Genomic DNA, 60,728 nt, shown 5'->3' with positions numbered 1-60,728 from the left:
ATGATTTGCAATGTTTTATTTGCGGTGAATTTATGTTTGCTTTATTTAAATTGAATTAAAATAATTTTTTTATATTAATGTGGATGAAAAATAATTATTTAATTTGAATTACAATTAATTTTATTTTAAAAATAAAATATTTAAAAAATTTTAATAAAAGTTAAATTAAAATTAAAATTAAAATTAAAATTTTAATTCAATCCCAATTAACTCTAACCTTTAAAGTGAAATCAATAATTTTATCTCAAAGTAGTAGTCATTTGGTATTTAGTTTGAAGAGCTTAAATTATTTTTTTAAATAAAAATATATAATTAAAAAATATTATTTTATTATTTTTATTACTAAATTTTATTAAAATTAATTTTAAATTATTTTTAATATTTTTTAATTAATATATTTAAAAAAATAATTTTTTCAATAATAATTTTAACAGCACCGCAAAATAAACCCTAAGTCCAATTCCCTCAAAGCATGAGGCAATTGGCGACTTGCACATTCTGTTCCCTGTTATTAAAAATATATATTAAATTTCTTATAAAATTTTAATACCAGTCAAAACAAGTAAAAATTTGTTGACTGTTACACGTGGATGAAATCGGACCAATCAAATATGATATTAAGAAACAAAATTGTCATTGAATTTTTATTCAAAAATATTAAAATTATCTTTAAAGTTTCAAAATTTTGATATTAAATCTTAATATGAATTAAATTAAAAAAAATATATATATATATATATTGACTTAAAAGGCTAATCAATTTGGAGTAAATTTGGATTCTTGCGGGATCCAGGGAAGGTGTGTGAAGTAAATCTGGAGTGGCGGTTGGGGCGGAGGGAGGGCCCCTTTGACGTCGTTAGACGAAGAACCTCCATTCGGTGACGACGGAGAGAGAAATGAAGAGAAGAAAGAAGCTTTTCTTTTTACGAGTCTATTTTGGCAGCCTCGCCGTAGAAAAAGAGAAGCGCAGCTGCGTAGGGGTTTTAACTTTAATGTGGCATCGGGTCGGGTTTTTTAGAAAAAACGCAGACTCCTATTGAATAAATGTTAGATTACATCAATATATATGGAAATTAATAATTTAATTTGAATTACAGTTAATTTTATTTTAAAAAGATAAATAACTAATTAATAATTTATAAATATATTTATTATTAAAATAATTAAAAATAATATTAAATGATAAAATTTTAAAAATTAAATTAAGATGATATAATAAAATATTTAATCAAATTAATTTTTAAATATGAGATTTATAAACACAAAAAATGAAAAATTAATTCTTCCCCGCTAATAAGCTCCATCAATAAGTCTCAACAATATTATAAATAAATAAATAAATTTATTTTTAAATTTATAAACTAATTTAACCCGTTTATAAGTTAAAATAAATACCATTTAGTTTTACTTATCATTTTAAATTGAAAACAAAATTAAATGAATTATGAATAAAATTGATAAATCAAATCCACCTCTAAAAACTACCATAGTTTTCACATATATAGATATATACACTTATGTTAGAATTAAAGTTTGTATATATCTTCATTAGAATTAAGATTTAAGTATTTTTTTTTATAGATGGATGGTAACTATGCCACCTTATCTCAATTTTTTGTTATAAGATTCCAATTTTCAATATTTGAAATTGTTTACTAATAAAAATAATTTATTAGTGGTATGTATCTTTTATATATATATATATATATATATATATATATATTGAAGTGGGTTTTTTATTTATTATAAAATTAAAGGTAAAAAAATAATTCATATTTTATATTAAAAATTAAATGAAATATTTTATATGGTAAAAATATTTCTTTTTTAGCATATAAAAAATAAATTTATGCTTAAAAATAATTAATAATATTATTTTCATTATCATTATAAAAAAAATAAAAACTCATTTAAAAAAATTAACTCATAAAAAAACCTAACTCGATTTAATTTAATTATTAAAAATATATCATTTATTTGATAGATTCACGTTGGTACACGTTTGAAGCCCTAATGCCTTAATTTGAAAACTCACCTACAAACAAAAAAAATTGTTATTCACATTGATTTGTGCATGTGGGATGCCTCTTGAGGAAGAGGCCACCAATAAATTCCTTGTTTGGTTTCCTTTGGAATTGCACTATACCATTTATAAATGTGTCATTAATTTTAAAATTAATTATTTTTGATTTGTGCACGTGGGATGCCTCTTGAGGAAGAGGCCACCAATAAATTCCTTGTTTGGTTTCCTTTTGAATTGGACTATACCATTTATAAATATGTCATTAAATTCAAAATTAAATGTCAATTTATTCAATTTTCATAAAAAATGGGAAATATAATTTATTTTATTCTTTAAAATTGAAACATAATGTGAAATTGGATGATAATTTTTAATTTAATAGTAATATTTTTTTTTAAATTATAAATTATTGAGTTAAAATTCTAATTAAAACAAAATAATAAAAATTAATTAAATTTATATGCCTCTTCATAGTTTTTTTGGTTTTTATAATTAGTCATTTTAGTTATTTTATATCTAAATTACCATTGATTCCTTCTTAAAAATACTCAAGATCTCTCTCATAAGATTTGTTCATAAAATTCTCAAAATTTTATTGGGTAATATTTGCATTAAAAAAAATGTGTGTATGTATATATATATGTATGTATGTATGTATTATTATTATTAAATTAATTTAAAATTAAAATGTTTATTTAGGAGACCTTGTGTGTACATATGAGTATTCTATGTTGTATTGTACATTGTTTATACTCATCGTGTTTACTTATAATTTAATTTTATTTATATGAAATTAAAAAAAATCATTATAATTAATTAATAAACCTTAAATTAAATTTTTTTTTCAGAACAAGTATAATAATATAACAAAATAAAAAGAATTAAAGTGAGAATCTAAATCTAAACTATGTAAACATCTAAAGAATAATTTCATTATATTGTAGTTATATGTATTTAAGTAAATAAAATGTATTTTTATTTATTAATAATATTTTTATTTTACCTAAGCAGATCAAAATTCCTGACTTATTAGGTATAATATTTTATGCTCCAAAATTTTTTTATTATTCATAATTTTTAAAATAATTTAAATTGGTCATGATAATAATTTTTTTTTCAACTTTTTTGCTATTATAACCAATTATTTAATTTTTTGAAAGTTGAGTTTGATTTTAAGTATTTATTATTTTTAGTAAGTGATAAAAATTAAAATAAATCAATAGTCAAAATTAATGTATGTCAATTAACCGAAAGATAAACCAATAATTAAAATTATATCAAGTTAGTTGATTTAAGTCAATTTTGACTATAAGTTAAAAAAAAAAATTAAAATTATACTAAAATTGCAAAAAAAAAAAAAAGCTATAATTATAAAAATTTGAAAAAAAAAAGTTAAAATCAAACCTTTAAATTACATATTATTTTTATTCTCTACTAATAAAATTGTTTTATGTTTTAGGATGTTATCTATATAAGTATTTTTTGAAATAGGATTTATAATAGGAATATGATTTTAATATTTTAATTATTATTTATCGTAAATTGAAAAGTGATAAAAATAATTATACTACTATAATAGATTTAATATATTAAAAATTATAATAGGATTTTTAATATAAGTAAAATTATTATTAAAGTAATATTAAGATTTTAATTTATATTAATTATTTTAATATTAAAAATTGAAAATATTTAGAAATTTAGTGATAGAATATATATCGCTAAAAGTTACTATGATAAGGATATTGTATAATTAATCTCTAATTATTAATAATATTGGCGACGTAAATCTTATTATTATAAGTTATTAGTGAGAAAATTATTTTAATTAGCAACAAATATTTATAGTTAATATATATTATTGGCAACGAATAATTCAACTGTATGTTATAAATATGTTTTTATTTTTTCTTTAATAATAAAGAGTATTTTAAAAAATTTAAAATTTCCCATTTTCCACTTTCATATATTACCACTCAGCCTACAAGAAAATCTTTTAAAATATGCAACTTGAAGTTATTATTATTATTATTTAACTTGAATTAATATTTTATTGGACTGTCAATGTTTGTCTTTTTTCAACATCAGCTTACCTAACAAAATTTTGTATTTGTCTAAGCTGGAAGCTTAGTAATATGTAATTAATATATTTAAAATAATATTTTTTTAATAATAATAAATATATTATAAAGTATAGGTTTTGTAATAAATTAATATCCTTATAATAATTTAATTAGTAAAGTATTGTATAATATTCAAAACAAGTAAAAATTTATTGACTCTTACACGTGGAATTGGACCAACCAAATATTATATTATATAAATTTTTTAATGAGAGAGTTTTCATATTTTTCATTTCAGCATTGAGATTTAATATTGCCTTTGTTGTCAGCAGTACATCAGCAAATTTAAATTGCCTGGCCCATTTAGTAAATTGTAGTTTTGCAAGCCATTCCCATGGGCCATAACGTTGTTAAGGCCTCTTGAGAGGCACAATGATCCTAACTCGACATATATATATATATATATATATATATATATATATATATATATATATATATATATATATATATATATATATATATATATATTAAAAAAAATTGAAATAAAAACAGAATAAGTGGAAAACATTTAGGGCAAAGCAGTAGTGAGGAATTGATATTATTGAGCCATACATTAAAATAAAATAGGAGATATGTGTAGCACTACTCCTATTGATGCCCATTTAATTAATGTTATGTTTATGCTTTTATTTTATTGTTAATAAATAATTTAATTTTTTTAACATTAAAAAGAATTTATATTAAGTAAGATTTAATTCTAAATTAATTAAACTCGATTATATGAGTATTTTTAAGTTGTGAAAAGAAATACAAAAAATTATAAATAAATATATATTCACTTACTCATTGAATTTTTATTTAAAAATGATAAAATTATTTTTAAAATTATAAAATTTTGAGATCAAAACTTTGTTTATTTCGTGAAAAATAATTTATATATAAAAAATATTTTTTATGAAAAGTAAAAAATATTTTTTATACAAATATTTTTTATTATTTAATTATAGTGTTAAATTAATAGTATGTATTTATATCATGCATGTATAAATATTTTATATTTTAATAAAATTATTAGACTCTAGAAAATAAAAAATAATTTCTTCTTTTATAAAGATGATTTAATTTTTTTTTAATCAGGAAAATATTTTTTATTAATTTATTTTTTTAAATACTTTAAATATAAAAAATATTTATGAAACAAAAGGACCTTAAATCTTGATATGAATTAAATGAAAAAAAAAGGTATATTGACTTGAAAGGCTAATCTTTAGGATTTGACTAAAGATTAGCTTATGGACAAGCATGCTTTATTTGTGGGGAAAATAATGAATAGCATTGCATGAAAGGAATCATCATCATTTAAAAGAAGCAATTTAATTGAACCAAAAAAAAATTAAGGAATTAGATTCTAAACACCATCAAGAAACTGTGAAATGAAGCTGGCGTATGGTGCCAAAGGGATTAGTCAAAAAGCAACAATACCCTGCACCCACTATCCCTCTAAACAAAGGAAAAGCCATGAACTCCAAAGGTAAAGAATCTTTTACACAGTTTTCTTTAAATAATTTATTGATAACCCACAATCCCAATTCTCATTTTCATTTGCTATATTGATTTCTTGTTTTGATTGTTGAAGATGGAAAGCTCTAAATCAAAGACACAGGTTATCAAGCCATTGTTCTTGAAAGCTGGGATACCTTTGGCTCTTTCTGTGGCTGGTTTTATTTATGCTAAGATCATATCAAGAAGAAATATAATTTCAGATAATTCTTCTTCTTTGGAAACCAAGGTGGGTAAGGGTTCCCTAGAAACCATTGATTCTCATGAGGTGTTTCTTAATAATTCTGTGAAAAATGATGAAGAGCATATGATCATAAGTTCCCAAGTTTTGAGCTCAATAGAAAGTTCAGATTTCACTCATGATGAGTCTAGTTTTGAAGGAGAGCTATTAGGACTCAGAAGCAGAATTGAAGAGCTGCAAAAGAGGGTTTTGGCCCTGGAAACACAGTTTCTTCAATATCATGCCATGAAAGAGGAAGAATCTTTGCTAATGGAGATTAAGAATAAGTTGGTATTGGAGGCTGCCCATGTTGAGTTCTTGGATAAGGAGATTTCTTCAATGGAAGCTGAGAAAGAAAGATTTGAGAATCTGGTGGTGGAGTATCTAAGAGTTCTTGAACAGCTTGAATTCGCAAAGCTGGAAAATGGGCTTCTTCGAAGGAAGGTAAGGAGAATTTCCAGGAAAATGAAAGAGCAATCACGGGTCGTAACAGAAAAGAACTTGAAGATTGAAACAGCAGAAGCAGAAATTTTGAGATGCTATGATGCATTAGAAACAAGGTCTAGCGTTATCAAGAAAATGGAGGATGAAGTTAGAGAATTGCAGACCATTGTTAATCAACTGCAGGAGGAGAAGAATGAACTTCTGATAAAGCTAAATCCAGAAGAAAATTCAGCCTCATTAGCATCAAAGGTCTAAGAATGACCTGATTTTTTTTTTTTGGATAAAGTCTCTTATTTATCATGGCCTTAACATTTTTGATGTTGCCTATTTTGCAGATTGACGCAGAAGTTGTGACAATGGAAGATTATAATCAGCTTGTTCATGAGCTAGAACAACTACGAAAAGATAGAGCAACTGAAATTGCAGAACTTACTTACTTGAGATGGACTAATGCTTGCTTAAGGCATGAATTGATGAGAATTCATGAACAAGAGCAAGAAATTGAGCAGAAGAAAGAACATTTGGATGCAGATGGAGAGATTAGAGATTGTGGATTGGTACAGCAACCAGACAGATCAGTTTTGAACATTAATGAACCTTGCATAGGTGTGGCAAGCAGTAGCCCTGATCAGGGTTGTTCAAAAAGGAAAAAGTTGCTTCACAAGCTTAAGAAATGGGTAGAAGGGAGTGAACACATGAAATCAAAGCTGGAAGAGAAAGAAAAGCAAGAAATCAAGTGCTTGGGCAGGCTTTCTGTTTCAGAAGAGGCAGAGGAAGATCATATAATTCATACAAGAAGGTCTTGTTCTAGTGCATAATCAAAAAATGCCCTCTTAAACAATAATCTAGTGTAACACAAAAATCATTAGCAAATACCAACAGTTGCTTCTCAGCTATTTTATATATATATATATATATATTATGATGTTAAATAGATATGAGTGAATTATCAAAGTTCTTTTGAGGCTAGTAATATTACAAGTCTAATGAGCAAACAAATTGGAATCCAGACACCCCTCTGCAATTGTATCTTGTACTTTCAATTTTATCAATTTAATTAGTAAATTATGTATTTTATTTCAATTGTATCTAATAAATTTAGAATATATATGATTATTAAAATAACACTAAAAATTAAAGATAAATATGAACATAATTAGTTAAAATTATTGAGCTAAAACTCATTAGTATTTTTTTACAGTGTTAAGTGAAAAAGTTACGAAGAAAATATATATTCATTTATGAAGACTGCTTCAATATTTGTAAGCTAAAGCTGGTAGGTTGCTTAACATCTTTCCAATGGGGCCCTCCTGATTCAGTATCTGCAGTTTGGAAACAGCCATCCAAATCCAATGGCAGAGAAATTGTTCCATTAGGCTGATATGTGGATGATATTGCCAAACTTATCTTCCTCTCTCCCAAAATCCTACAGTAGCAAACCAAACAAGGAAAATGAACTAATTTCCTTTCCCTTCCCAACTGTCACTCTTTAACCAACCCAATGGAGCTTTCCCTCTTCCCTTGTCATCAACAGAACCCTCATCTTATTCACAAGCCTCTTCTTTCCATTGCCAGTACAAGTAATGTCTCTCAGTCTCTCTCATATTGTAAATGCGTATATTGGGATTCACTGAAAAGCAAAGAATTGTTTGAATTGAGTTCACAGGGAGGAGATTATCCAGCAGGAGTTCAAGTGTGATTCCATGTCGCTGCTCATTGTCTTCCTCTGATGATATTACAAAACCCACCTCACTATCATGGCACCATGAAGGAAGAAGGGCATTGATCGCTATTCTACTTACTACCGGTTAGTTGATGAAATTTAGCGTTTTTTCTTTGTTTTTTAGTTTTTTTCTATGGAATCTTTCTTATCTTATGGACATTGGAATTGAATTACTTCTTTTGGCCAATTGGGTCTTGAAATCTATTACTAGAGTTGTGGTTGAAAGGATTCAATTTTTTTATTTTATTTCTACATATTTTATTCTCTTTATTGCTTAATTAACATTCATTATCACATTATTATCATTGTATCTGTTTTAATCGTAAATCAGCAGTTGGAATTCATGTCTGCGATGTGGCTGAGGCTGTTAGCACAAGCAGAAGAGCAGTAAGTCCCTTTTTCTCCTGGAGGTGATCAGTTTGCTATTATTGAATTTCAAATGGGATTCTGCAGTTGCAAATCTTTTGTTTTCTTGCAGCTTAGAGCTTCAAAAATACCAGAGAGTGAATTTACAACCCTTCCCAATGGTCTGAAGTTAGTGCCCTTCCTCATACTGTGTATTTTGTGCTCCTGTTTTTACCATTGTCATGATGCTGTCATCTGACCCCAATATTAAAAATTACCTGCAATGCAATCTTGAACATTGAATTTTGATAACTTCACCAGAAACCCTATGTCTTCTTTTTGATAATTAGAAAGAAAGCTATTGCCTATATGATAAAACTGCAGAAAAAAATGAGGATTATTTTTTTGTTTGAGATTGTTAAGATTTTCAAGAATTCAACACATGGTGGTATTGGATAATTTGGTATAGTTTTTCATCTAACAACCTTTCATTAAACTTGTTATTAGTTTTATATATATATATATATATATAATTTTGCATCTGGAAAGCTTATCCATAAATTATACATGTATTCCTTGTACACAAGAATTTCTGCAAATTTTGATGATGATGTTCTTCAGGTACTATGACTTGAAGGTTGGGGGTGGAGTCAAGGCTGTGAAGGGATCCCGGGTTGCAGTACGGTTGTGGTCCAGTTAAATTGCAGTTTTTAACTAAGTGATTTTAGAATACAGCCTATAATACAGTGATATTTGCATAAGATGATATTATCTATTGATCTGAGGTTTCATGTAGTCCCAAGGATACATGTAAACCCTCCATATTTGCATCCATTTAGAACTTGTTAGACTTTTACGCTCTTAGTCAGTGCAAATGATGTTCATCTTCACACTACTAAATGCCTCTTTCCAAAAACATAAATCTGTAGTTAACAACAACTATTGTTGAAATTATTGAAGATTTTAAAACATACATATGCTCAAGATTATTGAGAAGTTTTAACTTAAGATACTTTCTTAACCGCTGAAGAGCAGGTTGAACAACCCTCATTTTCAAATGAAAGATGCCATTCCACTTCTGTCTTAATATTACAGCTCTGTGTAGAATGATCCTCAGCTCACATATATTTTCTGCACTGATTATTGGAGACGATGTTTCATTCATATTCACTGACTTCAACAATAACCTCGGATTCTGGGAGTTTAGAACAACTTATGCCTTCTGGGCATCTAGTTAAATGTAAAATAAATCAGTGAGATCATTTTCTGAACTCCATTTGCTATTCGCTTGTCTTTCATCTTGGAAACTGGCATGTTGCTTGTGCATCCAAAAAATATTTGATTTTGGGATCAATGTTAAATTTTCAATACTATCAGCTGATGCTGTTCAAGTAACAATATTTGATTACAGCTGAAACATGAGTGGAAGAAATAACATGATCTAGGATTTTCACTCAGCGTATAGTTCTTAATGGTTGCTAATTTTGATTGTTTTGTTATTAGATAAAAAATTTCACTATAATATTTTGCATACGAGTAGGAAGAAAAAAGAAAAAACTTATTTCATGTCTTTGTGGTTATTTGATACCTTGTAACATCCAAATACAGCTAATGTAATTATCTTTATATTAGGTTCACTATGTTGCCAAATGGAAGGGAATCACATTCATGACTAGTAGACAAGGACTTGGTGTTGGAGGCGGAACGGTAAGTCTATAGAGGTGGAACTATTCCAACATATTTAATAATTCAGCTAAGAAGAGCAAAAATCATTGTAGTATCTATGCTTGTGAATGTGTGCACAATGTTATTAAGCATCTGCTTTTGTATATAATATAGGCTTATCATATGTTTTATTATAGCTTTCCTAAAACTTCTTTCCCTTCCTTTGAATTGTTTCAGCCTTATGGATTTGATGTGGGCCAGTCAGAGAGGGGAACAGTCCTAAAAGGTTTGGACCTTGGTGTTGAAGGTATGCGTGTAGGTGGGCAGGTGAGAACAATTTCTGGATACATGATATGATTGTTCTTTCTTGAGAATTATATATGACATATGTAAATAAGAGCCTATAATATGCAGAGGTTAACCTGCCAGTTGGGATTGGATAAGTTGCTAATTCAAATTCTGCGAGTTAAAAAGAATAAAAAGAGTTTACAAGTTAAAAGCTTGTCTTTTTACTCTTTCATTTCAAGCCTCTAGCTTTCACGTAGATATTCCTCAATTGATTAGCTGCCAAGAGGGGAAGAAAGGAGTCTTAATGATCTCTCTGTTGTCCCTTCTATTACATGGCATTGTTTGAACAAAAATTGTATGCGAATTGACAAAATTATGCTTAATTCTCGAGGATGGCATTTGGTGGAATTTTTTGCTTTCTCTGTTAAAACTTAGCTCACATAAATAACTGTGAAAGCTTACTATTATTCTAAATGATATCATTATACGTTAGTTGGATATTAGATAAAGATTTTATAAAATGTTTGAATAATTTTTTTTGCAGCGTCTATTAATTGTTCCTCCTGAGCTAGCATATGGAAATAAGGGAGTTCAGGAAATTCCTCCAAATGCAACAATAGAGGTAAGAAATTTATTGTCTCCTTTGTTTTGTTGTCTTAAAATGAAATGGACCTTTGAATTCTTTATGCATCTGAATGCATAATGATCAGCCATGACACATATAGCACTGAAATAAGAGTCATCATAAGTCATATAGAATGGTCTTTGATTAATTAAAAGTCCATGAGATGCTATTAAAAAAATATTCCTTATGCCTGATGGATTCCATTTTTCAGCCGCAGTAATTTGCATTTCGTCCTACTGACTCTAGTCCTGTAATGCTTAATTCCTATCGCAAACCATGGCTTAGAAAACAGAATGCTGAAAACACTATAAGAGGGGGAAAATAACACTTATAGATGAACAGTATCCCTGGTACAAAGAGTTTCTCTAGGTTGAAAGCCAGAGTGTTGCAATTCAAAATTTCACACTACTAAGGGGGGAAAACAAATGAAAGCTTTCTATCCATACTAGATGTGTGAATGAGTTAGTACTAATTAGTCTCAATCTAGATTTTCCAACATAAAAATTCACTATGGGCCTGTTTAGCATTGCTATTGAAACTGCTGTTGAGAAAATCACTTTTTTAAATATATTAGTTAGAGAGTGTTAAAAAATAATTAAAAATTAAATTTGATCAGTTTCAGTCATAAGAACACTAAAATAACAAAACAATTTTTTTCAAACTACTTTTCTCAACAGCATATAAAATGGTGCTTTTATTCAGAAAAGTAATTTCAGGCTCTGAAACTCAATGCCAAACAGGGCATATATCTTTTTGGGTTGAATCTATGGCATCGGATTTATTTAACTGTTATATCTTTGAATTTGCAGTTAGATGTTGAATTGCTGGCCATTAAACAAAGTCCATTTGGGTAAGTGATCGGAGCCCAAGGAATTGTTATTCCTCATTAAGCTTGGAAGCATTGAACTTTATTTCAAACGCACTATAGTTTCCAGTATTACTTGGGCAGTTAGGCTGAGTCAATATTTGGTTTTGCAGATCCCCTGTAAAAGTTATTGAAGGTTGATGCGACTGTTGCTGGTCATGTTGGTTTTGTTAATTTCAATGAACCAGGTAGCAGCCAACAGCTTACAGGAAAAGTGGATTGCTATCCTGATCCAAACTTTACTGTGGACTGGATTGCTTACGTTCTTGGAATTTGAAGGGAAAGAAACCTGCCTTCATAAATTGATATCATGATACTCATATTATTGTAAGTCTGTTTATAACCTTAATAAATACTGCTTTTAATCTTATCCTCACTGTGTTCATAGTTTTCTCCCATTTTTTTTCTCCCATTTCTTGGCATTCAGCTTCATGCTACTTCATTATTGAGCATTAAAATGTTAATATGTTAATTATCTTAGAACATATTTCAAATATATCCAGTCTTACAGATGTTCAGTTCATTTGTGCTTAAGAACATCCAAAAGAATGAGAAAAAAAAAAAAAAAGAAAGATTTTGTAGAATGATAAAAATATTATCCATCTAATCATGGTGCATTTGATTACAATAAAATTCTTTGCTCTTTATTAATTATTTTGTGTTGACAAAGGGGATGAGTTGTCATATGCTTAATTGTACAGAGTATACCAATAATAGTATCAGCGGTATGCCATTCACATGTATGCTTATAAGAGAACATAAACTTGAAATGAGTGGTAGTGCAAAGGGCACTCATGCCTCAGAATTTCCCTTTAATGCACGTGAAAGAAGAAGAAAATTTGAAGAGTCACAATGTTTAAACTTTTTCTGCCTAGATCTTTCCTTATGGAGAGAAGATGGCTAGAAATTCTATCCTTGTGCACCCCATATAGGAGGAACCCACCATTACAATAAATACCGAAAGTTTGAGAGTTTTCCAGATGGATGCCTGGAGTCACTTTGTAAACTATCATTCACCCAATTTATTCTCTTTTTCTAGCCTTTTATGTACCCCATCTACTTTCCTCTTTGTGCCATTATACTTTTCAGCTCTTCCACTGTGCTCAGGAAAAATGATCACAACTAAATCTACTACAAAACCACTTTTCCTTCTTAGCTATGTTTGTTTTCTTCTTTTCTTCAGTCATTACTGTTATCCCCAGAAAACCTGCCCAAACTGTGGCTCCGTAGAAGTTCCATATCCTCTGAGCACAAACCCCAATTGTGCTGACCCAAACTATCATCTTCGCTGTGATCCCCAATCTCAGAAACTTTATTTTGATGCCCTGAATGGAAGTTCTTACCTTGTAATCAGAATCATGGCCTCATTTCAGCGCATGGTCGTGCAACCATCACCATGGGTGTCTGGCACATGTGTTACTCAAGACATGCTGGTGAGTGAGGGCCTTTGGTTAAACCAGACACTCCCTTTTAATGTCACTTCATCCAACACAATCTTCCTCTTCAACTGTTCACCGCGGCTCCTTGTCTCTCCTCTCAATTGCACCCCTTCTAGTCTTTGTCACCGTTACTTGGAGAACTCTGACAAAAATCGATCACTTCAGTGTGCCAGCAGTCTCCACCCCTGCTGCACCTTTATTGAAGGTGGAATGCCCTCAGCATATAAAATAAGGCTTCATAGTTCGGGTTGTAAAGCATTCAGAAGCATCCTTAATTTGGATCCTGAAAGACCTGCAAATCATTGGGAAGAAGGACTGGAAATTCAATGGGCTTCTCCACCTGAACCAATTTGTGAAACACAGCTTGATTGTTCTGGAGCTTCCAAGTGTTTACCTGCTGGTACAAACAGCCTCTTTCGTTGCCTCTGCAATAGGGGCTATCAGTGGGATCATGGTCAAGGAAGTTGCCAGAAAAAGAAAAGCAACAGGAAGGCTAGCCTCAGTTTGAAGGTCTCAATAGGGGTAATCTCCTTTGTCTCTATAGCTGCAGTCATGGGTGTGATTATTTTACGCAAGTCCACACATGTTACCCAAGCAAAGCTCACAAAAGCGAGGGAAGACATTCTGAAATCAAGCAATGGTGGGAAAACTGTAAGGATGTTCCAGTTGAAGGAGGTAAAGAAAGCAACAAAAAATTTCTCTAAAGACAGGGTTTTGGGGAGTGGTGGTTTTGGAGAAGTCTACAAAGCTGAGCTTCAAGATGGAACTGTGGTGGCTATTAAGTCAGCTAAAGTTGGTAATGTCAAAAGCACCCAACAAGTGCTCAATGAAGTTGGAATACTCTCTCAAGTCAATCATAAGAACTTGGTTAGACTCCTGGGTTGTTGTGTAGAAGGTGAGCAGCCTTTGATGATCTACGAGTACATCTCTAATGGGACACTCCATGACCTTTTGCATGGAAACTCTTCTACCTTTCTGGATTGGAGAAGAAGGTTGAGAATTGCTTTTCAAACTGCTGAAGCATTGGCTTATTTGCATTCTGGAGTATACACTCCCATTTACCACAGAGATGTCAAGTCAACAAATATACTACTGGATGATGACTTCAATGCTAAAGTTGCAGATTTTGGGCTTTCCAGACTGGCTCGCCCAGGGCTGAGCCATGTGTCAACCTGTGCTCGGGGAACACTGGGGTACGTGGATCCTGAATATTACCGCAACTATCAGTTAACTGATAAAAGTGATGTTTATAGTTATGGGGTTGTGTTGCTTGAGCTTTTGACTTCCCAAAAAGCCATCGACTTCTCACGAGATCAAGATGATGTCAATTTAGTCATTTATGTGAGCTAACAAGCAAAAAATGGTGCAATCATGGAAGTCACAGATCAACGGCTGCTTGGTGAACATTCCTCAGGTAATATACTAACAAGTATAAAACTCTTCTCAGACCTTGCCTTTGCTTGTCTCCGGGAGCAGAAGGCAGATAGGCCCAGAATGAAAGATGTAGTTCAACAACTTGAATGCATAATTCAAATTGTAGAACAGGAAGAGGTTTTGAATGAGGTCAGTAATGATGGTACATGAATAACTTATGATGCTTTTTAGAGTAATTGATTGCTAAAATATTTTGTTATGGTCTTTGAATATTCAAGTAGCAAAGTAGAAGGTTTGGATATGGAAAGGTGTTTGAAATAATGGGAAGGAAGACTCTAATCTTGAGTAACCAATAGAAGCTAAAGTGATTCCAGGGATGGATTTGAGTGGATGGAAAGAAATGGAGGAAAGAATGGGATCGGATGCTTTGTGCAAAAAGTATGAAATGATCCAAAACACTAGGAATTTCTAGCATGGGGTAATTGGAATCTGTTGGAATTTATAAAAAATTGCTAGCTGTGGAGAAAAAGCAATCCATCTTTTCTGAAACGGGAAAAGCAATTCCACATAAAAGTAAGAATTTCATTTAGACTTGCATACTAGGAAACCTTGAAATTTTCTTTTCTTTCCTCCTGCAGTATGCATTGAGCTGTGTGTATTCGTGCGTGCTTATGCACATATTTATGTATTACATAAATAAGACAGATCAACATTGAAGTGCCTTGACTGTGATTGTTACATCATATTCGTCCGCCACAAATTTAAGTGGGGATCCTTCTTTTTATTTTATTTATTTTTTTTCCCCTTCTAGTTTATAAATACTTTGGCATTAATTATTAATTTTGATGGTATCAAGCATGGACTTTCAAGCTAGGTCTTTCAATGGCCATTGAAAGCTTCTTTGTTTGAATGTTTGTGGACGGGTGATCTGTTAGGAGTTAAGACTACTTGTGTTGTGCATGCGTGTCTATGATTGTTCATGGTTCTTGATGTCTTGGAAACAAATGGAGAGAGTGAGTTACATATAGTTCTTGCATGTCAAGTATCAGGGTGTGTTTTTGGTCATGCTAATAAGAGTGTGCACACCAAAGTGATCTTTGTATAAAAATATTCTAGGAGGAAGAGGTGAAAATGTCACCATAAAAGGACACTTTCAAGAATGGTATTAGTCAAAAGACATTTATGTTTAGTATCTTTGTAATTGCTATATATAGAACGAAATATCTCTTTAAATAAATGGTATTAAAAATTAATTTAAAATTAAATTTGATATATTTTAATTATAAAAATTTTAAAATAATTAAATAATATTTTTTAAAATTATTTTTTAACCACATTAAAATGATATTCTAAAAAAAAAAGTTTTTTTTTAACTTTCCAACTTTAAATTAATTGTCTATTTGGATTTGAGGTTGAAAAAATATCATTTTAAATGTTATTAAAAATTATTTTAAAATTTTTATAATTAAAATTTATAAATTTAATTTTAAAATTTTAATTAATATATTTTAAATTATTTTTTTAACAGCAATATTAAATATATCTAGAATATATATATATATATATATATATATATATATATATATATATATATATATATATATATATAAATAAAAAAACTCTATTATTGATTCCACTGAACATGTAAGTGGAAGCTGTGAATTTAACATTGAAATTCCTTCTTGTGAATCATTGCCATGACAAGAAAAGGGAAAAATAAAAGAAGCTTACAATGCAGGTAATCAAATAGTATTTTAAAACTTTTTTTATAATATTTAAAATATTTTTTTTAAAAAATAATAACACTTGGATTTCGGGCCTGTTGTTTTAACATTCGCGTATTACAAATGGGCGAGAAAGTGCCTACTTTCCATCGGGGTGATCAGTCAACTCTGCGATAATGAGAAAATAGAAACGGCAAGAACGGTAAGATGACAACGAGATTACAAAAATCCAAGCATCTACATCCCAACAAGCACTATATCGTGAGTCAATCTCATCATAATCATGATCAACGATCATAACATACCAACATTCCTGTTTTATATACAACAATTGCACCAAGAACTTAGAAAGTTGGAATCAGAGGGCCCATCTGATCAATTGTTCTGGTAAAAACTCTCAGCTTTTCCTTCTAACTTATCTTGCACTACTGTAGGTAAACACCATTGGCCTGTATTCAACAGATGTTAATTGCTAGTGTTCCTCTTTTATACCCATACAAATAAGTATTACAACCAGATCAATGAAATGTTTCGTACAATTTCATAATGTAATATACAGATTCGGGACAAAATTGCAATATAACTTAATGATCATCTCTTGTAGCGGTAATGTTTGAAGTTGAAGTAGACATGCAAAATTCCACGTTCAAATGTGCACTTGAAGCCCTTCTTATGAGAGTATTCCCATTCTTTGTTTACAATCAAGAATGCCTGTCATAAAATTAACCATCAGTAAGTGATTAAACAAAACAACATGAGTAAAATACTTGCAATCTCCTGTAGATAACTTACTATATCTCCATAAGGTGGGCCAGCATGGAACCTTATAACGCAGGTTTCATCAATGTTCCTGTCCTTCTCGATAGTATAATTAGGAGCCTTTGTCTTGTCTACAAGTTCTGGGTAGAAGATATTGAATTTATATCCTTGAACAATCTTTAGAGGTGGATTGTTGTGATCATAATGAGTCTGATTGTACTTGTTCCATTCGTATCCAGTGTGAACACGATTGAAATACTTCGGCTTTCTTGGTTGGTACTTATCGTGCCACCAGTATACCTGCACCAACATAAATTTGTTAGGACGGCTGAAGACCGACTCTGAAAATTGAGTTACTAGGCCTACAATTGTCTTGCTCTCTTCCTTGAGGTTTAAAAAACAAGTGGAAGAGCCCAGATAAGGTACCTGTGAGTCCAAATTCAGTTCAGGCTCAGAGCCAAACACTGCATCACCTTCCTCCATGGCCTCCATAGCCTTTATGGCTTTCATCTCAAAGTCAACTTCTGAGAAAGGTGGTTTTATTTTTATATAATAATTTTAATAAAATTTTTATTTTTATATAATTAACATTTACACATATTCTATAAATGATGTAAAATGCTGAAGAGTCAGCCCATGAGCAGATGGACTTGTCTTAGTTTTTCACCACAGACTCTTCCCTCAACTAGTTTTTTCACCAGACAAGTGCACATCCCTGAACATTGTGTTTTTTTTTTTTTTTTTTGTGAATGGTAGAATACATGCACATTCCTTCATTAATTCTTATATGCGCGTGTGTTCCATCTTTAACCAAAAAAAATGTTAAAAACTCATTTTAAAAAATTATTTAATTATTTTAGAGCTCTTATGAATAAAGCATTTTAAATTTAACTTCAATTAAATTCTTAATACTCCCTAAATAATATATTTAAGAAGATTTTCTCAACATTAGCTCAACACCAAACTACCCTGTAATGATGTCGAGCTTAAATAAATCACAAAAAAAAAAAAGGGGAAAAATAATGCTAGATGCATGAGCTTGAGCAACAGTACGTAGTTATCAACTTCTAGATGCAATCGAACTCAATATCCAGCAAGAAAAAAAGGGCAAAAAGGAAAAAATTGCAAAAGCAATTAGTTTCAAAAGAAAATCCCATTTCAAGCTAATGCTACCAACGTTACTAACACAATACGAAAGTTTTCCCAACTCTTATTGATAGATCTCAATAAGACCAAAATATAACAGTTCATGGAATTGACAAAATCCTGTGCTGCAAAACTTGAAGTTAAAGTACAGAAAAAAGGAGATCCACTTGTGTTGAGTGTCAAAAATTTTGCTGTCAAGGAGCCAAGCCGCACCACAACCTCTAGACTTTTTACCCTGTCACTATGCAGAAAGATAGCTTGGATGAGGAGTGTCTTGACCAGATACTTTTGTTTTAGTGATCTTCAGCACCTGCACGGCTTCCTCCACCTTGGCGGCCAGAGACTCTGGCGATACCAACAATAGAAGCAGTTCTGAGTTGTCCATCCCCAGAAGCTTTCCCGTAATCTTTGCAACAAGATCAGGCTGCAGGTAAACATACACGCAGTACATTTTATTTTGGGTTGGTATCAAAGTCATGATCATTTGTATCCTGAGAACACATTCAGAACATAAAGACATGTATTGAGAATTAAGGATTCCTTGTATGCGCTCATTTAGTTTTAATTTTGTATTAAGAAAAGTGCAATATGGATTCTATATTGACCTTAAAACATCTCTTTTAATCATGAGTAACCCACTTAGCTGTTATCTCCCTCCCTCGAAGGAAACCAGTTCTATCGTCCAAATTAAATTTCTCAGAATTAGAGAACTAGAAAAAAATATTGGAACTTACAACTAATTATATTACACAATTATTTATTATAGATGCAAACAACAGTCTTCCTGATGGGCTTAAGAACTGATAGTTATTGTACCAACATTACCTGGTGTTTCTTAATGAGTGGGTAAAGCTGCTCCCCTAGAATCTGTTTTTGCTCCTCAGGGGAAGCAGCAGCTAGCATGCTATTAAGCATCTCTGATCCTTGAGACACAGGGCTGAGGGAAGTGGGAACAGCAGATAAGACTCCAGATCCTTTGCCCACTTCACGAGTGTGACAATTTGGTACATACTTAGCCTGCCCAGGCCGCTGCAGACAAATGATTTATACAGATTAGAATTCATAAAACATTCATTGCACATGCATATTCCCTGTCCTTATTCTTTCATTCACACATGCAAGTATTTTACACATAGCGAGTTTGTGTGCCATTTGTCGTCAAATGACTAAAACCATTGGCATTTTCTGTTTCATGTTTACTGAACCTAACAAAAGAAATATGAAATGATCTTCGTAATAATTGAAAACCATAATTATTGATCCATCATTTCACGTCATTGTCCAAGTTTTTTCAGGCACAAATTATTTATAGATAGGCATCAAATAACACAGATACAAAATTAATTTTCTCCTGTTAAATAGAGCAGGGCACAAAGATATAGGAAATAAGTAGTACATAAAGCATAAAACTTCAGTATATGAAAACAAAAGAAAACGAAAACGAAAAAAATGCAAAACCTGGTTGCTTGGACCTTTTGATGAAGTTGGTGATTGGGTGGGCTGTTCAATATACGAGACAGAGTGATTACCACCAAGGGGGGAAACATGGCCATTTATCCGTCCTCTGTTCTGCTTGTGTTGTCTTTGAGTATTAGACATCTGCAGGAAATATCAAGGAGCCCCAAGTAAGCCCGCTAGTGCTGACCACCGAGTGCATTTTTTCAGCACTGAAAAACTTATTTATGGTGCCATAGAAACAAGTAAACAATGAAGAGGGAAAATAAAAAGTAGCGTGCAGCTTTAATAGTAGATAAAACAAGGCTTCATTGAGTAGTAGAGGTTAGAAGAGCACAGGTACTCACTACTGGAAGTTGTGATGGTTGTAAGTTTGGTCTGGTTGGAGGAGCAAAGCCATTAGCCCTCCATCCTGGCCTCATACCCAAAGGTTGGTACATCAGCCCAGGCAGTACTTGTGAAACAACACCAGAAGGGGCTGTGTAGTAAAGGCGAGGATATCCACCAGGAATAAAAGCTGTGGAAGGTCCAGCTATTCCAGCCATACAGTGAGCATATTGCAGTTGCAATTGTTCTTGTCTATCCTCCTTCCTTTGAGCAATAGCCACATACAGTCGCTTGCGGTGAAACATGCAACCTGTTGAATTCCCATGCAAAAGATATGTTAGGCAACTCCAAAAGGAGACCTCACTAATTTTGAAGCACACTAGATAACACTGCAAAATCACTACTGTGCCATGTGAAATATCATAGAAATATTTCTAAAGTTTCTGATTCTAGCAAATCTTATTTCTATATATTTTTATTGGCCATTATGTCAATAAGTTTCCACTAATTTCCTACCTCAGCACTGTAGATTAAATAAAATAAACATTACTGCTTACTTAATTTGCCCAGTCACATTTCATAGTAGGAACTTCTGATGTGCTAGCCTCAATTCCATAAGTGTTATTCGCATGCATTATTGCCACACACATGAAAATGGAAGAAGTAATATATTATTTTGTGCATCAGATTTAAGATGATGGACACAACAATCCACCTGATCAGTGTCCATGAACCTATAAAAATACTCAAGTAGGAACGTAATCAAGAGCTGTATGGACTCTTTGAGCTCACAACTTACTTGACTCTTATCATCATAAATATTTAATGGGTGCCCTACAATAAACAATGAATCAAGCGATTGGCGCATGATATCCCTTATTATTATAATGTAATTAGACAATTCAAAGAATAAGAAGTGTAGTAATCCATGTTTTGCACTGCCCTAAGGGTAAAAACTTAAATCAATAAAAATTTAAGTGTTACTTGAATTTATGATTTTTCATACATTCATGTATGTGCTAATGATTACAACATAATTCTCCAAATAATGGTGTTGGAATTTGTTTCAAAAAGACTAGCAAGCACAAAAGCAGATGTTACCACAAGACATGTCCAAGCCTTTCTCTTTTTTTTTACCATTTATAAAAGCTTCTTCTAAACTTACCATGAAAGGTGCTCACAGCTTTATTGGCCTCTTCAGACATGGAGAAGCATACAAATCCAAACCCCTTACTTATTCCTTTATCATATCTCATAAGTTTTGCAGACGTAATCGTACCACATTGGCTGAAGTGTTCTTTTAGCTCTTCATCAGTGACTTCATCATCGATGTTTTTCACATATACATTTGAACCCTACAATTCAAGCATAATTAATGCTTATTCAAGGAAAAGAAAAGGAAAGGAAAAAAATTGATGCACAGGCATTGAGACACTTTTTGTTATAAAGAGGCACTAATTATTCACCTATTGGCTATGACTTGTTTTCCTATTATTCAGAAAATAGTGTTCGTGTAGTTTGGAGAAATCTGGAATGTGCTGGTTCGGGAGTACTTGGGAGATATCTGGAATGTCAGGTTTTGGACCTTTATCATCTTGATTGAGTTCCTTTTCCTTTCTTTCTTCTTAATCTTTTGTAGCAATAAGGCCAAATCTTTCTTAACAGCTGCCATCCAAAATTGATACTTTAACTTAGAAAGTCATTTCCTGGCTTATGATATAATCCTATCATTATTCTTCTACCATTAAACCTTTGTCCTTTAGATTGCCCATTGTTAAGAGTCTTGAATAGACTTCTAGTGATCTTAGTCACTACAACATGAGATCACTTCTCAATTTGATTAGTTATAGCTATTGTAGTTGTATCATTCAGCCACTACACATCTGAAACTGGCATAATTTGTAGAACAAGTTGGAAATCTGCAACCTGTCCTAGGTTACAGAATAAATAAATCAAGAAGAACTAGCCATAGCCCTACCTTGTATTTCATGATATGATCCTTACGTTTTTCTTCAAACTGACTACGCAAAATATGTTCACGCTCTGCTTTCTTTTGTGCCCTTCCTACACAAAGAACCTTTGAACCTGCTCAACACAGATGCAATAAGAGGGCTTAAAAAAGAAGTACAGACATAGAGAGACAGAAGCTTTGACCCAGTTTGAAAAATAAAAACACTTTTTAATATTAAATAATTGTTTCCCATCCTCAATTAAGGTCACATAGGGGTACAATATACCAAGTTCTGTTTCATTCATTCTTTCCACGGCCCATCTGGCATCATCTGGGTTATCAAAATTGACAAAACCAAATCCTCTTGAGACTCCATTTTCATCCTTTGCAATCACCAGGCTGACTATTTTCCCAAATTCAGCGAACTTCTCCAGCAGAACCTCTTCTGAGATTTCAGGATCCAAGTTTTTCACATATATATTTGTATATTTAGCATCAGGGCTTGGCAAAACTCGATCACTCTTTTTAACAAACTTTCCGACATATCTGAACCATGAATTCATGTCACAATTAAATTAAGAGGAAAACGAAAAACTAGGACCTTGCACACAGAAAAGAGTAGCCCTTACATCTGCTTATCACTAACAATGGAGCCATTTAACTTCTCAATGGCAGAATTTGCACAATCCTCTAAGTCAAACTGAACAAAGCCATGGCCTTTACTCTTCCCGTCCTCATTCATGGCAACTTTGCAAGATATAATAGTCCCAAACTTGCCAAATAAGTCTTGAAGCCCCACATTATCAATTGACTCACTCAAATTCTGGCATAGAAGACAAATATTATATTCACAATCAAAACTACAAAAGAAAAGGGAGGAAACAAGGAGGGGAAGCTCAATTCCAAGATACCTTAACATACACATTTCCTATTCCACTTTTTCTTGTATCAGAATCACGGTGTGACCACATGACCCTCATGAATTTTCCATTCAAGGCAGTGTGATTCATCATCCCAATAGCCTGGATAGCTATTCAAATCACAGAGAGAAAATATTAATAGAAGAATAAGTGTAGCTAATTTCAAAAAATTTCTTTTAACAAAAAATTCAAGATAAGGATGAAAACCAACATTATATACTAAACTTTTCTACTCTTTACCATGCTCATCAGAAACTTCACTACAATGCCCCATACCACATTCAAACTATGATTTGTTTTTTCCTACGAATTTGGCAACTAAGACAGAAAAGAGAGGGCATATAACTAAAAAGAGAGCCAATATCAACCAATAAAAACCAAATTCTTCACGCTTTCTGGAAGTGGACCTTAGAAAAAATTTTGTACTCAGCACAATATCAACCAATAAAAACAAAATTCAATTCAATAAAACAACCAAAGACTTGGCATCAGGAAAGGTTCTCTATTATTTCTTACCAAACAAAATCTAGCAATAGCAACGGACCTTTGCTTTACTAACATTTATTTTCCATGAAACAGATCCACAAATAATATACAGTAATGAGGGCCGATCAAAAAAATAGATACAAAATAAGCAACATGTGTGATTCAGAATCTTTAAGTTCCCTGCATATTTCTACTATTAACCATTGATTATCAGGTTATTAACCTAACGAACCTAGCCAAGTTATCATATAAAGTTCAATTTAGTATGATTTTTCACTCTTTCTGCAATCCCAAGCAGCCAAAGAGAGTAATGCCGACGATACAATTTCAGAAGCAAATTTTGAAAATACTAATAAAAAAAGAGTTCATCACTCAAAATAATAAAAATTGTTCGTTTCTTCAAACATTTAAGAGGCATATAACTGCAAAATTGCAAGATTTAAAAAGAAAAAAAAATTCCAACAATATAATACAATTAAAATAAATCAAATTCAAAATTGCAATTCAAAAGGGAAAAGAAAATCTAATACAACTGAAAACCTCTAATTTCGCTTCTTCCCCTACATTTCGGAAATTACAATTAACAAAGAAGAGATCTCAAAAACCACGAAATTCGAGCTCAACTGACTGCATACATTCCAATTCCTCTACAGTGAACCAAACAGAAAATTCCAAAAAAGAGAGGAAAAAAAATCCACGAAACAATAACAATCAAGAATCACAAATCAATCAGCATTACTCCTAAAAAAGTTAAAAAAAAAAGTGAAAATAAGATGAAAAAGGCATTTATATAGAGAGATATACAGTAACACATACAGAGATACTTATATTACCATCCTGTGGAGAGATAAAGTTGACGTAACCATAACAGAGAGACCTGCCAGAGGAGGAATCTCTACAAACGCGAACGGAGGCGAGGCTCTTGAACTCGGAGAATGCATCAAAGAGCTGTCCATCAGTGACGTCAGGGTGCAGGTCCCCAACGTAAAGCGAGGCCGGAGCCGTCGCCGATACCATCGAAGGAACCGCCATTATTGTTTCCGATTCAGCAATTGCAGTTACCCGACACCAAAACAAAAACGACAATTACCAGGGAGGGGGTGTGGAGGGGGGAAGGCTCTGTAGTTTCAAGTGTGGTGTGGCGTGGGGGATTTTGCATGGACGTAGGAGGTTACGGCCGTTTTGCTACGAGAATGCGTCAGGCTACTGATAATACCACCCGCATTTGTAGCGCGTTTATAACACCTCTATTTTAAAAAATTACAGGTTAAAGACTCGCAGTATACTAAAAAATTCAACTGAGTCCTTAAAGAAAGTTTGAATTCAGTTTAGCCCTTAAAATTTTAAAATTATCATATAAAGATAAAAAATATTAAAAATCATGCAAATTAAACCAAATTTGGTCATATGATTGGACATCAATCTCTGCCAAATGAGCTTTGCTATTTTCATCCATATGAAGCTTCAACAATTCCAAAAAGAAGAAGGCAGCTCGGGTTGGGCGTCATCCGCATTCCCAGCAAATGATGTCAAGTTGCGGGCTGCTTCAAAACCACAATCCTTGGGAAAGCATAAGCTCTCTGTCTGGTGAGATACATAATTTATTTGCAGAGCCAGTACTGCAACCTCTGGCTGGCCGATTGGTGATTTATATTTGATTTGGTAGCTTAATTGGTTGCCTTCCAATGGGTGTTTTATCCCACTTTTTTCCATAAGAATAAGATGAATACAAATTTACATAAACAATATAAAAACATACAACATGAATTCACTAATGAAAGGAAAGTAGTAGATGTTTACTCATCCAAAAGCTAAAAAAGCAATGTAGTGGCTAAGCTTCATGCATTTCATTTGGGCTTTTATAATCAGAGAAACGTGGAATTACAATCTTGAATGAAAACAAAAACGTCACAAAAAATGAACACTTAAACAAATTATCCAACAAGTAACAAAGAAGGAGAAAATGAGAAAATATGGAGTAGCTTGGACGATATCATTTCTATATATCTCTACCAATCCCAAAAGCTTGTCACCACAGAAGATATGTTTTCTCCTGGGACAAAATGTTTCCTTCTACTTAACAACAATGTAATGATACAGCACCCAACCCAATGCAAAAATAATTTACAATTCTGACAGAACTCGAGACGGAGGTTCCTTTACAAAGAATGCTGAAATTTTTTCCATTTGAAGAATAAAAGGTGCCCCAATTACCAGCAATCGGAACTAGAGAAGAATTATGTAACAGAAAAACAGCTAACACCGTAATCACAAGCCTTGCCGACTGCCATGAATAAAAGCCGGCTAAGCCAAGTCCAACAAGGACAAAGAATTGAACTTCAAACCTGAGGTTTAATTACAAAAACTTGAGATTCGTCAATGCTAATATGTGCATTAGGAGAGCCATGATGCTCAGAGGTAGCAGCTTGAACAGCATGTCTCTTGCTGAGCTGCTCACACCCAGTTGTCCTGCATTGATGAAATCCTTGCTAGAAGTTAAAGAGACATTCACAGATAATGAGCCTGACAGAAAAGAATAAAATGTATCAGTGGAACACGTTAATGGGTTAAAAAAAACAAAAGCACCAGAAGGAGGGAGAAGAAAACATATATCACACTTACAGTCATAGTTAGCCCATCCAATTCGTTGACGGGCCAGATCATAGACAAAAATTTTATCCTTCAGAACAAGATCTGCATGCCAAAGAAACAAAGTCATTAAACTCAAAAGATTTCAGAGGCTAAAGGGTATGATTGAAGGTAATTAGAAGTCTTATTTCAATTATAGAAAAGATCAGAAGTTTGTTGCAAAGCTCTTTCCAGGGAATGCTGACAATTGATAACCCAAGAAAAAGGAGGGAAAAAAAGTGAAATAAATTCTGATGCAATGACTGAGAACTTCTTTTGGTACACTTCTATTATATAAAGAAGGAAAGTTCCTGTCTCTAACCTCCTAAAATTGTTACTCCTCCTTGAACCTTCTGAAAACCAATGCACCATAACACAGCTCCACCCTGCCACAACAAAGTTGAGATCTATTATCCTTTATGCAATGGCATTGCCATAGCACTCCAAGAAACATGTTCTAATTTAATAGTTAGGGGAAAAATGAATAACCAAAAGCCAACATGTAGAACAACTTACATAGAAACCAAGATTTATAAGGTACTCTTCCGGTTTTAACAACATAGATGCACCACCAGCAAAGTTTAAACTGACTGGAGGAAATACCTCAGATACACTGCATAGGAAACAGAAATATATATTACTTTGGTTCTCAAGGGGAAGAAGTTGGGAGCCCAGGACCACAAAACCTTTCTGACGTCAAGCATAAGTATGAATAATAACTTGAAAATAAGATAGAAGAATAAACCTGTTGGAGACTAGATAACACTGGTTTCCTTTAGATACTGTGGGGGTCACAGATGGTTGGACCATAGCAGTTACCTGCATGAGCAATAAGCAAATTAACTTCATAATCACAGCATAATGAAAGCAATGCTAAAAATTTTCAGCTAATTACTCTAATTCAATAACTTTACTGCATATTAATCTAATACTATAACTATTAATCAGCCTGACAATAGATTTTGAATATTACCTGTTAAGAAAGCTTGTCATATTACCTGTTAAGAGAGCTTGTAATCTCTCTCTCTCTCTCTCTCGCTCTCAAAAAGATAAATAAAAATTATCTTTGCTATGCAATGTGAACTCTTGAAAGAATAAATAAAAATCAGATGAGAGCCTCACCAGCCAACCTCTCACCAGTTTAAAGCCACTAATTCTCACAAAAATCAGAAGAAAGAGCAAATATAGTAAATTTCAACGATTGATTTGGATGATTATATCACATCAAATTGAAAAGCACAGAGAAATATAAAATGAGAGAGAAAATAACCACTCTAGCATAAGATCTAAAGTTCTCACCAATGAACTTAAGCAAAGAGTACATTTAGAATGGAATAAAAACACCACGTAATTAATTACGGTTAACTGACAGAAACCTAGTCCACTAGCTCCAGCTTGTTCAGAAAGATACAAAAATGGGTCCCTATCTCTAAAGTCGTCAAGCAATACTGCTTGTTGTAACTTGAAAGCTTTGATTCATAAGGTGAAATGTTAATTTAGTTACATTAGTCCAACAATTTGTAAGCACATTAACAGTGAATTACTTACAGCACTGACAAAAGGATCATAAGCCTCTTCCACAAGATATGCCAAAGTTGTTCCAGAGTCAACAATAGTTCCTCGGTTAGTTGATGTTGCAAATGCTGCCGGATCAATCGGTAACAATTGTCCATTGACAGCAATACTCTGAAGATTTAAATTATAATGAGGCCTGAAAATTTTGAGGATGCAACCAAACTTACTACAAATTCAATAAGAAACAAAAGAAGGCTGTTAGAAAAAGGAAAAGTTTGAAAGGAAAAATGACATACTGTGATGGCACAAGGGGACTATAAACTATTCCTGGCTCCAAAATCTCACCAAGAACCAATATGCCACCACCACTACCATCTCCTTTCAAGCAATGCGAGAATACTCTGGGTGTTATCCCATGGGATGACAGTTGTGATATGACGGAGAGATCACCTTGGCCAAATCCAAATATTCCATCAACTGCTTTATCTGTCTTAGTCAAGTCCCCAGACTGGTAGGTGCTACATCTGTTTCCAACACCACACATAGAGCAATAAGCTTCAAGTAACAAAACAAAAATGAAGACAAATATAAGAGAAAAGTTGGGTGAAAAGCATAAGAAGCATGTAATTCACTTTCTCACAAGGGGCACTAGCAGAAAGCAGATGCATCCTTTCTTATACTGTCAAATAGCCCAACAACAATAACGTTGCAGGATGACACTAGTTACAGTCATTTAAGGACAAAGGCATATCACCATTAAAGCATTGAAGTGGTTATGGTAAAAAAGGCCGTCTTAGTGCTAAAATTGGTAACGATATTGATATTTAGTACCGTACTAAACTGATTATATTAAAAAGCCCATTGCTGCAACCAGTGATCAAGGTAATTCCAGGCCAATATGATATACTCCATTGAAAGAATATAGTGAAATATGCATATAATTGGCTTCATATTTAACTCTTCCACCTATCCCTTCTTTAACCTAGTAATTCTTGTAAAATCCATTCAACTTCGCATCTTCCATTCTTGTATGAGTTAGAAGAGCTTACCCAAAGGCAATGATTGCTGAAGAGTTAGTAATCAAGGACTCTCCAAATACAGTATCAAAATAAAATGTATCAGATACATAATAACCCGTTGTCCCACTCCCATCTCCATATTGGAATGAGTAACTGCACTGATTACTCTGAGAGAAGCATTGAGTTGCTGTGGTTTGAATTTCTGAAGTACAAATAGGGTGTGAACATGGAATTAGCCCAGCAGTTGACGAGCTGGAAGTATCGAAGTAGTTGAGCTGAATCTGAAAACGTAGTATAAGCATGAAATTGAACTTTAGTCTATTAGTCTACAAAAACTCATTAGGCACAAGGACTAATAACAAGGTAAAGAAACAGGATTTACTCCAAGGCCACTGGATTGTGGGCAATTGCTGCAGGAACTGCATGTAACCCACAAGACATCGCTTCCTGTATCAATCTGCACATTGAATTCTCTTGGAGGAGAGCCCAGTTTCACTTTTGTAAAATAGAGTCTAAAACAAAACAAGAAACCAAGAATAATATAGTTAATGCCTATAATTAAGTACAAAAAAAACACAAGCAATCAATCTCATCCTAAAGAAAGTATGAAACAGCACAAAAACTGAAGTGAACCGAGACAGATATATTACAAGGGCGTTGAAGATCCATCGACCCAGATTGAAATGGGCACCCAGCGAAAGAAGAGCAAAAACAAAATTAGTCCAAACAAATTTTTGCATACAATATAAATCACATTATAACCAATCAATTTCAGATGATAAAGATCAAACAGTAAATTTGACTATACCAAACTAAATCAATTCTCAAAGACTTTTTTTCTAAGAAAAAAAGAAAAAACAATTGTAAAGAAAACTAGATAAGCAAACAATCCATCTTCGCTTCCACAAACCATCGTGAACTAAAATCTCATTCCTTTTCTTTACTTTTCTTATACGATTTATTATTGTGTAAAGAGCACGTGTATTTGTAGGAATGAAAAAGCATGTTCAAAAAATGCTACTCCAATCAAGGAAAAGAAAAACCTTCAACCAAATTTATCAATTCTAAATAAACCAATCAACGCAAATTTATGAAATAGCATTAATTGATATATGTTGATGAAGATTAACCCAAAAAAAGCAAAAATTCGACTAAACTTTCCATTGCAAACAAACCCATCAATGCAAACCATCAAAGAACAAGAGCAAATGACAAAATTACCCGACGAGATAAGGATCGGAAGTTCCTTGAACTGAGAAGTCGACGACTCCGCCAACCAGGCCCTGCAAGAGGCGGGCATGCCTGACTCTATCCCGAGCCCTGAGTTGGTCGAGTTCGAGTGGGTGGTTCAAAGGAAAAGCCCTGTGAAGAGGAAGAAGAGTAACACAGTAAACCACCGACAGAGAAAGCAGAACTGCCAAGATCAAGAACGGCCACAAAGGCCGCATTTTCTATTTTGCGGAGAGGTAGTTTCGTTAAAGAAAGGATCAGGGTGACAATGGAAGGTGGTTCTTTCTTTTATGCATTGACACAGAGAGAGAGAGAGAGAGAGAGAGAGAGAGAAATGGACTGTGACGCAGACAAGACAGAGAGGACAAGGGAAGAGGACAGAGGAGAGATAGTGATTAAGTGAAGAGAAGCTTCAAATTTGGATTAAGTTTCAAATGTATAAGACTAATCAGCTGCTTGCTCCAGCCCTGAGTTGGAAAGTCGAAAATACCCTTTTCATCATCTCCCTTTTCTTTTTCAAAATAAAAAAAAAAAATTATTATTTAACCCTCACATTTCTTTAAACTTTATCTGTTTTATATTTTTATCCTTTAATTTTTTTCAATTCTTACTATTATTAATAATTTTATTCCCTCATTTACCATTTTTTAATCTCTTAATTAATAAATAAATTAATAAAAATAAACTAAGAGGTCAAATAAATTAAATATAATTCATTAAATTATTTATTTTTAAAAATATAAATATTAATTGAAGAATTAAATAATAATTTATTATTTTAAAATTAATCATTTATTTAAAAAAAAATCATTTGGTTGTTATTTCAGGATATTTCTGGTCCATTCCTCCTTCGCCACAGGCTAGAATTTATTTATTTTATATAAATATTTATATATTCATATTTTAAGTTTATTTTTATTTTTATTTTTATAACTAAATTCAGGATTAATATTTTACCTACAGATATATAAATCTAAATTTTATTTCTTTAATTTCGCTGCAAATAATGTTTTTTATTAGATTAAACAAAGTAAAATTAATGTTTTATAAAATAGTCTGTAATATCGTTTTATTGCAAAATTAAAAAAAAATCATTTTTCTAATCTATCGATCTTATTTTTTAATTTTGATATAAATTATTTATTTTAAATTAAATTGGCATAGTGCATAAAAAAATGATTATTAATATGATTTTGTATTAATTTACAAAAAAAAATTATATATTTAATTAATTAATATAAATTTGTGTTTTTTTTAATTTTCCTCTTATCCTCTAGAATAAATTTTTTTTCTAATTATTTTTCATAAATAAATAAGGGTTTGTTCATTTGTAAAAAATAATTTTTTATTTTCATTTTTATATTTTAAAAAAAAACTCGTGCTCTATTTTTTAAAAAAATAAAGGAAAGTATAGAAAATGTGTTCATTGGCTAATAATAGAGAATAATTTATTAATTCAAAATTTTTTTAAAAAATGGCTTTCATAATTAAAATAAATCATAATAAAATATATTTAAATTTTTATTTTATTTTTAAAATTTTTTAACATGTGTTATTTGTTTATCTTATAATAATTTTTTTATCATTTTAAACAAACATTTTCTAATATAATTATTTAATTTTAATTATAAAAAATTACTTTTATTATATACAAAAACAATGCAAATTATCTATGTTAAATTTTAATAAATTGAAAAATAATTTTATAATTCTTGATTCGAAAAACTAATACCACCTGACTTATTTGTTTCAAAAAAAATAATTTATATATAAAAAAATATTTTTAATTAAATATTTTTTTATTATTTAATTATAATATTAAATTAATAATATACATTTATCTTATATCTATATAAATATTTTCATATTTAAAATTATTAAAATTTAAAAAATAAAAAATAATTTGCTCAGGAAATATATTTTTCAATAATATATTTTTTTAAGTGTCTTAATATTTTTTTAAAAGTATTTTTCACAAAATAAACTGAATTTATGAAAATTTTATATTTTAATCTTTTAAAAAATTACTTTTATTTTTCACAAGTGAATATATCAAAATTTTCCTATTTGAATTCAGGCATGACAGTTTAGAACAGTGGAGGCTTCATTTCATTTGGTGCTTGTATGATTGTAATGTGAAAAGCTATTGGGTCCACCTTGAAAGGCCAAGTGTAGTGGTAGTTGAAGGACATCAATTATTTGCCTTGCTTTCATCAACTAATTTCATTAAAATTAATGTCACAAAGTAATATTTTCTTAGATAATTGATTTAAATAATTTAATAATATTAATTAATTTTTTATTTTATAATATTAAAATTTTTAAATTTTAAAGATTTTCATATTTTTCATTATAACAAAAAACAATATTACCAACCAATTTTTACATAACATATTAAATTTATATTTTAGTTCAATAAAAAAAAAATTAAAACAAAATTATAATTAAAAATAGATCATTTGCATTGAAAATAAAAAAAATGATAAAAAATAAAAATTGCTTATTTGTGATATGATTATAAAATTTTAAGTGTTAAAAATATTAATTTTGGTTACTAAATTTATTAATTTTTTTCTGAAAATTTCCTTTAAAATTTAGGAATAAAAAATTTTATCAAATTTACTTCTAAAAATATTGAAACAAACAAAAAAATCTAATTTTTTTAGTAAAAAAATTTATCTATATTTATTTTATCTCTTTAGAGTCAAAGTTTTTAGTTATTAATAATTATAATTTATTATTTTAAAACATTAATTAATTTAAAAATATATCTACACACACTTAACTCTTAAAATTTAAATTTATTTCTTTAACTCTTAAACCCTAAAAATTAATCTCTTAACCAACTACTAAAAAATACTGCAATAAATGCCGATTATAATTTCTATACACATTCTTTATTAAAATTTTCTAATTATTTAAAATTAATAAAAATACATTATTTATAAAAATAAATATTAATTATAATTAACAAAAATATAATTTATAAATTTTTATTAACCATAATAATTAGATGACAATTTAAATTTTTGCCTTCCACATTTAATTTCCATTCGAATAGAATGTATACTTCTCTTTTTAGTATTTCTCTAAGTTTAACAAATCTCGAGCAAGCATACCAACATTGTAAAATAAATTCCAAGTTGATTAGAAGTATAAGAGGCAATTAGTTAATTAATTATGATGAATTTATTTTCATCCATCTGTTGAAAATATTGATGATTAAGTTGGATGGATTAGATAACGGAGAAGTAATGCATTTAATATAAATTCGAATTCATACGATAATAAGTTTAACAATAAATAATTAGATTTAATATTTTATATCAATATAAGTGTAAAATTAATTAAAATATATATATATAAAATATATAAATTTATAGGTAAATATTTAATTTAATCGTTTATGAATTAATTTTCATATGAATTTGAACAGCTATTTTCATAAAAAAATGAAAAAAAATTAATGTGATTTTAAAGTTTCAATTGAAAATAAATAAATGACATTAAGATTCTATTTGTTTCACATCAAATAATTTGTATATAAAAAATATTTTTAAAAAATATTTTTTATGAAAATATTTTTTATTTTTTGATTATAATATTAAATTAATAATATAATTCATATGTTAACGAGATTATTAAAGTTTAAAAAATAAAAAATAATTTTCTCTTTTAAAAAGTAAAAATTATTTTCTTAAAATTATCTCTTTGATTAAGAAAATATTATTCGTTCATCAATTTTTTTAAGTATTTAAAATATTAAAAAATATGTAAAATATTAAAAAAAAAATATCAAACAAATGAGCTGATAATTAAGAAGAAGAAGAAGACACAATGATTACAGTGTGATACATAAGATTTGGTGATGAACAATAATTACATTAATTTTGTGATTGATTTGTTGAGTGTAACAGTGGCTATCAATGTTAATGATTTTCATTGTTTTTTTGAATAGTATAATATTTATATATGAAATTGTCAATGTCATATAAAATTTTACTTTATTAAAAAATCACATGTGATTAATAGTTAGGGTAATTTACTTTTTTTTTAATTTATGTGTTATTTATTTATTTTAAAAGTATATATTAAAATTTTCTAAAATTTAATTTCATTAAACATTTTAATTATTTTATTTAATTTTAGTTCATTTAGTCATTAATATATTTAGAAAATTAAAATTATTATGATTTTAAAAGTGATATAATCTTATAATTGATCCGTATGCATTGTGTTTTTTTACTTTAAAAAAAAATTATGTGCTATTTTTTTTATTTTAATTATTATAGTTTATCTCATATTTAAGAATTTATATTTACATTATGCTTAGTTTCTTTAATTAATAATTTAAATTTATTGAAAATAAATTGAAATAAATTAATGAATAATTTAATTTTTGAATAATTGCAAATAAAATATTGTGAATGATTTTGAATTTAAATTTATTGAAAAAATTAAATTCAAAATCATTCACAATATTTTATTTGCAATTATTCAAAAATTAAATTATTCATTAATTTATTTCAATTTAATCTTAATTTTTTTTTATCTTAATAACTAAAATAAATAATTCCATCAAAATTTTTATACATACAACGTTTAGCTTTAAATTGTTTGTTAACATTTTTATTGTTTTTAATCCTAATTTTGTATCACTATTTTTATATATAAAAAAAAATTCTTAATTGCTCACTTAATAATTTACATTAAAAAATTAAAGTTTCAAACATAATAATTTATTATTATTTAATATTATGTTAAAAAAACTAATATTTTTAATATTACTTATTAAAAAATATCATCCCAATCTAATTTGTAAAAATAAAATTAAATTTAAACAAAAATTTATTTAAAATTTGTTCTCCTTAAGCATGTTATTTAAAGGGATTTTCATAATAATTAAACTATAAAAAAAATTGCTATTTATTGTTTACCATCAAAATACTATGTTTCTTATAGCTTATCATTATTATTATTTAAAAAAAAAAAAAAGAAAAGCAGAAAAGGCAAGCAAACAGAGGTTTGGTGAGAAATGATATAGACAAGAAATTAATAGTGAATTTATAGCATTAAAAAATGATAACTTTTCTTGTTGAGCCACTCTTTATTAAGATAACTATCTTTCTTTTTATATGAATTAATTAAGATATTGATTCTCTCCTTTGTATGGTTTAAAGGTCTTATTCTAAGTTATAAAATAAAAGAAATTCCAGTTCAAAAAGAGATACTCAAACTATATGGAGGAGACAACACTAATGATCATTACCATATAATGTCACCTCAAAGCATATGCTTTGATTAAAGAAATTGTGCATGAGTATATCTTCATGTTCAATAATAATAATAATAATAATAGACTTCTGTTTAAATAAATAAAATTAATTTATGGTAGTCTGATTGATTTTTCTACGTCTTAAAAATATAGGGAATATGAAAATCTCGAATTTGAATATTCTCATCTAACTCTTTTAAAATTATTCACTAGTGAAATTAAAATTAAATTTTATTATAGAAACAAAATTTTCAATTTAAAATATTTTGAATTTTATTATTTTTTTATAATAAAAAATTAATTAGATTATTTTTAATTATTAAATTTTTTATTTGTATTAAATAAGGAATAATAATGATATCTTTTATTATTATTATCTAATCTTATCCATTCATGTGATAATTATTAATAAAGTAAATTTTAATTTAAAAAATTAAAGTTTCATTAAATTAAAGTCTTTTAGTTTCTTTTAAATTCCTATAATGGGCTTCACTTGGGTTGGGCTTAAATATCTCATGGTATCTTCTTTTTCCCAAATGGACAAATTCTTGACTCAAAGCAAGAACAAGAATGCACTGAAAGTCAAGGTGGGAAATAAAGCTTATTGTGTGAATCTGATCCTGAACTCCAAGTTTCTAGCATCAACATGTACTCATTGAAATTGCAGCAAAAAACCATTCAACCACCAGTCTAATTGACTAATGGTATTTACAAGAATCATTAATTGTTACTTCTTTTTAATTATTGGCTAGAATATATTATGTTTCTTCTGTTAGAATTTGTATTCATCAGGATAAATTTTCAGAAACAATAACATGAGATTTTGTTTTGCGGCAGAAATTTTAAATAAGTTATGAAATGAGGCAGAGCTGGAGATTTACTGTGGATTTGTTTTCCCATCTTTCAATCTAGAGCTGTAAGGGAATTACAACCAAACCGGTAATTTCTTTTGATTTTCTCTGCGTTTTTGGAATTTTTATGTAGGCAAACTGTTTGTTCTTGCTTTTTCATGCAATCTTGGAAGTTAATGTCAATTACTAATAATTAGATTAGTGATGTTGGGAGATTAGCTGTCTGGGTTTTGGTCAATTGGTTATATAACCTAATAAAATTTAGCCATATTTGGAATTTGGCCCTTTTGAAGAAGAAGAAGAAGAACAACAACAACAACAAGAAGAAAAGAGCATTCATGCTAAGAATTTGGCCATATTTGTTTATTGCACTCGTTTTTTCCTGTCGTGGGTTCATTCTCTTTTTGGGTCACCAAAGCAGAACATGAGATTTTACAAGATTAATTTATTGTTTCCAACCCAATGACTTGAACACTAGCCAATTGAGTCAATGATATGTGAAAATACCTTGCATGCTGTTAAATTTTTGTTTATTGACTATGATTTTTGATGGTTATGACCTCAAAATTAAAATTAGGGAAAAAGAACTGGTAGTCAGAGATCTGGGGAATTACTTGATGAATGTTTAAACTGTGATCAGCATTTGGATTTAGATACCAATGGCCTTAAATGTCATCCTTGCTACCGTAACTTGTGCCAAGCTTATGAAGTTCAGCAAACTTTTGCTTCCTATTTTCCCATGTTGGAAGAATTGAAGGAAGCCTACTGGGAAGGTGGATGAAAGCCGAAACCAAGCAAAAGTGCGTTAAAGACCACTCTAGATTGGGGGTCTGATTGTCTCAAGACAGCAGCAGATTTTCCTTTGCATATTTGATTTGCCACTGCAACAACCCCAATTATAATGGCTTCTCGAAACCAGCTGATTCAGTTTGTTTTGCTTCCCCACTTAGCCCTAGGCCACATGATTCCCCTTGTTGACATGGCTAGACTGTTGGCACAACATGGTGTTACAGTTACCATAATCACCACTCCCTTCAATGCTGCTCGGTTTGAGATGGTTATTGAAAGAGCAGTGGAATCAGGGTTTAAAATCCAACTCCTGAAAGTTCCATTCCCTTCTGAAGCGGTAGGCTTGCCTCCAGGGTGTGAAAGCATGGACACCCTCCCTTCGCGTGACTTGTTCAAAAATCTACTAATTGGCATTAATATGCTTCAAGCACCAGTGGAACAAATGCTTAGTAAGTTGCTGCCTCCTCCAAGTTGCATAATTTCTGATAAAAATGTAGCGTGGACTCATCAGACTGCTATGAATTTTGAAATCCCAAGGCTTGTCTTTGATGGGACCAGTTGTTTTTCTCTTTTGTGCACGCACAATATACTTGCTGCTAAAATTCATGAAAGTTTGTTGGATTCCGAGCCGTTTGTGGTGCCTGGTTTGCCTGATCGGGTTGTGTTGACAAAGGGTCAACTGCCTAATGCTGTCCTAATGAGTGACTCTAGAGATATTCGTAGTTCAATAAGAGAAATGGAGCAAGCAGCATATGGGGTTGTGGTTAACACTTTTGAGGAATTGGAAAGGGCGTATGTGAATGAATTTCGAAAAGTTAGAGGTGGTAAAGTTTGGTGTGTTGGACCGGTTTCACAATGCAACAAGGAGAACTTAGATCAGGCTGAAAGAGGCAACAAGGCCTCAATAGATGAAAACCAGTGTTTGAAATGGCTTGATAATTGTGCACCACACTCTGTAATCTATGTTTGTCTTGGAAGCCTCAGTAACCTCACATTAGAGCAACTGATCGAGCTTGGATTAGGCTTGGAAGCAGCTAACCGACCTTTCATTTGGGTTATAAGAAGAGGTAATAGAGCAAAAGAGATTGAGAAGTGGATATCTGAAGAACAATTTGAGACCAGAATAAAAGGAAGAGGCCTTCTGATCCATGGCTGGGCGCCACAAGTGCTAATCTTATCACATCGTGCCATTGGAGGATTCTTGACAAATTGTGGTTGGAATTCGACGTTGGAAGGTTTGTGTGCAGGCATCTCAATGATAACATGGCCATTATTCGCTGAGCAGTTTTATAATGAAAGGTTCATTGTTCAAGTACTGAAAATTGGTGTGAGATTGGGGGCTGAGTTTTCTAAGAAATGGCAAGAGGGACAGCAGTTTGGGGTGCCTGTTAAGAGGGAAGAAGTGAAAAGGGCAGTAGAGAACCTAATGGATGGAGGAGAGGAAGGAAAGGAAAGAAGGAAAAGAGCTAGAGAACTTGGAGAGATTGCAAAGAAAGCAATAGAAGTTGGGGGATCTTCTTATCTCAACATGACATTGCTAATTGAAGATATTAGGCAAAAAGTCCTTAAGCAAGCGAATTAATAGATTGGGTGAATTTAAAATTTTATTAATATATGTAATTTTATATTTAATTTGTAAAAAAAAAAGATATTAACAAAATAAATTTGGTAACAACCTCTTGTTACTTTAAAGATTTTAAGTGTATAAAGAAAATAATATTTTCTTATGAAACACGCTCTTTTAATTTTTAAATATTAATATAAATATTGTGTTATTAAATAATATAAATAAAAGAAATATTATTTTAGTTAAAGTTAAAACACAAAATGTTATCTCAAAAGTTATAAACGAACAAGTTCTTAAACATTTTATATTGAAGTTTTTATGTTTTTTTCATTTAATATTTAAATTTTTAGATTGAATGTATCAGAAAAGAAGCGACGATATTAAGTTTTTCCTCGATTATTAATAAAATAATTTTATTGCTTATATAAAAAAAAATTAAGTGAAATCTGCCAAACGTTGTGAGACATGCATATGTCTTTCAGTGCTTTGTTTTTATAGATAGAATATGATAATGACAACCAACAGTCATTATAGTAATAATATACTTTTCAAAATAATATAGCAATGATTAATTAATTACTATGTCCATTTACTAAATATTCTGGCATTCCAAAAAATAATATACAGCTGATTGATAATTGATGAACCCAGAATCCACATTATATATATATATATATATATATATATATATATATATATATATATATATATTCTGTTTTTGAGATCTAAATTATCAACTTTAAATTCTGCTTAATAATAGTGAATAACATTATTTCTTTTAATAGAGAATTCACTTTTTTTGAGTGAAAGATTATGCATTGAGAGTATTGTTGAATTTCCCCATATTTAAAGGATACAATATTTCTTTTTTAGTTTCTATGTTTATTCTTTGAAACAGAGTAGGATTGCTTTGTTTGAAAAAGAACAATTAAACTTTACAAAATTCATATTTTTATTCTCATAAATTTTATGTAAAGTAATACATTTTTTGTAAATAATTATTTTATAAAAAATTTTATAATAGATACATAAATCTAAAGCTCACACACAATCACCATCACACAGTATATAGACGAGAAAAAAAATAATACAAAATTTACATGGTTTGATCGTAAAGTCTATATTCACAGACAAGATAAGAGAAAAAATATCATAAATTACAATTACTCAGAATACTAATATTCTAATCTCAATTCATTTTTCGAGGATCTCATAAATTTACAACAAATGACAAAATAATACAATATCTATATTATACCCTCCGCCATCACCGCATACTTCACTTTTTATTTTAATTAAATCGCAGTATAAAATTTTTAAGTCGAGTCACAATTTAAATCTATAATAGAATTTTTCAGCGCAAATAAAATTAGGTATAATTCAGTGAGTTAAGAAATATCTGTAATTTACTAAAAAAATAATTTTATTTTTATTTAAATTATATATGAAAACAACTCATCAACTTTAATTCATGATAGTCATGTTTAGATGCGGAAGGAAAATATGGTTCCTTCTAGAAAACGTGCAAGTTATTTTATTTTATTTTTTGAAACAACGTACAAGTTAGTTTGTAATGTGACAATCAATAATTTGGATTGTGATATCGCTAGATGTGCAATATTGAAGTAAATAGAACGTTCTGCAACTTTTGTAGTCAACTAAATGCTGCAAATTATGGAAGGAAAATAATTTTCTGGGTTTCATAATTACAAATCATTTACCCCTTGTTTGGATTGGTAAAAAAAAGGAGAAGAAGGAAAATAATAAGAGAAAAATAAAGTTGAAAAGATATATTTTTTTTTATTTAGATAGAAGAAAGAAAATAAGGAAGAAGGTGAAAATTTATTATATTTTTCTCAATATAATAGTTTATCTATTATAAGCCCTTCCTTGCATATATATATATAAATAAATTCAGCAATCCCCAAATGTTTGGCATGAGATTCATGCCAAATCAATATACTCATTGTTTTAATTATGTTTATGTCTTAATTGATTCTTATTAGAGATTTGAAAGTCTAAAGTATCTGGAGATAATCTTTTTTAACAGGCTCATGGACTTGACAGTACATTCAACTTAAAATTTTATTTAAAAATTTAAAGCAATGAATCTATGAATTTTTCTTACTTATATGTCTCTCGTTCATTTGATTTTTTTTAAAATTCTACAAAGTAAATTAAATACCTAATATGTTATCGCCTCAATATGAATATAAAGAAAACTGTAGAGAATCAGAATTGAGTAGTTTCATTCAAAGTTGTCCTAACACATCCAAAGTCGCCAAGACCAACTCGAAATAGGACTATAGTTAGCCTATTGCTTGTGAACAAGAAGAAGCTCACCTTCTCTCTTGAATTGAAATATTTTAATTAGTAAATAGAGACATAAAGCAGCTCATGCATGCATTGGCTGCCCTCTGGTGCAAGTGGAGCTTCCTCTTTATTCAACCATTTATTTTCCTACCATTTGGAGATATAAGAGGTCAAATTAATTAATTAATTAATTAATTAATCCTTTAAAACCAATAAAAGCAAAGAGAGAATAATTAATACTCACACGTAATGACATTTTGGCGTGTTCTTTAATCTTCACAAGTTCTGGTTTTCATCAATTAACATTGCAAAATTCAATCTTAAACTCCACGGCATAATAATCTTCTATCTGCAAACAGTCTGTCTATATTAGGGCAATGAGCTTCTCTCTCTCTTTTAAAAAAAAAATATTGGTAAAATATGGTAAAATGTTTAATTTAGTCCCTGTACTTATTGAGAAGTTTAGTTTAGTTTCTGTACTTATTGAGAAGTTTAATTTAGTATATTTTTAACTTATTGTCCAATTTATCTCAAAAGTTTTAATTTAAGCTCAATTTAGCCTAAGAATTAAAATTTATGAGCTAAATTTCTTGATTTAAACCAAAAGTCAAGATGTTCAATTTCTTGATTTTGAGACTAAATTCTTAATTTCTTGATTTAAACTCTAAAAATCAAGAAACTCAATTTCTTTTTTTTTTTTATTTTTTAAGCTAAATTGTGATTAAATTAAAATTTTTAAACTAAATTAGATAAAAAGTTAAAAATAAACTAAATTAAATTTCTTTAACAAGTATGTGGGTGTAATTGAGCTTTAAACATGTAAAATATATGTAGAGTAACTTCATTAATAAATATTTCAAAATTATTTAAATATTTTTTTACTTACTACTAGTTTTTATATATTGAGATTTGATCTCAATTTAAATGATTTTTAGGATACACTTTCTATATCAATCTGAAGCGTTTAAAATAAATAATTTAAAGTGGTTTCGATGAAATCAAACCCTAATTAATAAAAAGGAGAAACTCTCATAATTATCAACTAATTATTTAAGTATTTTAATTAATGGAGCATTTTATTGGAAGAAGGAAACATGCATGATTAAAGCCAAGCCCCAACGTAAGGGGCAAGCTTCAAGAGAGCGACAAATGAAAACCAACTCATTACCCAATTCTCATTGTTGCAACGTAGGAGTGGGACTCGTTCAATCATGTCCAACACGTCAATGCCACAATCTTAGCATAATTTAATTTGCTATTTAGGGGTGTTTACTATGACATTAATATATAGTAATAATTATTACCCTTATAATTTTTAATTTTTATTAATATTATTTGAATACTTAAAAAAGAATAGATTAATTTTTTATCTTATTAATATTTATACCTTCTTAAGATGTTAAATATTAATTTTTGGAGTCTAAGTTAATTATCCTCCGTAAATTATACGCATTAAAAGTAAAGGAGTTGAGATTAGAATTCGAAACATTATTATTGAGAGATATTTCAAGATAAGTTTGCATATGTGTAATTTAATTATACGTAGAGTGCATTCTTTTTTCAGGGAAAAAAAGTCTATAAAATTGAGTTAATAAATTAAAAAATTTATTTAGATTTAATTTATTATAAATTTAAAAAATAAATATATAAATTTTATTTTAAATCCATTTTTATTAATAAATAGACTTGAAACGCGTTTGGCACGATAACATTGAGTCAATAAAAACAAAATCAATTCAAATTGTGTTAAAAATTGGACAAAATAGGTATCTTTAATACTTGTAAAATTGTCTTATTGGTTGAATTAGTACGAATTAGTCCAAGTCAACTTCGCGTTGCACCGTTATTCAATCAAGCCCCTCTGAATTTCGTGACTTTTGAATATATATATATATATATATATTAAACAAATTCATTGAAGAACGTGTTGCACAGCCTGCGCTCTTCACTAGAGTTATTTTGCAGTGCGGTGTTTCACATAAGCAACTGACGTGAAATGATAAGTTAGTATAAAATTAATACATAAATAATTATGATTATTAAAATTAATTGATAAAAAAAAAATTGCATGGTGATTATAATTGTGATAGACCCGCTTATACATATGTGTTTAATGTTAATTGAATTGTCATTCTATATAGACTATTCTATATAGAATCACAGATGTATTGTATAATTTCTTCCTTAACTATTAGTAAAATCTTTGGAAGAATGATGTAACATCTTAAATTTTTAAATAATTATTTTATGTGTAAATTATAATATTTTAATATATTAAATATTATGATATTTAATTTGAATTTTTTGAATTTTTAAAATTGAGTTGTAACAAAGTTGGTATCAGAGATTAGACTCTAAATTTATAGGAAAGTATACATCTAGGAATTTAAAAAGAGTATTTTAGGAGGTCGCATGAGGAGTGTAGGGTCCATATTCGTCCTTGATTTGTTATCCTTGCATCTAGTTTCTTCCTTGTGTGCTATGTGTGTGTTTCTAGTTTCTTCCTTGTGTGTTTTGTGTGTGTTTTTTATTGTATAGTTATGAATAGTGTATTATTTTGGTTTGTGGACTAATATAGTTGGGTTTCAGGAAATATGCGTAGAGGAAGGATAACTGCCTCGCACAAGAGCCGGAAGTGCTGGATAAGATATGGGCATAGAATAAGGTCTCAGCTCCTAGAAGGTGTGGTAGGAGACCCAGGGTTGCTCAGGTGGAAGAGCAGCCACAATCACAGGAATAGCCATACCTGTGAAAGAAAAATGCACCTTAGGGCCCAATAGGGTGCAAGGTTAGCAATTTTAAAATTTTATATCTTTAGGTTTCATGCAATATATAAATTCTTTATACTATTACAAAAACACATAGTTTTGGTCATAAAACATGTTTCTCAATCGCTAACAAGCCTAATTAGCCATTAGAAAACAAAATCTCTAAATTCTAACAAGTTAGAGTTTAGGGAAAAACTCACTCAAATAGGCGCAGAATCAAAATTTCACCTCCAATCTGGGTAGTGAAACTATCAAGTGTTGGCTCTCTAACTTGTCCATGTAAGCCCTTTGATCAAAGCACCTTGATCAACTAAGAACCCTTGATCCTTCCTCCTTGTGATTCGGCCAATGTTGATGGAAGAAGAGCTTTTGGATTTTCTTGGCTACAAGTATTTGGAAGAGTAGAGAAACGTTTTCTCAAACACTTAACGTTTTCTCAAACACTTAATTCAAGATGATTAACACTCAAACTTCTTGAATTAAAGCAAAGGAAGAAGAACAATTCTTTGGTTATGGGAGGAAGAAGATTCGGCCAAGAAAGAAAAATGAAGAAGATGATATTTTTCTTCGTCTCCTTTCCTTTATATTTTAATTTCCTTAATTAAAATTAAGTTTATAAGTGTTCATAAAAATTAAGTTTACAAGTGTTCATAAAAATTAAGTTTACAAGTGTTCATAAACCATTCAACCATTGAATGAGTTTTCTAATTTTGATTGGTACACTTGCCAACCTTAATCCTTAATTAAGAAATTAAATCTTAATTAATTAGTATTCATAATAATAATTAATCATTTTTGCTCCCATTTTTTATGAAGTCAAAATTACAAAAATTATTAAAATTTCACCAAGTCAAACTTTTCAAATTTTGGCCAAGATTAATTCTAAATTAATCAAGATTAATTCTCTTCCATTAGCTTGATTAATCAAGTTTATATTTAAACATCAAATACTTTAAATATTAACTTGAATACTTTCATTAGTAAATTTAGTTTCAAGTCATGCTAGGGACTTTGTAATCTAATTACAAACTAAATTTATTAATTCAATTAATTAATTAGACCATTTAATTAATTAATCAAATTAACTTTGCTTTGATCATAATGCTCTTATGTGTGTGACTTACTAAGTTTATTACTAATTAGCAATGAGACTAATATTAACTCCTTAATATTATTGAAAAGATTCAAAACTTAAAATGAAATTCCCTTTTCATTTAAGTTCTCATAAATCATGGTTGACATCTAGCATAATGCACATTGACTATCCAATTAGTTATGAATTAATTCTCTAATTCATGAACCTTGATCATACATACCATGCACTAAAATTTCTCTGTTACAAAATTTCAATTCCAACTAGAGTCATGGTTCATGTCAAACTCTTTTGCTTAGAATCATATGTCCCATTTTAATTCTAATTCTTAATTAATAAGACTTTCCTATCAGAAACTCTTTTCTAACTAAGTCTATCTATCCTGGCCAAGAACTTGAATTCATTAAGAACAATTAAATGGATATAGGATTTTATCTCTATTTACTTACGGTAACGAATTCCATCTTGATTAACACTCCATCTTGATTAACACCTATCTCCATATATAACTAGTCAGAGCCAATACATGCTCACATACTCATACATAGAACAAGTATGAAAGCAGCATCAAACTCAATTCACTTATATATAAGATAATTGTGTTATCTTAGATCAAGGGATTATATGCACTATTATGATCTAGATGACCTTGTACTGACAAGAGTAAACTCTATGTACAAGTGACCTTGTGTCACTGGTTCAGCCTACTTATCCTATAAGTGCTCACCGTATTTGTCATATGGCATGAGACTCACCATTTCATCCCATTAGTATCTTATCCTGATTTATGGAAACAAATATAAGTGACAATCTTTTCGGATAAGTCATGCCCAATTAAATATCCTAGATTGCGAATCAAATTTATAATACTCATGCTAGAATGTTCTGTCACTCATATACTTAACAACTTAAGAATAGAACATCTAACAAGATATTAAAGAACTTTTTCAATTAAATTCAAATCAATCAAATTTAAAAGAAAATAATATTTGCTATTAAATAGAAAATGAATGTTTACAAAATATAATATAATGATATGCTCTAGAGCATACTACTAACAACATGGCCCAGGGTCTTGTAGATCCAATGGCAGCCACCCTTGCAGGACTATAGAGGACCATAGATATAATAACCCAGTATATGACACACCCTCCCTAGCAGCCCCCAGTACAGAGAGCCGAGCCATACAAACAGATAATTAATTTTAAAAAGTTGGTGCTTGGGGTATATGACAGCATAGAGGATGCATATAGGTTTTTAGATTCTTGCAAACAGATACAGGTGGAACTACAGTTGACAGAAAGGAGATTAATTGAATGTGTACAGCAAGTTTTAAAGCCTGTGTCGAGGCAGTGGATGACTGATTATGTACTTCCTAATATTGAAGGGCTATCTTAGACATAGTTTGTGGAGCTATTTATAAATAAATTTGTGCCAGAGAGCTTTAGGGACCAGAAATAGTGAGCCTTTGAACCTTTGAGATAGAATGGGAGATCAATAGATGGGCATGCATTTGAGTTTCTAGAACTTAGTAGATATGCTCCAACTGCCGTGCCCACTGAGAATATGAAGGTGAAGAGATTTTTGAAAGGGCTAGATAAGAGATAAGCAAACTTGGCTATGCTGTCAGACCAGCCTTTTGATGTGGTAGTAGATAGGGCCCGATAAATAGAAATCAACTACACGGATGATAATGGAGGTAGATCAAAGAAGAACAAAGCTGAAGGGTCATCTGATGCATCCTATATGAATATGATGGGTGGAGGCAGCTAGAGTAATTACAGTGGCAGAACTAGAGGCAACAAGAAGGGTGGCCTTAAACACAGATCTAGGGGGTTCAGATCAGGATATGGCTTTAGCAGTGGGCAAAGCTCGGGTTACAACAGTTCAGGATTGGTTTGGTATCCTCCTTTGCACCATGTACTCAATGTGGAAGAGTACATTCATGACCTTGCTTGATGAGTACAGGTGGATGCTTCAGACGTGACCAGCTGGGTCACTTTGCCAGGGAATGTCCTATGTTTAGTGAGCATTATCCTAGGGTTTAGTAGCCAATGTACCTCGCCAGTTGCTCCTTAGTACTTCTAGCATGGCGGGTAGCTGGTTTAGTGGCTAGCAGGGTGGTGGTCAAGGGGGACATAGTTTTGGAGGCAGATTTGGTGGAAGTAGTTAGTTTCAGGATTTTGCATCTCATGATAGAGGATAGGCTCGGGTTTTCACCCTGATACTAGGGCTGAGCAGAATTCGGTTCAAACCGAAAAATCGAATCGAACCGAGTCAATTCGGTTTAATCGGTTCGGTTTTAAATTTTAATTGGTTCGGTTCGATTTTAATTCATAAAAATTTCGGTTCTTTCAGTTCGGTTTGATTTTCAAGAGAAAAAAATCAGTTAAATCGAACCGAACCAAATAGTGATTTATATAGTCAAATCGAATCGAATCGATTTTTGAATTAATTTATTTTTATGGAAAATTTATGAATTATATTTAATTATATATATATTAATTATTTTATTTCATTGATTAATGGTTATTATGTTCAAACTAAAGTTAAAATTAGACCAAATAACTTAATAATCAAGTCTAAATTAAAAAATCAATCAAAAATCAAACCGATCGGTTTAAACCGAATCGAATCGAAATAAAGCGATTCGGTTCGATTCGGTTTTTCACCAATTTCGGTTCGGTTCTGTTTCTAAAATTGACGATTCAGTTTTTATAATTTAATTCGGTTCGATTCGGTTTGAACCGATTGCTCACCCCTACCTGATACATCAGGATGCTCAGGCTTCAAATGTAGTGGTAGTAGGTATTCTCATAGTATATTCTTTTGAGGCACTTGTTTTAATAGACCTAGGTGCTACGCACTCATTTGTTTCCCCTGTGTTTGCTTTGAGTTGGGTAGAAATCCTATGGCTTTAGAGTGCCTCCTGTTTGTAGCCACTCCTCTTAGTAATGTTATAGATGTAACTTTGATTTTTCTGGACAGTCCAGTGATAGTAGAAGGAAAGATCCTCCTAACAGATTTAGTTCCCTTACTGTTGATGGACTTTGATGTGATTTTGGAGATGCATTGGTTGTAAACTCATTATGCCACACTGGACTGTAGAAACAAGAAGATGTATTTTCATATTCCTGGGGTAGAAGAGTTTAGCTTTGATTGTTGTAGGACTGTAGCTCTATACAATTTAGTATAAGCCATAAGTGGCAAAAAGATATTGAGGCATGGTTGTCAAAGTTATTGGGCACTAGTAAGGGACACATCTATTAAAGATACTGGTGTGGAGAATGTACTTGTGGTTAGGGAATTTATGGATGTGTTTCCTGATGATCTTCTTGGGTTGCTACCAGATACGGAGATACAGTCCTGTATAGATATTGTGCTGGGTATAAACCCCATTTCTATGCCACCCTACAGGATGGCACCAGCAGAGCTAAAAGAATTGAAAAAACAGCTACAGGAGCATCTGGACAAGAGTTTCATATGGCCAAGTACTTCACCTTGGGGTGCTCCTGTTTTGTTTGTAAGGAAGAATGATAGGTCATTGAGGTTATGCATTGACTACAGACAGCTGAACAATGTAACAATTAAGAATAAATATCTGCTTCTTTGGATTGATAACCTGTTTGATCAACTGCAAAGAGCAAGATACTTTTCAAAAATAGACCTACAGTCGGATATCATCAGCTGAGGATAAGGAGTTAGGATTAGGGTGTGCAAACAGTCGGTTCGGTTCCGAACCAAACCGAACCGATAAAATCGAAAACCGAAAATAAAAAATTTTAAAAACTGAACTGAACTGATTGATAAGAGAAAATCGAACCGATAAATATCGGTTCGGTTCGGTTTTAAACCGATCAAACCGAAATTTATAAAATTTTATATTTTTAACATTAAATCTAAATAATAAAAACATAAAAACAAAAAAAATTAGAAATCAAAACTCAAAAATCTTAAGGTTCGGTTCGATTTTCTTTGATTTCGGTTTGGTTCGATTCAATTCGATTTGGTTTTTTTTTATTTCCTATATATATTAATAATTTCGGTTCGGTTCGGTTTTTTTAATTTTTTTATGAAAATAACTGAACCGAACCGATTAACCAAAATTATTAAAATTATAAACCGAACCGAACCGATTAAATTTTAAAACCGAACCGATTGAACCGAATTCAATCGGTTCGGTTCGATTTTTCGGTTTAAACTGAAAACTGCTCTCCCCTAGTGAGGATGTGCCAAAAACAGCATTCAGAACTAAGTATGGCCATTATGAGTTCTTGGTGATGTCTTTTGGACTCGCTAATGCACCAACGGCCTTTATGAATATAATGAACAGGGTGTTTAGGCCATTCCTGAATCGCTTTGCTATTGTCTTCATAGATGACATTTTGGCGTATTTCTGAACTTAAAAAGAGCATGCCTGGCATTTAAGAATGGTGTTGCACCTTAAGGGAGCATTAGCTATATACTAAGTTTTCGAAGTATGAGTTTTTGCTGGAGAGTATTTCATTCTTGGAACATGTGATATCTAGTAAAGGTATTTAAGTGGATCCTAAGAAAATTGAAGTAGTTACTGATTGGCTTAAGCCTACTACAGTCGCCGAATTGCAAAGTTTTCTAGGCCTAGTAGGTCATTATAGGCATTTTATGCAGAACTTCTCCAGGATAGAAACTCCTCTGACACGGTTGACTGGAAAGAATGTTCTATTTTTTTTATCAGATAAGTGTGAGGAAAGCTTTTAGAAGCTTAAGGACTATTTAACTACAGCTCATGAGTTGACTTGGCCTGTGAGTGGAAAAGGATATATGGTGTATTGTGATCCTTCTAGAGTTGGGTTAGGGTGTATTTTGATGCAGAATGGTAAAGTGGTAGCTTATACTTTGAGGTAGTTAAAGAAGCACGAACAAAATTGCCCCACTTATGATATGGAAATAGCAGTTGCAGTCTTTGCATTAAAAATCTGGAGGCATTAACTATATGGTAAAATGTGTGAGATATACACTAACCATAAAAGCTTAAATTATATCTTTCAACAGAGGGATTTAAATTTGAGGCAGAGGAGATGGATGGAGCTTTTAAAGGACTATAACTACACCATCCAGTACCACCCTGGTAAAGCAAATGTTGTGGCAGATGCTTTGAGTAGGAAATCTTCTGATAGCTTGGCACATATAACAACAGAGAGGAGACCGTTAATGCAGGAGTTGCATGAGCTAATGGATCAGGGTTTGATTTTAGATATAACTGCTTTGGGTGCACTTTTGGCTCATTTCAGAGTACGACCAGATCTATGGGATAGAATTAGAATATCTCAGCATAGGGACCCATAGTTGATGTAGATCATGGAAAGGGTACAACAGGGAGAGGATTGTGAATTTAGGTTTGATAGAGATGGTACCCTTATGCAATGTTCTAGGGTATGTGTGTCAGATGTGGATAACCTAAGAAATGAGATTATGCAGGAGGCACACTACACACCTTACAGTGTTCACCCAGGATCCATAAAGATGTACCATGATGTGAGTGATAGGTACTGATAAAATAGTATGAAGAAAGACATATTAGATTTTGTGTCCAAGTTCCTAACTTATCAAAAAGTAAAGTTTGAGCATCAGAGGCCATTAGGAAAGTTGTAGGAGATTTCCATCCCAGAGTGAAAGTGGAAAATGATCATCATGGACTTTGTGACTGGGTTGCCTCATACTACTCGAGGGTATGATTCCATATGGGTGATTGTGGACTATTTGACCAAGTCGGCTCACTTTTTGCTTGTACGGATCACTTATTCTATTGCTCAGTATGCAAGGTTATACATTCGTGAGATAGTCATATTACATGGAGTTTCTACTTCCATAATATCTGACAAAGGGCTCTAGTTTGCTTATCAGTTCTGGAGGAAACTTTAAGAAGTGCTTGGCATACAGTTGAATTTTAGCATAGCCTTCTACCTATAGATGGATGGCCATTCTGAAAGGACAATACAGACATTGGAGGATATACTTCGCATGTGTGTCATGGATTTTGAAGTTCAGTGGGATGATCAGCTACCATTGGTGAAGTTTGCTTATAATAACAGCTATCAGTCCAGTATTTGAATGGTGCCCTATGAGGCATTATATGGCAGGAAATGTAGACCCCCTCTGTGCTGGACAAAAGTTGGAGAGGCGAGAGTACATGACTTAAATCTGGTGCTGTACACTTTAGAGATGATTCCTTTGATCAGGGAACTTTTAAAGACAGCTTTCAGCAGGCAAAAGAGGTATGCAAATCCAAGGCAAAAAGATGTAGAATTTACAGTAGGTGATTATGTATTTTTAAAGGTATCTTCTATGAAAGGGGTTATGAGATTTGGGAAGAAAGACAAGTTGGAACCTTTTGAGATCATGAACAGAGTGAGAGCAGTTGCCTACCTGTTGGAGTTATCACCAAACCTTTCTCATGTCCACCAAGTATTTCATATTTTTATGTTTAGGAAGTATATTCCCAATCCTTCTCATGTGCTGCAACTAGACACAGTGGAGTTAAATGAGAATAAGATCTTTGAGGAGTAGCCAGTAGCCATAGTAGACTATCAAATGAGACAGTTTGATCAAAACAAATCCCTATGGTTAAAGTTCTATGAAAGAGTTAATTTGTGGAGGAATATACTTGGGAGTCAGAGTGAGATATGCGCAACAAGTACCTATATTTGTTTAATATGTAATTCTGTATTATTATTTTGTCTTATGTAAAATTTGAGTATAAATTTTTTGTAAGGAGAGAAGAATGTAACATCCCGAATTTTTAAATAATTATTTTATATGTAAATTATGATATTTTTAAATATTATGATATTTAATTTAAATTTTCTGCGTTTTCAAAATCGAATTGTGACAAATGATATTTCAACACCATCGCAATGTTTCGATAATACATAAATTATTAAATAATTTGTTATCCATTGGAGTTCAACTTCGCTAAAAATACCTTAAAATTATTTAAAATCTTGAATGTGTTAAGTTAGAATTTTTATTTGATGCAATTATTATATATACAATAGTTTAATTATAATCATTAAATATGGTGGGATCTATGTGAGATCCACAACAATCAATGATTACAATGAAATCATTAGTTTCATTGTATAAATTTTCGTTAAGTTGATATGAAAGAGTAGGGGAAAAAAAATTTTAACTGAGTGCGCATAAGTTGATCGGATGATACTTTAACCACAAGTTAAGAAGGAAAAAAGCCCTCAAGAGAAATTGTTTAGTTGACGCTGGGAAAGTAATATGAAATCTGGATAAATTCATTTGCTTTTTCTATGCTTTTGAACACTTGCAAACAACTGCAAAAAAGGATAATGTAATATTTGCCACTAAAAGAAGATATAATGTAAACCCACCATTAACCAACTGATACGTTTAAAAGTTTTTATCAGTTTCAGAATCTTACAGGTGATATTTTGCATGCAGTTGGTTCAATCAATTTATATAAATAAATCTTATTCTGTACAGACCTTCAAGCACGGCATTCATATAAAAATGGACACATTTATATTCATTCTTCTTGCTTTCCCACTCTGCGTATTTGCCAAATGATATCGATAGGTATGGGTCCTCTCCACCAGAATTATCACTTATGATTTGTGCTTCACACAGTTGTATCATCCTTATCTAGCTAGAATAATTCTCTGAGAATATTTTTCTTCACGAATATATTTGTGTTTATGAAAAGTTGATATTCTTTAAGCAACATGCAAGTGAAGAATCTCACGAAATTAATGTACTACATTTTTCATTTTATGTATATGTTAAGGCAAGGAACGTTCTTTCCTTGAAAATGGAATTTTTATTTGATGAAATCATTATACAAACAGCAATTTAATTATAATAATTAATCATCATGGAATCTATGTGGAACACACCACAACGATTACAATTACAATAAAACCATTGCAAACGTCCATTTAATAGAGGGCAATTTGCTCATCTTCCTTCTTAACAGCGCCGTATACAATATATATTTATATATATTTCTTCCCTGTTGCATGAATTTTATCTGATAAAACTGTTTTACATACAATCCTTTAATTATAATAGTGGATTATAATGAGATTTATGTGAGATTTACCATAATTAATAATTACAATAAAACTATTGCGTATAAATCAGTTCTCATTACGTGTAGCCATTCCCTTTATTTACGTTATTGTAGCAAACTACGCCATTTTACTTCAAGGAATGCCGTTTTGATCGTTTCCCTTCCTTATGTAACACGGTTCCTTCTATTTAAGTTGAAAAAATTCTATATTTGCTAGTCATTCCTTTTCACTTAAATGTCAAAGAAGTTAATTTATATATTTTACAAATTTACAAAACACATTGTTTACTCAAATTGATAGATTGATGTAACAAAATGTAATTGACAATATTTATTTTAAATATATTTAATAAAACGTACATGCATTGACTTGATCAATGTTAAAATGTAACGAGTCAGACTCAAGACATTGTGAGTAGACCGAGTCTAATTAATATATATATATATATATATATATATATATATATATATATTTTTTTTTTTTCTTATTGAAACGATTATTATATAATTGGACTTATTCAAAGTCAAGCCATAATGTAAGACTTTAGTCTAGAGTAATGTAAAACCATTTACTCTCTGGGCATATGCTGGTACTTAATTAACAATCACCATTCTAACAAGAACAAGCATTACCAATTTCCATTTGCAATGGCTTCAATGGCTTCAATGGCCAGCCAACCTCACTTTGTTCTAATCCCACTCATGGCACAGGGTCACATGATCCCTGTAGTAGACATGGCTAGACTCATTGCAGCGCATGGGGTGATTGTGAGCTTGGTCACTACTCCTCACAATGCATCAAGATTTGAGAAGGTGATTTATAGAGCAAGAGAATCTGCTGGCCTATCAATTGATCTCGTACAAATCCCATTTCCCTGCCAAGAAGTCGGACTCCCTATCGGCTACGAGAATCTTGACACTCTTCCTTCCAGGGACCTTCTTAAGAAATTCTATCTGGCACTTGCTAAGCTACAACAACCTTTAGAAACCTTCCTTGAAAAAGCTACGCCTCCTCCAAGCTGCATAATATCAGACAAGTGCCTTTCTTGGACATCCATAACTGCTCAAAGGTTCAACATTCCGAGGATTGTTTTCCATGGAATGTCCTGTTTCTCTCTGCTGAGTGCTCATAACGTAAGACTTCACAATGCTCATCTTTCAGTCTCTTCGGATTCGGAACCTTTCGTGGTGCCTGGAATGCCTCAGAAGTTTCAGGTAACAAGAGCTCAGCTTCCAGGATCATTTGTTAGTTTACCAGATTTGGATGATGTCCGAAACAAGATGCAGGAAGCTGAATCAACGGCTTTTGGGGTGGTGGTAAATAGCTTCCAAGAGCTCGAACATGGTTGCCCCGAGGCGTACGAGAAGGCGATAAAGAAGAAAGTATGGTGTATTGGACCAGTTTCTTTATGCAACAAAGATAACCTTGACAAGTTCGAGAGAGGAAACAAAGCTTCAATTGATGAGAAACAATGCTTGGAATGGCTAGACTCACAGAAACCGAGGTCAGTTATTTATGCTTGTCTTGGTAGCTTGTGTCGGCTAGAACCGTCACAATTGATAGAACTAGGTTTAGGCTTGGAAGCATCTAAGCATCCATTTATCTGGGTAGCAAAAACTGGGGAGAAATCTTCTGAGCTAGAGGCTTGGTTTGTGAAGGAGAAATTTGAAGAAAGGATCCAAGGAAGAGGAATGTTGATCAAAGGCTGGGCTCCTCAGGTACTTATCTTGTCTCATCCAGCAATTGGAGGGTTCTTAACTCATTGTGGTTGGAACTCAACAATCGAAGGGGTCTGCGCTGGAGTGCCAATGATAACTTGGCCTATATTCTCCGAGCAATTCTTCAATGAGAAGCTAATTGTGGAGATTTTAAGGATTGGTGTCCAAGTTGGCGTTGAGGTTCCTGTAAGATGGGGAGAGGAAGAGAACGTTGGGGTTTTAGTGAAGAAAGAAGAAGTGGAGACGGCTGTGAGTGTGTTGATGGATGAAGGAGAAGAAGGGCAAAAGAGAAGGAAGAGAGCAAGTGAACTTGCAGAAGTGGCAAGCAAGGCTATGGAATTTGGTGGATCTTCCAACTTAAATTTGTCAATCTTAATCCAAGATGTTATGAAACTTCAAACTGAAGACGTGGGCAGCAATGAGAATGAGCTTTAATTCCGAAGTCACTCTAGAGAATACGAGATTTCAAGTTGAAATTTTAATCTAAACTTCATTATAGGCTTTTCATTATGTTATATATTTGAGAAATCATATTAAATGTGAGTTTATGCAGTGGACTAGCTTTGCATAGAAGCCAATAGCTAGATTAAAACTCTTAAACAAAGCTTTTATACCTCGGCTTCTGTGCATTCAACCTCATCTGCACAGCTGAACTGGCAGTAAGGTTGCGGGTTCTATGAGTGAATTTGTTCTTGTGTATGTTTTGATCGATCCTTAATGGAATACTATGTAATTATCAATGTAATTTTGCAAATAATATGATCTTCTTATTTGGAAAATATTTAATGATATTATATATGAAATTATGAGACATCCTGTTGAAATTTTTATTTCTCTCTTTTTTTTTTTTTTTTTAAATCAACTACTAAGGTTCAACTCTGCTAAAAAATATTCTAAAAAATAAGTAGTTAGAGTATAATATAAAACTATGAAAAATATAAATTTTTATTTGGTACAATTATTATATATATAACGGTTTAATTATAATTATTGGTTATAGCAGAATCCATATAAAACTCATCACAATTAATAATTATAATAAAATTATTATTTATATGATTGATTTCATTGTGTAATTTTTCAAAGAGATCAAAAGTATACTTGGTAAAATCACTTGTAATAACCCATGGAAAATCTAAGAAACAAAGGGTTTCTCATTATGATTAATGGATAAATTAATATTTTTAAATCTAAATTTAAAATTTTAATAAAATTCAAAATTCAGGAAGATTTAAAGATAGTGTTGAGAAAAAAAAGTATATTTCACATATTAAAAAATAAAAATATAATAAAAAATTATTAACTTTTAATTTAATAATAGTAAAATTGTTTTTGTTTCTATAAAATCTCCAGTTTTATAATTGAATAAAAAATGTATCCAAAATGAGAGAAGATCACAAACTAATTATTAAAGAATACGTGTGAATTTTCTTGCTTTTTTCAGCCCACTGAAATTTTAATAAGAAGAGAAGAGAAGAGATTTTTCTTAAGATTAATAATCAATTTATTAATTTGAAAATATAAAATATAAATTCAAAATTCTAATTAAATTCAACATTTAATGAGGATTGTTTTGAGAAAAATAACACGTGTGCTTGCATATGTCTATTTGAATTTAACAGACAACGGAAATTTTTATCTAGAGCAATTTATTATAAATTTAAAATATAAATATATAAAATTTATATATTTAATAGATAGATTTCACCATATATTTTATATCTTGAATGAATCTATACTATAAAGTAATTACATATAATAAATATATATTTTTTTAAGAATATACTTCATAAAAAATATGCTAAGCAATATGCTTTTATTACTTTTCCCAAAAAATAGGGCCAGGTAAGAGCGAAAAAGAGTTCCTTCTTTTTTTTTTTATCTTTTTCTCTATGCCTCTCTTTTTATTAGAATACCATTCCTCTGAGCATCGGAGGGTTTTCAGTAAAGACCTCTGACCATTTTTTTTAACTTGTAGGACCTAAGATGATATAGATGAAACCCATATTAATGAAGTAACAGTTCAGGCTTCATAGTAAACAGGTTTAAGCAAGAAAAATTTACAAAAAATTACTTGGCTTGAAGATTTTTTGTTGGCTCTAGCTAATCTTTAATAAAATTCTGGTTACTTCTATAAAATATTTTTTCTTTAAATTAATTCTATTTAAAATTAGACCAACATCTCAACAATGTATGATTTAATATATTTCAAGTCAACAATGTATTATTTAATATATTTCAAGTTGTATAATCAAAATTTCATATTATTTTTTGATTAATAAATAGAGTTATTATTTTATTATTGTATTGATATTAAATGTAAAAGGGAGAAAATTATACATGACCTAACACTAGAAAAAAAAAAAAAAAAAGAAGAATTACGATTTATAGGCCACATTTATATTTTCAGATATGGATCAAATTAATAATTTGGTAAGATTTTTAAATTTTATTTCATTATTTTTATTTCATATGAATGCAATTATCTAAATTTAATATAAAATATTCTAATGAGCTTTGACTTGACTTATTAAATTCGATCTGTATAAATTAATGAACTTTATTTTAATTATATTATTATAAATTATTGAATTCAATAGCTAATTATAAAAAAAAAAAATCTTTGCAATGGGCCAGCAGCTAATTTTCACCCATTATCTAAAAGTGCTGAGTGTCAAGTTAAAACCTTGAGCCCCAATATAATAAAGGGAAATTCAACCCAAGATATAAGTGAATTTTATCATATATTTTGTTAAATTAGATTTAGATAAAAAAAAAATCCTATGAAGATTATTGAGGCACATTGAACCTTAAGTTTTATGGGTAATCGGTGGAGAATTTCTGGTTAATTTACTTCTTGGAGATGAATATTCAAGCATCATTTCTTTTCTCTTTCTTCAAGTTTGTTCAAGAATCAAAAGTCACATGCCAGTATAATAATTATAAATGCAAGCTATCTGCTAATGAAAAAGAAACAATCAGTTGGAAAGCAAAGGCATCATTCAGCAGAAATGGAGTGTCCATAGAAGGAGGTGATGGAATTCTGATAAGATGGATTAAATCATTGAAAGTTAAACTGCAGGAGCCAGAAAGTGATTTCCAGGAGCTAACAGATGAAAAATTTCAGCTATTACTCAAGTTTAAGGAAATGAAGAACAGTTCTGCAGAAGGAATTGCTTCTTTTACCACTTCCAGGTTTGAAGTGTGTAATCATGAATCTCAAATTCATAACCTTGAAGAGAAGACGAGGAATAAAGTTCTCAAGGAGATTGAAATTGATTATAATATTTGAATTCAAGGACTTGTGAATGTCAAAATCAAGCTGGAAGATCAAGTTAGTGAACTAAGTAAGAAATTGATTGAAAAAAGAGAGGTGATAGAAAGACTTGAAGCTGTTTTGCTGTCAAAAGAAGAGAAGAGTGGGAATCTTCAAACATATCAAAGAGAATTGGAAGAAAAGGGCCAACTGGAGGAGAAAGTAGAAATTGTCATTAGAGAAAGTGATATTGCTAAAAAATGCCGAGGATTTAATGGTGCTCAGCAACAGTGTGGATGCTCATGTTTCTGCCAATAAAATTCTACATAGGAAATCTTCAGAGCTAGACAGTGGTAAGCATGAATTGAAGATCCATTTTTCAGAGCTAGAGCAGGTAATGAAGAGTTGTCAGCTTGCGTATCTGTCATGGAAGCTCAACTAAGGAACTTGATAGATGAGAGGGAGTCAATGGAACTGAAGCAAGAGAGTTCCAAATCCAATGCTGTCAATCTTCAAGATAAGATCACGAGATTGAGAAATGAGATGGAGACTCAAATGATGGATGTGAAAAAAAAGCTAGAAGAGATGCATAATCAATGGTCAGAACTCAGAAGCTCAAGAAGAATTCAAACGTCTTAGAAATGCAAATCCAAAGTTAGAAGCTAATGCTGAGAGTCTTATGGAAGAATGCGGGTAACCTCAGAAATCAAATGGACAGTTGAAAGTACAGAAGTTACAGCTGCAAGGGCATTGTAAGTGTAACCACTTGGAGATGAAATTGAGGAAATTGCAAACAAGTTTTGCTGATTGCTCCGAAAGAGTTTATGTTTTGCAAGAAAATATTTGTTCATTTCTGGAAGATTAGTGCCTCAAAAGAGAGAAGCCTAAAGCTTACAGTTTCTGAGTATGAAAGGCAACAACTCATGGAAGAAACTACCAATCTGAAGGCTGAGTTGCTGAAAATTGCAACTCTTCAGGATGAAGTTTTGGCTCTCAAGAATGAACTGAATGCAATCAAGCCTGAGAAAGAGAAACTAGAAACTTCGTTGCATATAAAATTTGAAGAACGCAAAGAATTGAAAATTGTAAAGAATTTGTTTATTGAGAATATCACTGACTTGCAGAAGGCTGTTTCTGAATTAGAAGATTGCAATCAAGAAAGATTTGACTTAGAAGAAAAAGCTTCAACAATTGGAGAGTGGTCTAATTGCAAAAGAGGCTTTATGGGAACAGGATTCAGAGCTTAAAAATGAGCTCAGCCAGATCAAGAGAACAAATAAGCAACTTCAACAGCAGATGCAAGAACCAGAGGAGGAAAAGAAAGTGCACAATGAGAGCTCAATCCCTTGAAGAAGAGTTGATATTGACGACGGAAAAACAATGCAATTTCAGGGACTCCAGAAGTATAAATTCTTCTAGAAATCAACAGTAAACTAGGGTGATAATCCCTCAAAATTTCTGGCGCCTGAGGATGAACTGTCCAAGACTATGGAAGCAAACAATGCTTATAAAGTTCCGGTTAAAAGGTGAGTATTAAATGAAAATAGTATGTCTTCAAAACATATATTCCCTGTCAAATTTAACCAAATAAGCAACGTTTACTTGTGATTTTTCAGATCATTCATTAACTAGAACATCTGTGCAGGATATCCCAGATGGTTTTTATGTGGGCAGTTACATAGAACATCTACTTCTATTTTCGCATACATTTTTGTGGTATAAAATTCATTCAACTGCAATTGGCCTGGACTGCAGGCTGACCTCTGAGGGCCTGAGAGGTCACACAGGATCTCCTAGAAAATCAAGAGCAGCACTGCCAAAAGAAAAATTCAAACGCACAAAATCATCATTGGAGACAGAATTAAGAGACCTTCAGAAGCGTTACTTCCACATGAGTCTCAAATATGCAGGGGTAGAAGCTCAGGGGAACGAGCTTGTGATGAAGCTCAAGGCAGCAAATAATGGAAAGAGATGGTTCTAAACAACTTCCAAAGAACCTATGGCATTTCCAACCTGATAAGCATTACCTTCCAATTTCAAGAATCCTTCTGTACATCTCACTTGCGGATTGAAAAAAAAATCAAAGGTTGGCCGCATAACAGATTTCAAAAAGCAAGATTCAGATGAAAATAAAAAGATCTGGTTGAACTCTAGCCAATCCAACTAACTAAAATAAAAAATTTTCTGTTCTGTTAAAAATCAAATGCTTCTATATGCATTTCTTTAACACCTGAGTGTTCAGGAATCTTGTAAAGCATATAATTACAATAGTTCTGATGCTGTCTAGTGCTTGGTAGTGTAGTTGTGATTAGACCTGGAAGAGGAAAACACAGTGGAAGCACGTGGAGGGTAGCATAGCACCACCTTGTGTGATTTTTGGTATCAAATAATATTCTTATACACTTTTCAAGATGCCCAATACCAATGTATGTCACTAACTTTCACCTTTTCCTTTCTCAAATTTACTCCTTCATTTACTTGACTAATGTTTAGATGTGATCTCTGGAAATCTTATACTCATTTCTTTCCTTCTACCACCAAGGGGACTTGAATTTGAAACTATATAGTCACAGAGACTAACTCTAATACCACTGAGTTGAAACTTGTTAATAACTTATTATGTATTAATTGCGAACTTAACAAGTATTGAGACCATAAAACGCTACATATTTGCATATCTTTTTTCAAAATAAAAGCATCCTAATTAGCCCTAAATCCTTGAACCAATATTTGGAATTAATTGGATGCATGACTCATCAAAATGGGCAAAGGCAAACCTCCTTCTAAAAGGCATTACGCAATCAGAAAGGGTATCTAACCATTTTTTTTTTTTTTTTTTGGGGGAGAACAAAAGAATAATACTGCTGTTGTCACGAAGAAAATGAAATCTCACTCAGATTGGAAAAGCCTAAAAAATATTAAAGAAACAAAAAACAATAATAAAACCCTCCTTTACATTGAATAATAGATGACCTTTTGTTGTAGTATTGCGTCCATGCACATGGCACTAGAATGAGTTTCTTGAACGCAATATCACTCCACAATAGCTCATCACACCTATATAGATTTTGGAGAGACTCCCAACTCTCAATTTTTGAAAGTACTTCTAACTAATTTACTGCTTAAACCTGTTGTTAGGATCATTAATTGAATTCCAAGAACATTAATGATCTTTCTTTCTATTTCCTATTTTTATTCATGAGATTTAAATCTTGATTCCCCC

The 60,728-nt window shown here is 31.1% G+C and overlaps 7 protein-coding genes and 2 pseudogenes across 10 annotated transcripts; 6 read left to right on the top strand and 3 right to left on the bottom strand.

Annotated features, from left to right (window-relative positions):
- Positions 1 to 5,462: 5,462 nt before the first annotated feature.
- Positions 5,463 to 7,393, top strand: LOC110649174 (protein CHUP1, chloroplastic). The gene is made up of 3 exons (XM_021803624.2): positions 5,463 to 5,617; positions 5,723 to 6,559; positions 6,646 to 7,393. The coding sequence occupies exons 2-3, from the start codon at positions 5,723 to 5,725 to the stop codon at positions 7,126 to 7,128; spliced, it is 1,320 nt and encodes a 439-aa protein (XP_021659316.2). The 5' UTR covers positions 5,463 to 5,617; the 3' UTR covers positions 7,129 to 7,393.
- A 239-nt stretch (positions 7,394 to 7,632) lies between these two features.
- On the top strand, positions 7,633 to 12,191 carry LOC110649170 (peptidyl-prolyl cis-trans isomerase FKBP16-4, chloroplastic). 2 transcript variants are annotated; one of them, XM_021803619.2, is made up of 10 exons: positions 7,633 to 7,890; positions 7,977 to 8,117; positions 8,368 to 8,420; positions 8,512 to 8,567; positions 9,000 to 9,057; positions 10,011 to 10,085; positions 10,281 to 10,370; positions 10,876 to 10,953; positions 11,766 to 11,806; positions 11,935 to 12,191. In XM_021803619.2, exons 1-10 carry the CDS (start codon positions 7,812 to 7,814, stop codon positions 11,960 to 11,962), a joined length of 699 nt encoding a protein of 232 aa, XP_021659311.2. In that variant the 5' UTR covers positions 7,633 to 7,811; the 3' UTR covers positions 11,963 to 12,191. The 2 variants fall into 2 exon arrangements, with proteins under 2 accessions (XP_021659311.2, XP_021659310.2); XM_021803618.2 differs by having other exon boundaries at positions 7,661 to 7,890; positions 8,365 to 8,420.
- Positions 12,192 to 12,325: 134 nt separating this feature from the next.
- Positions 12,326 to 15,422, top strand: LOC110649169 (wall-associated receptor kinase-like 20; annotated as a pseudogene).
- Positions 15,423 to 16,598: 1,176 nt separating this feature from the next.
- Positions 16,599 to 17,688, bottom strand: LOC131178483 (splicing factor Cactin-like). The gene is made up of 2 exons (XM_058143443.1): positions 17,151 to 17,688; positions 16,599 to 17,069 (listed from the first exon to the last, which is right to left on the bottom strand). The coding sequence occupies exons 1-2, from the start codon at positions 17,625 to 17,627 to the stop codon at positions 16,950 to 16,952; spliced, it is 597 nt and encodes a 198-aa protein (XP_057999426.1). The 5' UTR covers positions 17,628 to 17,688; the 3' UTR covers positions 16,599 to 16,949.
- A 611-nt stretch (positions 17,689 to 18,299) lies between these two features.
- Positions 18,300 to 24,519, bottom strand: LOC110649173 (polyadenylate-binding protein 7). Its single transcript, XM_021803623.2, has 10 exons — positions 24,236 to 24,519; positions 22,908 to 23,026; positions 22,626 to 22,819; positions 22,283 to 22,542; positions 22,024 to 22,130; positions 21,211 to 21,400; positions 20,066 to 20,355; positions 19,722 to 19,862; positions 19,089 to 19,292; positions 18,300 to 18,687 (listed from the first exon to the last, which is right to left on the bottom strand). The coding sequence occupies exons 1-10, from the start codon at positions 24,432 to 24,434 to the stop codon at positions 18,505 to 18,507; spliced, it is 1,887 nt and encodes a 628-aa protein (XP_021659315.2). The 5' UTR covers positions 24,435 to 24,519; the 3' UTR covers positions 18,300 to 18,504.
- Positions 24,520 to 25,214: 695 nt separating this feature from the next.
- On the bottom strand, positions 25,215 to 30,200 carry LOC110649172 (aspartic proteinase 36). The gene is made up of 10 exons (XM_021803621.2): positions 29,786 to 30,200; positions 28,947 to 29,076; positions 28,595 to 28,845; positions 27,842 to 28,069; positions 27,579 to 27,741; positions 26,776 to 26,849; positions 26,547 to 26,643; positions 26,353 to 26,416; positions 26,025 to 26,096; positions 25,215 to 25,925 (listed from the first exon to the last, which is right to left on the bottom strand). The coding sequence occupies exons 1-10, from the start codon at positions 30,010 to 30,012 to the stop codon at positions 25,759 to 25,761; spliced, it is 1,473 nt and encodes a 490-aa protein (XP_021659313.2). The 5' UTR covers positions 30,013 to 30,200; the 3' UTR covers positions 25,215 to 25,758.
- Positions 30,201 to 35,608: 5,408 nt separating this feature from the next.
- On the top strand, positions 35,609 to 38,403 carry LOC110632682 (UDP-glycosyltransferase 73C12). Of its 3 annotated transcripts, none has more exons than XM_058143592.1 (3): positions 35,609 to 35,773; positions 35,907 to 36,008; positions 36,561 to 38,403. In XM_058143592.1, the coding sequence occupies exon 3, from the start codon at positions 36,822 to 36,824 to the stop codon at positions 38,289 to 38,291; it is 1,470 nt and encodes a 489-aa protein (XP_057999575.1). In that variant the 5' UTR covers positions 35,609 to 35,773; positions 35,907 to 36,008; positions 36,561 to 36,821; the 3' UTR covers positions 38,292 to 38,403. The 3 variants fall into 3 exon arrangements, with proteins under 3 accessions (XP_057999575.1, XP_021636685.2, XP_021636686.2); XM_021780993.2 differs by having other exon boundaries at positions 36,498 to 38,403; XM_021780994.2 differs by having other exon boundaries at positions 35,907 to 38,403.
- A 14,784-nt stretch (positions 38,404 to 53,187) lies between these two features.
- Positions 53,188 to 55,006, top strand: LOC110632681 (UDP-glycosyltransferase 73D1). The gene has a single exon (XM_021780992.2). The coding sequence runs from the start codon at positions 53,188 to 53,190 to the stop codon at positions 54,682 to 54,684; it is 1,497 nt and encodes a 498-aa protein (XP_021636684.2). The 3' UTR covers positions 54,685 to 55,006.
- A 2,106-nt stretch (positions 55,007 to 57,112) lies between these two features.
- Positions 57,113 to 59,693, top strand: LOC131169185 (COP1-interactive protein 1-like; annotated as a pseudogene).
- Positions 59,694 to 60,728: the final 1,035 nt, after the last annotated feature.

This window comes from Hevea brasiliensis, chromosome 3, assembly GCF_030052815.1.
Source record: "Hevea brasiliensis isolate MT/VB/25A 57/8 chromosome 3, ASM3005281v1, whole genome shotgun sequence".
Lineage (NCBI taxonomy): Eukaryota > Viridiplantae > Streptophyta > Magnoliopsida > Malpighiales > Euphorbiaceae > Hevea > Hevea brasiliensis.
Note: the sequence above shows the minus strand (reverse complement) of the source record. Positions and strands in the feature narration are given on the sequence as shown.

Excerpts from the sequence above, each read along its gene's own strand:
- LOC110649174 (XM_021803624.2), top strand. The coding sequence starts at position 5,723 with ATGGAAAGCTCTAAATCAAAGACACAGGTTATCAAGCCATTGTTCTTG. Across the intron at positions 6,560-6,645 it reads CAGCCTCATTAGCATCAAAG|ATTGACGCAGAAGTTGTGAC; the intron begins GTCTAAGAATGA and ends CCTATTTTGCAG.
- LOC110649170 (XM_021803618.2), top strand. The coding sequence starts at position 7,812 with ATGGAGCTTTCCCTCTTCCCTTGTCATCAACAGAACCCTCATCTTATT. Across the intron at positions 8,421-8,511 it reads TTAGCACAAGCAGAAGAGCA|CTTAGAGCTTCAAAAATACC; the intron begins GTAAGTCCCTTT and ends GTTTTCTTGCAG. Across the intron at positions 11,807-11,934 it reads ATTAAACAAAGTCCATTTGG|ATCCCCTGTAAAAGTTATTG; the intron begins GTAAGTGATCGG and ends TTGGTTTTGCAG.
- LOC131178483 (XM_058143443.1), bottom strand. The coding sequence starts at position 17,627 with ATGAAAGCCATAAAGGCTATGGAGGCCATGGAGGAAGGTGATGCAGTG. Across the intron at positions 17,070-17,150 it reads GCCCACCTTATGGAGATATA|GCATTCTTGATTGTAAACAA; the intron begins GTAAGTTATCTA and ends ATTTTATGACAG.
- LOC110649173 (XM_021803623.2), bottom strand. The coding sequence starts at position 24,434 with ATGGCGGTTCCTTCGATGGTATCGGCGACGGCTCCGGCCTCGCTTTAC. Across the intron at positions 19,293-19,721 it reads CAAAAGGTCCAAGCAACCAG|CGGCCTGGGCAGGCTAAGTA; the intron begins GTTTTGCATTTT and ends ATTTGTCTGCAG. Across the intron at positions 18,688-19,088 it reads CACTCATTAAGAAACACCAG|CCTGATCTTGTTGCAAAGAT; the intron begins GTAATGTTGGTA and ends GTTTACCTGCAG.
- LOC110649172 (XM_021803621.2), bottom strand. The coding sequence starts at position 30,012 with ATGCGGCCTTTGTGGCCGTTCTTGATCTTGGCAGTTCTGCTTTCTCTG. Across the intron at positions 28,070-28,594 it reads TCAGCAATCATTGCCTTTGG|ATGTAGCACCTACCAGTCTG; the intron begins GTAAGCTCTTCT and ends TGTTGGAAACAG. Across the intron at positions 27,742-27,841 it reads AGTCCCCTTGTGCCATCACA|GCCTCATTATAATTTAAATC; the intron begins GTATGTCATTTT and ends CAAAATTTTCAG.
- LOC110632682 (XM_058143592.1), top strand. The coding sequence starts at position 36,822 with ATGGCTTCTCGAAACCAGCTGATTCAGTTTGTTTTGCTTCCCCACTTA.
- LOC110632681 (XM_021780992.2), top strand. The coding sequence starts at position 53,188 with ATGGCTTCAATGGCCAGCCAACCTCACTTTGTTCTAATCCCACTCATG.